Source organism: Myotis myotis, unplaced genomic scaffold (assembly GCF_014108235.1).
Source record: "Myotis myotis isolate mMyoMyo1 unplaced genomic scaffold, mMyoMyo1.p scaffold_m19_p_8, whole genome shotgun sequence".
Classification (NCBI taxonomy): Eukaryota; Metazoa; Chordata; class Mammalia; order Chiroptera; family Vespertilionidae; genus Myotis; species Myotis myotis.
Genome location: NW_023416390.1, coordinates 46,853,743 through 46,908,611, shown reverse-complemented (window position 1 = coordinate 46,908,611; position 54,869 = coordinate 46,853,743). Strand labels below are relative to the sequence as shown.

Here is a 54,869-nt window from a genome sequence, read left to right as displayed (position 1 = left end):
CATTGGTCAGTTATGAAAAGTTTATAGTGAGTCACAAGTAGTTGGGATGTTTTAGGATTAAATTACATAGAATAGGAAATAGCACACATTACAAAAGAGTATGGAAATTACGTTTTTGTGAAACTTTTGGTCTGAGTATGTGTGTGTGTCCTAGATCTTGATGTGAAATGTAGTTCTTCCTGGGGATTGCAATTTAATGTGAGTGTGTGTGTGTGTGTGTGTGTGTGTGTGTGATACATATACATACACACATACATTATATGATATATCTGAAAGTGTGGAGAATAGACGTAGAGTACAGAACACCACTTGTACATAGTCCTTCTAACAGTTCAAAGTTGTAGCCTAGAAAGAGTTGCAGAGAGATGCAATGGAATGGGGGAGTTATTTTAGAGGTAGAAGGAACTGAAAGGAATTGGTGATGAATTACTTGTAGGGGAGCGGTAGAGGTCAAGGATGTCTCCCACTTGGATAACTATGTATATGGTGGTGCTATCCCCTAAAAAAAAAAAAAGAAAACAAAGATTTGCTGGAGATGTTGGCAGTTAACTTACAGAAGCTGAGCATGGTAAATATAATAGTTTGCTATCACAGTTGTAACAAGTTACAACAAACTTAGTGGCTTAAAACAACACAAATTTATTATCTTACAGTTCTGGGGGTTGGAAATTAAATGGGCCTCACTCGGCCAAAATCAAAGTGTCAGCAAGGCCGCATCCTTTCTGGAGGCTCTAGGAGACGCTCGGTTGCCTTGCCTTTTCCAGCTTCGAGAGCCTGCTTATATTTCTTGGCTCATGGCCCCATTCCTCCGTCTTCAAAACCAGCAATGTCTGACTGGGACATTCTCAGACTGCAATCTCTCTAGTTTTCTCTCCTCTATCTTGTGGTTTTTGTTAAGTAGAACCCTGGGGTGTTGAGCCAGGGTTCAGCAAAGATCCCAAGGGAAAGTGAAATAGGAAAGTTTATTACTCACAGGTCCTAGAGGCGGTACACCTTACGACTGGGGAGATCAAGTTGCAGGCAGTGAGTGAGGAGCAGGACCTGGGGTACATGTCTTTATTAGGATCTACAAGAGGAATGCTTTTGGGGTTCCCAGACTAAAGCCAGATTGGTCAATTCAAACCAAAAGGATCCAAGTTTTGTTAAGCTCCATTAGGATATTATTCAAAGGGGTGCACAAAGGAAATAGTTGGGAAGCAGGAGAGACTGTTTATCACCAGGTGCATTGGAAAGTCATATGCACGTGTGGTTACTTGTGGTTCTCTTATCTAATGCTTGGGCTGCTACGTAGGCCAGGCACTTGACAGAGAAGCTAGTCAGTTCAAGGCCCCTGTAGGCTGCTCAGCCACACAAAATGGAAGCAGAGGCAGCAATATTATGGAACAGTTTAGCTGTATTCTCAACACTCTGACTCTCTCTTCTATTTTAAAAGAAACTTGTAGTTACTTTGGGCCCATCTGGATAATCTAGGACAGTGATGGCGAACCTTTTGAGCTCGGCGTGTCAGCATTTTGAAAAACCCTAACTTAACTCTGGTGCTATGTCACATATATAAATTTTTTTATATTTGCAACCATAGTAAAACAAAGACTTATATTTTTGATATTTATTTTATATATTTAAATGCCATTTAACAAAGAAAAATCAACCAAAAAACTGAGTTCGCGTGTCACCTCTGATATGCGTGTCATAGGTTCGCCATCACTGGTCTAGGATAATCTTCCCTATCTTAAAGTCCTCAGATTAACAACCCTTTTCCATTGATTTTTAGAGAGAGTGGAAGGGAGAAGGGAAGGAGGGTGGGAGTGAGAGAAAGAGAGAGAGAGAGAGAGATTGATGCAAGAGAGACACATAGATTAGTTGCCTCCCACACGTTGTTAAGGTTATTAGTTACATTACAAGTACAATGATGAACATTGTGACTCTCCATTATATTGCACAGCCTGACTTCATCCATATGGGTTTCTTTAAATAGTGCAAAATACTTTATACAGGAATGTGTTCAGAAGGGTCTTTGCAACCAAAATAAGGAAAAGAAATATCTTACAGATGACCATGAACATATATTAAATGCACAGGGGAGGGGAAATTAAAAAAAAAAAGTAACCTGAATAAAAAAATCTGTAACCTGAATTGCCCTTTGCCATTTAACCTAACATGTTTATGAGATCTGGGGTTTAGAACATAGACAGCTTTTGGTGGGTGGGGGGCATTATTCTGCCTACCACAGAAAGTATTAGGTGATAGTCTTTTGGAATTCATGCTGTGGAGCTTAGAAGAGATACTTTGGCTATAGATACACTCCTTAACTAGGAGTCATTAGTTTAGACTTAATTAGGTAACACATAACCGAGATATCTCTTTGATGAGAGATAGTAATTAAAGATAAGGCAGGATGATAATTATATGAATTGATAGGCTATTATGTGTTAGGCATTGTACTAAGCATTCCATATCTTAATGTTTTATTCATAACACTGGTGTGGGATAGACATTATTATCTCCATTTACATAAGAAGAAACTGAGGCCTAAAGAGACAGAGTAACTTCCTAAAGATCATATGTCTGGGAATTGGCAGATTCAAGTCTACATCGTGTGTGTGTGTGTGTGTGTGTGTGTGTGTGTGTCTTTATAACTTCGACAATCAGTGGTCAGTTCTCATCCACATTGACTGGCTGTAGATTTTTTAAAGTGGTGACAAGTACATAGGTAACCAATATAGAGCTTGTTTGGTGAATCTTCATTTTCATTGTTTTCTGGATAGGATGTTACCCATATAATTTTAATAGTTGGTTAACTGTCATGAGTTTCTTTTGCCCTCTTTAAATACTGTAGCTTACTTCTTCTTTTGTATGAATTAAGGCTTTTGGTATTTCATGCCCTCAAGTCCCTAAAGTATATCTTCATCTCTAATAAAATTATTATTATTTTTGTTGTTAATCCTCACCTGAGAATGTTTTTTCCATTGATTTTTAGAGAGAGTGGAAGGGAGAAGGGAAGGAGGGTGGGAGTGAGAGAGAGAGAGAGAGGGAGAGAGAGAGAGAGAGAGAGAGAGAGAGAGAGAGAGATATGCAAGAGAGACACATAGATTAGTTGCCTCCCACACATGCCCCAACTGGGGCTGGGGATTGAACCTGCAGCCCAGATACATGTCCTTGACCCAGGGATCGAACCCACAGCCCTTCAGTGCACAAGCTGACACTTCACACCACTGAGCACACCAGCTAGGGCTCTAATAAAATTATTCTAAATGTCTTTCCATAAAAAGCTTTATTTGAAAATGATCATTGTGTAATGATGATAAATTCCAGTTCCCTGGACAGTGTGTTAGGAAGAAAATCTTTTCACCGTCATACCAAGTACCAGATTCAATTTCTTCCTGTTGGTATCAGAACTCAACCAAAGGTGAGGCAGAATACTTAAATCAGCAGACAACATCTTCAGGCTAACGCTACCTTCTCTTCGCTTGCAACCCACCAATGAAAGAAAATAAGAGGGAAAGTATTAAAAATCATATGTACTAAATGGAATTAAAAGAATACTTTAAGAAACTTGTCTCAAACTAAAACTTGTTAAAGTGAGATCTTTTACAACCTGTTAAAGCAATGGTTTGAATACTCACGTCACTGGCTACTCCCTTTTAGGTTAATTGAGTTCTCCTAGGTGGCTCCGACTTTTGAGGACTTCCCTTCTCTACATGTTCTTCTCAACTTATCTGAATCCAGATATAAAAAACTGATGTAAAATGACTTCTCCCACTCATTCTGCAGTTGCTAGTGCTTCCAGAAGGCCAGTTGAAGAGGTGAGGAGGACATTGTCTATTCAGCTGCACAAAATTAGTCAGCTAAATATGCACTGGGTGGTTATAGTGTTCCAGGAGCCATCCTATGCTGGGAATACACTGGTCTAAAAAAAATCCCTGCCCTCATGGAGTTTACATTTTAGTGGGAAGAGAGAAGCAATAAATAAGTAAAATATACAATATGTCAATGGCACAAGAAAAAAAAAAACAGGGAAGAGATAGAAAGTACTGTGGAAGAGGGAGAATTGCAATTTTAAACAGAAGGATAAAGCAAGGTCTCACTGAGAAAATAAAATTTGAACATTTGAGTGAAGACCAGAATAAGGAGAAACAAGTCCTTTGTATACTTCGGGGAAGAGCTTTGTTCCCAAGCAGAGGAACAGTGAATGCCAAGTGCCTGCAGTGGGAGCATGCGTCAAGTGTTCAAGAGACAGCCAGTATCACTGGGGCAGAATGAGGACTTCATTACAAAACTGGCTCCCTTTCACCTCTTCTCAGGTGAGTGTGAATATCCTATCAGAAAGTTTTCTCCTTGGAATCAAAACTTCTCTGTGGGTTAAAAAACCCTCTAACTCACTAGAGAAGAGGGTCTCAAGTTCATGTCAGGGGATGATCAAGCTCTGCTGAAGCAAATGGGCAACAAAATAAAACACTTGTTAGGCTTAGCTTATGCAGCCATGGAGAAATTTAAATGGGTCAAAATCATTGTTGAACTGAGGAGGACAAATAGGAGCAAGAATTAACATTTATTGAACACCATAATCCAGGCACAGTGGTACTTGCTGAGTTTTATGGGCATCAAATAAAATAGCCCACAAAGCTGATATTAGCCCCCATTTTACAGATGAGAACATTTAAAGCAGTAAGTAATAGCTGATAAGTAGAATCAAGATTTGAAGTTGGCTGGCTGACTTTAAAGATTTTGCTTTTCTTCCTGTAATAAGGAGGAATAGAGGTCCTTAAAAGCAGTCCTTAGCATTCACAGCATAAGAAGATTCCCCAGTGAGAAGAATCACAAAATACTGTTACTAAATTATTTCAGATAAATGAAGCCTTGTCTGGTCTCATCTAATACTCTATCCCTCCCATTATGGGAGTTCAAAGAGAGTGAATGATCTTCCAAGGTCAAATGGTTTTGTAGCCAAGTTGGGAGGCCTCACCGAGCATTGTGTGGGGCACTGGGACTGAAGAGTTTTTAGCCCCCTCCCACTAATTGTGTGGTCTGAGAAGTCCTGAAGGCTCTCTGGACTTCAGTTTCCTCATCAGCAAAATAGAAGTGATAGCTAAATGAGGATTCATACAATAAACACCACATAATTTTCATAATTTGAAATGAGAGAAATAGAGAAAGGTCTCTCACACACTACCACCATTAGTCCAGGACTGGGCCCACAGTAAGCAATCCTGGGCAGCCTGCCTTTCTCTGGGTCCCACCTTGGTTTTCCTTGGTTACCTTGGTGTATCTGACAACTACTACCACAAAAATGATGCATAACACATCACTCCCAAACTTATGTTTGCAGTTCAGCTCCATTCTAGTGGCAAAGCAAATCAGATGGCCAAGCTTCACATTGAGGAGTGAGGGCGGGGGTGGGGTTGGGAATATAAAGTCCTGATCTAGGAAAGAGGGGAAAAAAGTAATAACCAGTTCAAGTCTCTCCATGCTCTGATGCTTGTCTATGGCCTGTCCCTGGCTATGAAGTTGAGAAAATGTGCTCAGCCCCAGTGAGAAGATATTTAGGGACTGCTTGAGATTTCAGGTTGTGCAGATCTAAAGGATCCTGATTCACCCAAAAGGAAAGAAAATAGGACCTCAGCCTTGGAACTGAGTAGGAATGAAAGAGCTCCAGATGACTGACTGCCCTGGAAACCCATGGTGGGGATTTCAGATGATGCAGGTGAGGACCTTGGGTATGATAAAATTCCAGTGACACTGGCAGGGAGGGAGGAGATGGCATGTGCCAGGGGGGTAGGGGTGGCCGGGGAGAGGTCAATGGGGAAAAAAGGAGACATATGTACTACTACTTGTAATACTTTAATAATAAAATTTTAAAAAAAATTCCAGTGAGGTTAAATGTAAGTTCTTACATGAAGGGGAATGAACTAGAGCAGCAAAGATGAAGAACCCCTCCCTTTAAGGTCCCATTTTCTCCCCTGAGTAACTGGCCAGAATGAGGACAACCCTATCTGAAATGGAAATTTGTTATCAGATTCTCCAAAACTAAATCAGAACCTCCCAGAACTTTCACAACGTTCCATATATCTAAGTCTGAAACAAGGGCTAAATACCTGTTATTTTAAATAGCTCAAGAGTTTTTATATGGAAAGAAATTGATAAAATATTATTATACCTCGTATCCCACTTCATACTATTTCACTGGAAGCATCTCGTGGGGAATCATCTCTCTTGCATCCCACTCTTTGGGGAAGAACTGAATTTGCCTTAGTTTTTGTTGAACAAAGAATTGAAAAGATAGATACATCCTAAAAGCTCTCTGTAGGAATTGCAATCCAGATCTGTTATTCCCTTAGTCTCCAATTTTGCAGTGAAACACGGTGCCAAATGTCAAAAGTTTCCCTCCTTAAGCCTATATTTGAGGAGCAGCTCTGTGGGAAATAGATACTCTGCATCCCCTTCTCTTTCACCAAAAGGACAGAGACTTAGGATGTTTCAGGCCACTTCCGGCAGCATCTCTCAGCATTTAAAATAAACAAACCGCCCTGCTTTGTGAAATATGGTAGGGGATGAGTGTGAACTGGAAAGGGCCAGCAGTTTTCCTTGAACTGCCCCCTAGTGGGGCCTGTTGTGTCTTCTCAGAAATTGTAATCTATCGCCACCTGGTGGTCCCTTTGTCTTTATGTTTGGAATAACAAGATTTATACAAGATTTGCCCTAATACAAATCACTCTGACCTCCTTGGTTAATTTCTTTAACATTAGAATATTTTCATCTTCTGGATATCAAGGGGGAAGGGACCGTTTGACTGTTATCTGAGCAATTCAGCTCTCTAGGAGAAAAGTTGTAATTCCCGGAGTCCTTTCCAGCCATCCAGCTGGAATTCTGCCTCCCTCACAACCCTTTTAACCCTTCCCTTTCTCTGAGGAATGAGTGTAGTGTGGCTCTTTGGGATAGGAGTGGCGATTTAGCTATGGTCTCCAAAGTTCAGAATGATTTGGGAAATTATCTTTAAAGTACACAAGTACATTGAAGACCTCAGCTCCGACCTAGGAAAAGCAGAGTGTCAACGCTTCCCACAGCCCTGGTCTCAGGAGGGAACCCTTTGAAGCGTGAATACTGCTCTCTCTCTCTCTCTCTCTCTCTCTCTCTCTCTCTCTCCCTCCCCCCCCCCCCGTGTGTGTGTGTGTGTGTGTGTGTGTGTGTGTGTGTGTGTGTGTCATAAATTAGATACTTAAAATAGATCTTTAAAGAGCCCACTGAAATGAACCAACACCGTGGCTCTAAATTACCTTTCCTGGAGGCTAAAAATACTAAATACGTCAAAAAACAAAAAACAACAAAACAACACATACCAAGATTGACGTTTCTTGTTTACTCACCTTGACGTGGACATAGCTTACGCATAAAAATCTCCCCCGCAGCCCGTGTGGGCGCCCCTTCTCCGTCTTACTCTCTTCCCACCCACTCCTTTTTTCCTTTGCTGAAAGGCTCGGCTCCAAATTCGGTTGGAATATCTTTAAACCTCCCGGGGAAAGGGCATTGTGGGCGGATGGTCCTGCTCCCAAGTTAAGCCCACGGTGACCTAAGGGAAGGTTATGCTCGCGGACAGGATCGCGTAGCCGGGGCTGCACACCCCGAGAGAGCCCGGAGGGATCGCACTCGCCCACTCCTCCTGCCTCTGGGCGTCGCGTTCCCATTTCTTCAAAGCTCTAAGCCTTAGATCAAATGAATGGAAACGAAACAGCTGGGCGGATGCCACTCCCTTCTGGGCTACCCCGCCCCTCCGGTTCGAGTCCCTTGAGTGGATATCATTTTTCCACCCCCATTGTCCAAAGCATCTCCCCTCGGTAGTAATAAAAGACAAAAAAAAAGGAGTGAAAAACACAAAAATATAGATTCCCAAGAGCCAAAAGACGGCCACAACCACCCTCTGTACGATTTCTTATGGAGAGGGGAGGAGGGGGCGAAAAACACCACCACCATCACCTCGGCCGACTAGGAAAAACGTCAGTTACTGCCCGAAGGGAGGCGGGCGGGGCGAGCCGGGCGGGTGGGCCAAGCGCTGGAGACTGAAGAGGCGGGAGGTGCCGCACGGTGGGCGCTGTCCTTGGTGCTGAAAGGGCTGGGCCCTGCCTCTGAACTCGACGTGCTAGGGCTGTGGGGTTCCAGACCTTGAGTTCCTTGTCAGCTCCGCGGAGCCCAAGATTCTGGGTTGGGATGAAAGATAATTGGAAAATAAATCCAAGTTCCCAAGTTTGTTACTCTCCCCGCCTAACTGGAATGTCAACTCCTTGAGAGCAGGGGTAACAGAAGTTGCTGGGACAGTGTGAGCTCCCTGAGAACAGCGTCTGGCACATAGTAAGGGATAAATACTCGTTCAGTTTCTAATACTTACACATTTTTAGATTAAGGACGCGCCCTTATCGCTCCCCTCTATAAAGGAGAAAGGGGGGACTGTCCTCACACCTGGACCGACTCAGCTTTAATTCGTGATGCCTGCTCTTGTACATTTCTTTTTCAACGAGATCATTTTCTTGGCCAAAGCGTTAGGCGTGAGTGGTTTGGACACCGGGGTCAGAAGAGGAGTGGTTGGGCATTTCTCAGTCTGATGCCACAGGTGAAGGTAAACGAATCTTCCTTTAGGAGAATCTCGGGAAATGGGAGAAGGTTGAGGAGACAGAGGGCGAGCGGGCATCTTCCCACGACTGCTGCCCCCAGGGGCGCTGGGATTTGTGGTCTCTTCCCTCCTGTCTCCTGGCCCCGCGTGCGTCGTGCATAATAGCACCGCACCCGGCTCCATGATTGGAACAACCATCTCAGAAAGGCTCGAGCAGGGGACATGGGTGGAATTCCCAGCCTCACCGAGAGTAAACTGCGCATTTCAAGCGTGACGGAGGAGCTGCGCGGTGTGTGGTTCCCAGGAACGTTTCCTGCGCGGAGTGGGCACGCCCACCCTTCCCAGCCCCCAGCCCTGCCCTGGAGCTGCGGTTTCCCCAGGCCCGCCGTTCGGGATGCGTTTGTGCCTTTAAAAGTGCCCAAGCTTTTATTGTGAGGTCGAGAGAGGGCAACAGTGTTTTCTTTAGTATCAAGGGCAACGGGGTTATTTTAAACCTCACAGCGAGATCTTTCTTACTAATCGGACTATATTTTCTCAGAGCGAGTCTTCCATCTCCCTTATGGAATTTACAGTGATTTGTAAGATTTTTCTGCATTTCCACTGTGTCGTGGTGAAAAGTGATAAGCCATTAAGAGAGGAGGGGCAGCCTGGGGGGGGGGGGTGACCAGCAAGGCCGCAGCGGTGTCCATGAATAACCTTTCTCTGCTGCACAGCAACAGGAAAAAAATTACTGTGAAAACGAGTAAAGGTTACCCGGTGTCATCTTGACACACACAAAGATAACTCTGTTTTGCCCTAAATAAAAGAAGCTGAAGTCGAGGAAAGAGGAGAGCATTATTTAGCGACGAGGTAGCTGAGGGAGGGCTCGAAGGCACAGGAGAGCACAGCCAGCCCCTCCAGGTGTGGGCTCTGGCGCATCCGGAAAGACCCGGCTAACACCGAGCCTTTCGGTTTCTGGGCGCCTGGCGCCCTCTGGTGGAAATATTTCCGTGAACGCCTTTTTGTGGTAAGGGGCTTGCTGCACCGGGCAATTCATTAAATATGCTTAAATATTGCAAAAGGAGGACCTAAAAAGCAAGGGCTTTTACTTACTCACACACACACACACACACACACACACACACACACACACACACACACACCATAACCACTCTGTGCTCGGTTCCCCGCGTGAGTGGCGCTTCTACATATTATTAACCTTCAGATGTGATCAATCAAAATTACTTCTTTCCCCATCACCAAGAGGAGCAAAGCCAGTGAGAAACACAATAAAGAAATGAAGTCACTATAGTCAGGCTTCTAAACTACTAAAATCAAGTAGGTTGAGGCATGAGGAAACCATGCTATTCCTATTTCAATTAACCTGGGAATTTCAACTTTTTAACCACCCTGTCATCTAGAGGATTACCATCTCGGACCAATCCAAAGAGTTAGAATGTAGGACTGAATTTTCTTAAGAATCTGTACTATATGAGCCCTCAGCCTACCTTTCTTCTTGGGAACACTCTGGGTATTGCCTACTCGTGTTTCTGGTTTGCACACACTAAGACCCTTGAACAAATCTTTATCACTTATTTCTAGCCAAAGCCTTTACATTAGGTGGGAGCCCCAGGTTGGTGGGAAACGGGACCCTTTCTCTGCCGTGGCACTGGGTAGCTGTGCTCAACTGAGATACTCTGGGGAGACCTTGAGCTGGATAAGAAAACAAACGAAAAGGAGATGGAGATTCCTTCAAGCGTCTGAGTGTTTCCCCCATCTCCGCCTCCTTTGCTTTTACAACAATGCTGGCTGAGTAGAGGGCCAGCGAGGACACTGGTAGGTCTGGGGAAAAGAAATTGAGGCAAAGCCGCTGCTCTGGTCTTCTCAAACATATGGGGGTGGGGGCAGGAAAGGGAGGAAGAAGTGCCCAGCCAAGCAGAATTCTTCACAGGAATTATCTTTTCCCTCGTCTCACCCGACACTATTTAAAAAAAAAAAAAAAAAAAAAAAAAAGAGCGTGTTGAGTACATACTGGATTACTCATAGGGTCATTTTTTTTTTCCGGGCGCAAAACCGTGATCTGGGTTTATAATCGCCGTGTAAAGCTCCAGAGGCGGTCACGCACCTGCAGAGGAGCCCCGCCGCTCTGCCGACGAGCTGCCCCCGCGAGCAGCGGCCGCGTGATTCCCCCGCCTCGCGGGTCCCGCCTCCCTACTCCGCCCCCGCCTCCCCCAAGCCTCGCCGCCGCCTCTCCCCGTCGCTCTCTTCTCCTCCGGGCGCTAGTGTGCGGGACGGTGCTCGTGGGAGCGAGGCGGCAGCTGGACGTGACGCGGGGCCGATTAAGCCTGTGGCGGAGCCAGCCGAGCCGAGCGGATCGCGCGGCGCCGCGCGGAGGAGCAGCGGAAGCGCTCGGCTTGCTGTCGCCGAGCCAAGGTGGGTAAGCGCGCGGCCGCCGGACTTCCCAGTGCCCAGCCTAGGCTCCCGCGGTCTCTCGGTCAATACCGGACGCCCGCCATCTACCGCCCAGCCCTGCCTCCCCGCCGGTGCGCCGCAGAGACCCCCGCCCTCGCCCTCAGCCTGTCCCCACCGGCAAGATCCACGCCCCGGGATGCACCGAGGCTGAGGCTCGCGCAGACGTGGATGGCGAGTGCTTTCCGCCGGCGCGTCCCGGCTGCGAGTGCCCGTCTCACCTGAGGGCTCGGGGGCAGCCGCCGCCGAAGGCGCGACTCGAAGCGATAACCTGTTACTCCTCCAGGAGCCGCGGTCTACCCTCTGCCTGCGTTTTCGTGCGCGTGCGAGCGCGGAGCTGGGGGTGAGGTCCTAGGGAGGCTGAGAAGGCAGTGGCGGTGGGCTTTACTCCGCGCGCTCTGAGACCGGCCCAGATTCGCCCCCCCTCTCTCTGTCCCCGAGTCTTCGGGCGCCATCGCGCCAGCGCGGAGCAAGGGTGCCGCGTCTCAATCCCTGCCCGCCGCCTCCCGCGCGCTGGGCGCAAATTCGTTTCCCGAGTGACGTTCCCCTTTATGGCCTCCCTCACCCTTTCTGTGCGGCGAGGGATCCGGGGACCTCAGAGGGCTGGGTAGAGGGGAAACATAGAATCCTGGAACGAGCCTCATCCGAGGCTTCGAGATGGCTCACAGCGGGGTGGGACCAGAGGGAGACCAGCGAGGTTGCGACCCGCTGCTCTCTGGCGGTTTGGAGTGCAGGGTGACTGGAGTGCTTCCCCGGGGAAGCACCCAAAGGTCCGGACCCTTTTGTCCTCACCTGGTCTCACCGAAGGCATCGGTTTCCCAGAGCAGCTCGCCTCCTTCTTTCCAGGGAATTAGCCAGACACAACAACGGGAATCAGACATTGAACCAGACGTGCCCGCGCCGTGCGCCGCTCCCCCCACCCTCCTCTCCCGCCCTCCGGCAGACGAGAACCCAATGGGGCTTGTCGCGGCTGGGCTGGGAAATCGCGCCCCGAGCCTGCCTTGCCCTCTAGCCCAGCCCCCGCACCCTGCGTCCTGCGCTGGCCTTGGGCTCCTCTGGTCTCAGCTCTGCGCTCCAGGTCGCCCCGCTGCTTCTCCAGACTGGAGAGCCGCCCGGGGCTACGTGGCCGACCCCGGAGTCTCGGAGTTCCCGCGCATGTTCCCCCTCGCCCCCTGCGCACCCGGACCCAGCCGACTAGCAGCCCTTTCCCCCCCCCCCCCCGCTCCTCTCCCCCCAGCCGGGACTTCAGGGAGAGCGTCCGCGCCCCCCAGTCGCTCAGCCGCCTCCCGCGCGCCGGACCCCGCCAGCCTTCCCCGCGCAGCTATCGCTTCTCTTTACAGCCTATTCCTGCGCCTGACGGGCCGAGGACCCGGGCAGCAGAGGCCCCGGCACGACCGAGGCGATGGCGTCTTCGACCCCTTCTTCATCGGCTACCTCCTCGAACGCTGGAGCGGACCCCAATACTGCCAACCTTCGTCCCACAAGTAGGTCCTGCCCCGGGTTCCTAGGAAATCACTGCAGGGAAGATGAGTGCTGGGACGTGGGGAGGCTCTGCTGGCGGAAAGGAAGGGGCAGAGCAAGGAAAGAGTCTGGAAAGAAATGGGGCCCGATCCGCTCCCGGCCGGCCAGAGGTCACCAACTGACTGGGCTGCTAGGCGATTTGGAGGCGCTGGAGAAGGGGGACCACGCCGTGTCCGAGTCGCAGCGATGGTTGAAGGCTAGGGCTTTGCTGCGAGAGAGGGGCGGGTGGCGAGAGCGTTGTTTTTGTTGTGTTGTGTGTGGTTTCTTGGCTTGGTGGGACGTCGGGGGTCAGGGTAGGGGGCGGTGTGAGGAGTCGAGAGTCTCAGCTGGAATAGAGTTTTCTGGCTCCGGTTTTCGTTAAGCCGAGATCTGACCCCTCCTCCCTTCCCCGCGCGCTGTGCTCCAAGTCTACAATCAGCGGAAACGTCGACGTTAATTGCAGCTTTTAGAAAACTCGGGGTCCCTAATTGCTCCAAATTGCCTCTAGCTATTGACAAGTGAGGGAGAAGTCAAAGGCAAGAAAGGTGCATAAAATGGTTTGGGGTTGAGCCTGAACATTTTAGACAATTCATTACATCTCAGAGAGGAGAAAGAAAAAAGAAAAAGGAGCGGGCAGCATCCTGAATGGCGAGAGCTGTCGAACCAGAAGGCCAGAAGGTTTGCCAGGGCGCGGGGAGAGAGCACCGCTCTTTTTTCTCCCGGGCAGGAGACCTGTCTGCAATTGCGTGTCCTGAAGAGAGAGGAAGAAAGGTCCCCCAGTTCAAGGGCAGAGGGGGGGTAAGGGGGAGGGGGAGGTTTATGCTTCCCCACTCCTAGTTCAGTTCTTCAATCCATTCCAGAATGCCTTTAATTCAGACTGATATCCCACTTTTCTGTAGAGGCACGGGGATGAGAGAATTGTTTTTCTTTTTCCAATTTGGATTGAAATGTGTCATCCCCAAATCCATCAGCTCCAGATAGTAACAGCCCCAAATTTTCTATAAAAGAGAGCCTGAGGGGTGGCAGGGTCCTTGAGAGGGCCTATCGCTGCGCTTTTACGACACTTTCTATACGCGTAAGGAAACGTGGATGGTTTCCACCAACGAAGATGGGGGATGTTATGGGGTAAAGCCCCCTCTCCATCCCTAGTGTTGCCACTGGCTCCCGCGCTGGAAGCCTTGTCGTAAGTCCTTAGGCTGCGTTCTAGTTCCCATTGCGGCTCCCCCCCCCCCCCCCCCCCCCCCCCCCGCTCCTCAGGCGAACTACAATTACCTACACAACAAAGAGGGGCTCGGGAGGGCCGCCAGCCCTGGCGGCACGTGAGTCTGGCACTGGCGGCGGAGCTGGCCAGAGCAGGCCGCGAGGAAAGCGAGGCCAGGAGCCTTTGTCTGGCCTGGATGGATTTCTTTCCCAGTCCTCTCCACATTTCCTGCTCCCGCCCCTCCTCTGCTGAGGGCCCTTGTGTTCTTCCACCTTTGAGTACTGCGCCCCCACCTCCAATGAGCTCCTACTTCCCTTCCCGGCTGCAGCCAGCCGTGGAGTGGCATGTGCCCAGCCCCGGGTCCGAACCCCAGTAGAAGCTCTGATCTGAGTTCGCACATTGCCTGGCGCGACTGTAATCCGCCGAGTAGAGGGGAAATAGTAGAAGATTCCGCCGGGGAAGTGCATGCACCTGTCGGGAGAACACCGTCGCGGGCCCCCAACAGCCAGCTGTGGCGGGAGCATCCCAGGCTGCACGCTGGGCTCTCTACACTCTCAACCTCCGCTGCAGACACGTCCTCAGCCGCCCAGCTGGCTCGCTGCTCGGCCCCTGAGAGGTAGCCTTGCTGAATCTGCACCCCAGGACTTGCCTCTGCTCCAGCCACCCCTCCTCCGTTGCTTTCCACCACTTGCTGCATCCAAGAGGCTCTCTCATTTCCTCTACCTCCCTTTCCTTTCCTTTTACTGTTATTCCCAACTCTGAAAGACAGGGGGATAGGCCTGAACTCCAGCGCCCCAGCTGCCTGACCCTGGCAAACGCTTAGCCTCTCTGAGCCTCGGTGCTTTTATCTGTAAAATGGTCTTAGATGAACACTTCTCTTGTCTCACAGGGCGGCTATGAAAATTAGCTGCGGTGGGGTTTACAGTGAAAGCACTTTATGGGCTTTTTACCTGCCAGGTATTAGTAGGGTTTGACTTGGGCACCGAGGTCATGTCTGCTGCAGGAACTCCGTCTGTGCCATGCTGCCTCACTGACCTGGGGCTGTTTCCTCTCCTCGCTGGAGCTGCGCTGGGCCTTGGCTCCATGCATTTCACTGTCCTGGTCGCAGTCTACCCTCGCTGGCGGCTGCAGGCACCGGCCAGAGCGGGGTGGGGTGGGAGTGGTGGGAGGAGTCTTGCTTTGAAGGATCCGAAGGGAATGCAAGGGGGCTTCGTAGGCACCCGGGGGCTGCTGGCTGCAAGTTGAAACCCGAGGGCAGGATCGGCCCTGAGGAGCCTGATCATACGGCACCTCGTGGGTCCGCCAATATGACCGGAGAACAGGTCCCTTCGCTATCTCCAGACCCCAGATGTCGAGGGAAGGGTTAATGGGGGGCGGGTTGGGAAGGGGGGTCGGGGATGAGGACCGGATGCGCACTATTGTCTTCCCGACTCCCCAGTCAGACAGAAGAGCAGTCAAGCGAGTCCGATCATCTAGTCAAATACTATTTTTCACCCAATTAATTCCTGAACTCTTCCGCGACCCCATTTCATGCCAGTTTATTTTAAGCTGCCACTCGCCTGGAGACCCGCCAAGAAATTATGAGATGTGATGGTCCCAGATGCCTCCGTGTTCCCTTTGCGGGCGGCTGTGCTCGCCTTTCGAGTCTTTAGGGAGGAGATCGAGAGCCGGGGCCAGGTGGTGGGCACCGGGCAATGCGCGCTGCGGGGCTGGCCCTGTGCTCCTGGGATCCTCTGCCACCCGCGTCCGCGGCTCCCCGCGAGGGTCGCTCGGAGGCCTGCGGGGCGCTGGGGCGCGGCCTCTTGGAGACCCCGTTCTGTACCTGGACGTGGGAGCAGGACGCGAGTGTGCCCGTCCGCCCACCGACCTGGCTCCGTGGTCCTTTCAGGAGAGAGCTTTGAACCAGGAGCTGTGGCCAAGCCCTGCGCCTCCTTCCCCAGAAAAACCTCTGCTCTCGACCCGTCCTCCCGTGGTCCAAGCCTCACTGATCGCCCCTCTCTTGCTTTCTAGCGTATGACACCTGGTGTGGCGTGGCCCATGGATGCACCAAAAAACTGGGGCTCAAGATTTGCGGTGAGTGAAGAGGGCCCCCGGGGCCGGGCCAGGCGGCGCTGCGGGCGGCTTCGCGGGTTTAGGAGCGGGATGCACTGGCCAGGGGCTCCCGGCTGTGGGGTCCGGTGCTTACAGCCCGGAGGCGGCGCAGGGACGCGGCTCTAGGGACTCTCCTCTGCCTGCCCCTGGCCTGGCCTGGAGGGACCTTTCGGGCGCCTGTGACCGCGGGCCACCCGCCGCGCGTCTAGGTGCCAGCGCGTGAGCACAGCGCCCCCGCGCGGCGGCCCGGCGCCCAGGCCGCTCCGGCCCTCGCGCTCCGCCCGCGCGTCTGGAAGGTCGTGCAGAAAGGTGAACCCCCGAGCGTCACCCGAGATCTGGCCCAAGGCGGCGGCACACACCTCCCCTTCCCCTCTTTCCATCGTGCATGGAAAGCGGCCTCTCCGGGTGGAGATTTTCGCCCCGAGATGCCATAACGTCCAGATTTCGTTCTCTGGGGCCTCGGAGGGCAAGAGAAAGGATTGCCTGCAGCCCCCGGTGGCCTGCCTGGGCGCGGGGGCGGACGGCGCAGACCCGAGGGTTTGCCCTTGAAGTGGAGGAGGGACGGGAAAGGGAGCGGGCGAGGGCGGGGGGCCTCAGGAGGGAAAGGGGGGGTCGGGTGCAGTTTGCCAGAGAGAAAGGGAAATAGATCTGGGAACTGGAAAGGAGAAAGAACAGCTCTCTGGAGACGTGAAGGTCTGAAATGAAAACGCCCAAGGGATGTCATTTTTTTTAAAAGGAAAAAAAAGGAGATTGTTCGAAGGGACACAGCCGAGTGGCTCCGGCTGAACAATGAGGATTTGCTTTCCTGGCTACAATTCACCGTCTAAATCGTTAGCCTTATCGGGCCAGAAAATACGGGCTTCCCCGGGCAGGGGGCGGAGCGGCGCGGGAGATGGATGAGGGGCTTATTAAGGACCCATCCATCAGCTGCTGCTCGCGGAGATAGCGCGGGCCCCGCCGGCACGCCCGCCGGGGGGCGAGCGGCTGCTCGCGGGGCCGGGTCCCCCAAGCTTCGCTGCGCCCCGGCCCCGGGGGGCGACAGCGGGTTGTTTAAAGCAGCTTCTGGGAACCACGCTCCCTCCCCCGCGGCGCCCGCCCTGCGTTGCTGGGGCTCTGCCCTCTGGATCCCGGGAGCACCTCTGACGGTGAGGAAGGGTTGCTCCACCCCAGACCTAGCCTTGTTCCAGGGGAAGCCCAGCCCCAGGGTTTGGCCCTCTCCCCGGCACGTTAGGCCGGCGGGGCGAGGCGGGGGGCCGGTCCCGGCGCGCAGCTGGCAGCAGCGGAGCTTTGTTCTATAAATAGCCCTCCCCTCCCCCAGCCGCCATTCGCGGCCTAATGGCCCGTTCCGCGCCGGGTCCCCTCGGCGAGGCGCTGGGCTCCGGCAGCCGTCATTGTCCGCAGCCGGGCAAGCAGAACTGAGGGCCGCTGTCCCCGCGGTCCTGGGCCGGCTGGTGGGCAGCCTCATCCGCCCCGTCCCCGCCTCCTGGCCTCGCCCCGGTCCGTGGGCCCTTCGAGTCTGCAGGAAAAAGTCTAAACGGCCCTTTGGGTAAAGGAGCTTCTCTGGGTCCAGGAATAGGGGCCCCCGAGTTTGCATCAACTTCGCCTGAGGGAGAGCCCTTGGGCATTGGGGGGCCACCATCCTTAGAGAGCTCTTCTCTGTTTCTACCCCCCCCCCCCCAACAGTAATCTCAGGAAAGCTGAAACCCATCGGAGGCGGACAGGGCTGGGAGTCGTTAAGGGGAAATTGCCTTCTGCTAAAAGACATGCTCTTGGCCCAACCGGTTGGGAGGCTTCACGTGAGGTTTGATTCTGAAAGGAAAGAAAAAGCCAGGAGGATTTATTTTCCATACTTTGGGCCAACTCTGGCTTTCCGTTTTCATCTAGTGGAGGCATAGTGCAGTCTTTAGTTTTGACCTGAATCCACAGCCCCTTCCCCTCCCCCGACATAGACACCTCCACTCCCTTCATTCCAGATTTTCTGTGGCCTGAAGGTTGCCCTCTTAACCTGTCACCATTTGGGGTTGGTTTGATCTTTCACCTTAAAATAGCAGAGGGACTAATGGTCCTCCTCCCACCTCCTAATTCATTGCCCTGCTCCCCCCCCCCCCAACTTCTTCAGTGCCTTGCCAAGTTTCCACCCCACCCATTCTCCTACCCCCTTCCCTGGAACCCCCAGGAATGAGGCTGCAAGGAAGACCTGTGTCTCACCAGAGGTACCCTTAGCTCTGGAGGCAGAATCCTCTAGGGAAGAAATCCAATTCTTGTCAAGAGGTTGAGATTGGGGCAGGCATGGTGGCATGACCAAAAGAGGAGATGCAGCGAGCCCCGAAGTTCTGACTCTGGGCTCTGCTGAACCGGTGTCTTTGTACCTCCATCACTATTCTTTGCAGAGGTCCCAGACGGGCTGCCAGTTACAGCCCCTGTGCCCTTATTTAGCCTATGCAGTGTGTGTGTCTCTGTGTGTGTATGTTTGATTTTGTGTTAATTGACAACTTTCAAACAGAGAGAGACTCCAAATACATTTTTGGCTTCCCGTGAAATAAAATAAAAGGTGTGAGTGGGGGGAGATCTGGCAGGGCACTTTTAGCCCATAGAAACCAGAACAGTCCCTTCCTCTAGTTAAATGCAATTCCATGCGACAGCTGGGGAGGAGAACAGGGCTGTTGGGCTTCAGGCCCAGTGCCCAGCGTGGCCGTGTGCTTTTATGCCCTGTGCTACTCGCAGCCCCCCTTGGGAACAACTGGCTGGTGTCAGGTACCCCCTAGTTCCCACACGTCCCCACTCACTGGGGCACCTAGACCTTTGAGTTTGGTGTCAGCATGTGGAACCATCAGCAGGATCTCCCCAGAGCCCAGAGGTGGAGTTGTGATAGGCTCACCCCGTGTCCTCAGCTTGAAGCTAGCCAGAGTGCTACAACCTGACCAAAGCCACCTACAGCTTTGTCTTTCACTCTGATTTGCCTCTTTGCCTCTTAAGAATGTTGAGCTGGGTTACTTTACACTAGATCCTCACTGCCAGGGTGTAGAGCAAGAGGGAATACAGTCTGCATCCGTGTCCGGGACTCCTTGCTACGCAGGGAAGTTGTCAACACACTGACCTCAATGTGACCCACCACCTGGTCATCCTTGCAGAAGCTCACCGCTCCTTCCAGAGCCTCTCAGAGCCCAGCGAGGCTCCCAGTATTTTAGAAAACAAATACCTTCCAGGAAATTGTTATTATAATAACAATATACAGTAAGTGTTTCTATTATCAGATTAATGGTTTTTGCCACAAATTATAATGCAGTGTAAGTGTGCTAGTCATAAGACCACTTACAGGACTTATAGAAAATATGGATTCCTAGTGCACTCCAGGGAGGGTGGTCCAGGACTGGGATGCAGGTTTGAAGGTGTGTCACAGTTGTCACCTCTCAACCCCATCAGGACACCTCTGAGATTTAGAGATAACATTCAAAGCCCAAGTGGAGGTCCTAGGTCCTGCAGCTGCCCAGAGTACGGAGACTGAAGGCTTCTGCCAGGAGTGGGTCAGAGCCAACCAGAGGTTAAGGACCTAAGAGTAGGGTTTCAGCGGGCAGGACCGCACCTCCATTCTGCCACAGGGCAAATTTGGTCTTTTCAGCCTGGCAAATTCCACAGCTCCCTGTTCTGGGAGCAGGGCAGCAGTCTCTGAATTCAGGAGTCAGGCCACCTTGCATCTCTCTGGCAAGTGAGTGATGGCTCCTGGTTTTGGACTTTGGGAATTTGGAGGAGGAATTCAGAACTTAGGAGAAGAGGTGAGGGAAAGGATAAGACCCCCACCTTTAAATCCAAGTGTAGAGCTCTGTTATACAGTACAGTGATTTTCAACCTTTGTCATTGCATGGCACACGTAAACTAATTACTAAAATTCTGTGGCACACCAGAAAATACATTTTTTTTCTGATCTGCAAAAAAAAAAAAAAAAATAGGTATAATTCTGATTCATTCACACTGGACGGCTATTGTTGTGTTGTCTGTTGTCATTTTTTAATTTGACAATCTAAGGAAAAATAGGTCAGTGCCCCTGACTAAATCGCCAGGTATGGCATGTTTTGAAGATTCTTGTGGCACATCGGTTGAAAGTCACTGCAGTGGTGTGTTTCTCCTCTTCTGGTGTCCTTTCGGGCTTTAGCGGTAAGTTTACAAGATGCTGGGAACAATGAAGGGCCTGGTGCCTCTGCCTTCCTGTTCTTCCCTCCAAAAATAGACCCTACTCCTGTGTGTGGGAGGACTCTAATCACCCAGCCTTCCCCCTGCATCCCTCCTTCCCCCACCCAGCACCGCTGAAGCGCAGTCCTGGGGAAGTAAAGCGGAATTCCTCAGATTAACTTGCCTCTTCTTGAACCTCCTGGGACTTTGCTCCAAGCCTCCCTTGTGATGTAAGCGACTCCCCAAGGATCTTGGTATCTACAAAGACAGCTTTGGGGTCACCAAGAAGCTTAGAACTCCCTTCTTCTTTTCAGTATGGTGCATTTCAGACGAAGGACTAAGCCTGAGGCTAAATTGGAGGAGATGCTGAGGGGAGGTGGGGGCCTGCAGGGCCCCGAGCCCAGAGGGGATGTGTGGAGAGTCTCCAGTCCTTTTGGCTCAGCCTGCTTCTCTGGGAGAGATCCATTCCCTCGGAGGGGCAGAGGTGAGGCGCTTTGAATCCCACCCTGGGCTCAGAGTCTATCTCCGTGGAGTTCTTGGATGCCTTTCTAGCTTTATTACAACCTTGGTTACCATCTGCCAAACTGTAAGCTCCTGGAGGGTAGGGGGTCTGTCTCATTTATCTTCAGAACAATTACACTTACATTCAACCTGTGAGCTGTACTTGGTGGCTGAGGAAAGCATCTTCCCTAATCCCCACTGCTGGTCCTCACCCCCTCCCTCGGCTGCACAGCCCGTAGGCCCTGGGCTGGCAGTATCCTCTCCAACCACGTCCTTCTCTTAAAACCCCATCCTGGGGCTGGTTACTGGAGTGGAAGCTGTCCAATGGACTTAATTCCGAGTTCGCTGTCTCGTTCGGAGATGAGAATGGGCTTTGCTCACTGTTTTTCTCTCTTGCATGACTGGGTCTGTCCCACTGATGACACTTGGCACTGCCCCTTCCCCGCCTGAAGGCAGGCAGTGCCAGAGCCCTTCTGTAGAAAACGCAGACAGCTTCTCTGGAGAAGTGAGAACCCTGCCTGCACAGTCAGCCTGGCTCAGCAGCTGACCCTCTGAGGCTGGAATTCAGTGCACCATCTCTGACCCAGCTTCTTGCGCTGCAGGCTTCTTGCAAAGGACCAACAGCCTGGAGGAGAAGAGCCGGCTGGTGAGCGCCTTCAAGGACAGGCAGGCCTCCAAGAACCTGATTTCCTGCGAGAACAGCGACAGGGATGGCCACTTCAGGCGCACGGAGACTGATTTCTCCAACCTGTTTGCTCGAGGTAGTCCCTCCCCACCCATCCCTTACCCCCATTTCCCCAGAGCTATCCAGTAGGTTCTATTGCATTTCTTGACTTTTTCCTAAAATGTTACTTCTTTTACCAAAAATGTCATTACTTTTTCAACATTTGAATCCCTTTCCTTAGTGCCAGTCTTTATTGCTTTGGGAGCTGGATGAGGATAGTCAATAAAACAGTCCACTCTAACACTTCCAAGGATTAATATGGATTCCTAGAATATAGGAATATAGGTAATTCCCTTAATAGCATTTATCCTCCAAGGTTGGCAACAACAGTAAGAACCAAATCACCCTGTGGGAAGCCGTGTGTCTGGACCTCATGCCAAAGTGCTGTCCCAAAACTCATTTTCCTTTCAGTATTTACTGTTGTCCCCCACATCACTGGTGCTTTCCCAGTCTGTCTCTCCCAAACAGCTCCAAGGTAAATCCACCACCACCCTGTCCATTAACTCCCCACAAGCAGGAGTGACCAGAATAGCAAACGAGACTTTATTAAACCTCAGGGATAATCCAGGGAATAGATGCAGAGCATCACACCTCTCACCTTCCTGAGTTCCATCTTCTAGTTCTAGTTTTCTGTCTAAGGACATCACAAAGGACCACACTCTTCAAGGGAGACCTCAGCCTTTACCCACAGAGGCCTGACCCTCTGCCATCAACAGATCAAGCACATCATGACACTAAATCAAAAGCCCAATGTCTGAATCAGATGTATAGGGACACGCATGGTACCAGGGGGGCAAGACAGAAGCCCCCTCCATCGCAAACCTGACAGATGTCCGTTCAGCCTGCAAATGGCAGGCTGCTCACAGCTTCTCAAAGCTCTCCATTTCACTTATGAGCAGCCTAACTATCAGAAAGTCTGTGGACCCCCAGAAAGTGTGTGCAGAACTTCTGTGTATATGCTTATGTGCGATTTTCTGGGAAGATGGTACATCAGATCGTCAATGTGTATATGGGTGCATATCCTGGAATGAAATTAGGCCTATAAGAGCTATCATGGCTGGTGCTAGGAATTTCTGGGCCTGGAAAAGGCAGATATGAGTCAAGTGATAACCACTCATTGGCTTTCCCCTCCCCTTCCCAGATCTTCTTCCAGCTAAGAACGGGGAGGAGCAAACTGTGCAATTCCTACTGGAGGTGGTGGACATACTCCTCAACTATGTCCGCAAGACGTTTGATCGCTCCACCAAGGTGCTGGACTTCCATCACCCACACCAGCTGCTGGAAGGCATGGAGGGCTTCAACTTGGAGCTCTCTGACCAACCTGAGTCCCTGGAGCAGATTCTGGTTGACTGCAGAGACACCCTGAAGTACGGGGTCCGCACAGGTAAGGGTGAGAGCCAGGTGAACATGCAGCAGCAAGCTTGCCCTACACCACACCCTCTCCAGTTGTGAGGATGTCAAACTCATGTGGAAGGAGAACACAAACCTAGTGAGGGAAGGCAAAGCGCTCAGTGGCCACACAGCTACCTCAGGCAGTGGCAGTTAATGGAAGGCCCCAACCCTGGCAAAGGCCCATCATCATTTGTTGTTGTGAGAGTAGATTTAAAAGAGATACAGTACACGGTACTCTGTCAGCTTCAGTATAAAGTTTTCATTCTTGGTTTTAAGCTATTCACAACCTAAAGAGAGCAGAAGGACCCATTTTCATGGCCATTTCATTCTGATAAATCCTGCTCTTGCCTGTCCCTGAAATTGGGGAGAATTGGGCCCATTTCTCTTCCTTTTTATATTAATTTCCTAAGGCTGCCATAACAATTTACCACAAACTGGGTGAATAAAACAGTAGAAACTTATTCTCTGTCAGTTCTGGAGGCCAGAAGTTTGAAATCAAGGTGTCTGCAGGGCCATGCTCTCTCTGAAGAATCTTGAGAAGGATCCATTCTTGCCTCTTCCAGCTTCTGGTGGTTGTGGGTATTCCTTGACATATAGATGCATCACTCCAGTCTTTGCCTTCACTTTCACCTTCACATGGCATTCTCCCTGTGTATGTGTCAAAATTTCTTCTTATAAGGACACCAATCTTTGGTCTAGGGCCCACCGCAATCCATTATGACTTCATCTTAACTTGATTACATTTGCAAAGAACCTATTTCCAAATAGTCACTCACCAGGAGTTAACACTTGAACATATCTTTTTAAGGCACACAATTTAACCCACAACTCCTTCTATTGGCTAGACCAAAAAGTCTCACACACGTACACACACACACACACACACACACACACACACACACTTCAGATTCTCTTCCTACCTCTGGAGTTTAAAACTTCGATTTTTTTTAAGAGTTTCTAGAGATTTCTTTATTTAACCATCACCTGGATATTTTTCCATTGATTCTTAGAGTGGAAGCAAGCGGGAGAGACAGAGAGAGAGAAACATCGATATAAGAGAGACACATCAATTGGTTGCCTCCCACATGAGCCTGCACCAAGATACATGCCCTTGACCGGAATTGAACCTGAGACCCTTCAATCCACAGGCCAATGCTCTATCCGCTGAGCCAAACCGGCTAGGGCTACCTCTGGAGTTTAGACACCCTAAATCGCCAGCTCCCATCTCAACAGGAAGCTCTGGAGGATCCCCTCTTGCCTCCTTTTCACATTACACAAACCCTCTCTAATCAGCAATCCTGGCCAAAGTGGTTACTTTTCAGTTGCCTCAAGTTCAAGGACTTTTTGGATTTCTGCCTGTCTACGTCGAAGCCTGAGAGTTAAGCAGTGATTTCTTCTCTCTACTATCTTTCCCCACTGCAGCCTGGCCCTCCTGAGCTCTGGGGCAGATAGATCTACAAGTATTGGCAATTCATGGTATAGTTGCCAACTGAGACCACAACTGGTAGCCTCTTGTTTTTTTCTTCTTTTTCTCTCCCTCTCTGTCATGATCCCTCTTACTCTTCCTAGCCGTTTGAAAGTATGACTGGGAAGGTTGGTGGAGGTAGAGCTGAGTAAGGCTATTAGATGTCAAAAACAAAGTGTTAAAATGAAATAATGAGGCTGGCCAAAGAAGCATTTTTAAATAAAGAATCCCAAACAGCTTTTGAGGTCTGCCAACACCACTGGAATAAGTGTAACTTCCTTGAATAACTGAGGGTGGACACGACTCAATTATATTACAGTCTGTGTTTCATTTTTAAAGAAAAGCACACTCATCAACTTAGTTACATTTCACCTTGGTATCTAATGGCTAACCCATTTCTGATGGAAATTAAGTAGGGTTATTTGGCTAGATTAAAGGAGTCAGAATTCTCTCTCTGTGTATATTTTAGCTTGACTTGCTTTGAACCAACATTTTTTATTTTGTCAGCTCACTCTAAATACACTTTCTCAGAGAGATGAGACCACATACTTTTATCAGTAAAGCCCAAATAGTGTAGTCCCTTAAAGAAAAATACATGGATATGTCATAATGGCAACCCCTATTGATGATAAAGCTGAAGCATCATAGACTCCTTTTTAAAATTTTATTTTTCAATTATAGCTTATATTTAATATTATTTTGAATTAATTTAAGTATAGCATAATGGCTAGACCAGTGGTCGGCAAACTGCGGCTCGCGAGCCACATGCGGCTCTTTGACCCCTTGAGTGTGGCTCTTTCTAAGCCTGAGGAGTACCCTAATTAAGTTAATAACAATGTACCTACCTATATAGCTTAAGTTTAAAAAATTTGGCTCTCAAAAGAAATTTCAATCGTCGTACTGTTGATATTTGGCTCTGTTGACTAGTGAGTTTGCCGACCACTGGGCTAGACAATTATATACTTTACACCAAGCATGTCAAACTCAAAGGCTAACATGGGCCAAATAAATGAGGCATGCAGCCTGCAAGCCATGAGTTTGACATGCTTGCTTCACATAGTAGTACCCCTTATTTTTCCAGTACCCACCTGGCACTGTACATAGTTATTACAATGTTATTGACTATATTCCCTATGCTGTACTTTATATGCCCGTGACTATTCTGTAATTACCAATATGTACTTCTCAATCCCCCCCACCTTTTTCACACAGTCCTCCCCCCATACCCTCTGGCAATCATCAGTCCATTCTCTGTATCTATAAGTCTGTTTTTATTGTGTTTGTTCATTTACTTTGTTCTTTAGATTTCACATAGAAGTGAAATCATGGTATTTGTCTTTCTCTGTCTCACTTATTTCACTTAGCATAATATCCTCTAGGTCCATCCATGCTGTAGCAAATGGTAAGATTTCATTGTTTTTTTTATGGCTGAGTAATATTCCATTATATATATATACGTTCCACACTCCTTTATCCACTTGTCTATTGACGGGCATTTGGGTTGCTTTCATGTCTTGGCTATTGTAAATAATGCTGCAATGAACATAGGGGTGCATATAGTTTTTAGAATTAGTGTTTTAAGTTTCTTTGGATATATATCCAGAAGTGGAATCACTGGGTCATAGAACAGTTCTATTTTTAATTTTTTAAGGACCCCCCTATTGTTTTCCACAATGGCTGCATCAGTCTGAATTCCCACCAGCAGTGCACGAAGGCTCCCTTTTCTTTACATCCTCACCAACACTTGTTGTTTGTGGATTTATTGATGATAGCCATTCTGACAGGTGTGACATGATATCTCATTGTTGTTTTAATTTGCATTTCTCTGCTGATAAGTGATGTTGAGCATCTTTTCATATGTCTATTGGCCATCTACATATCCTCTTGGAGAAGTATCTATTCAGGTCCTCTGCCCACTGTTCAATTGAAATGTTTGGGGGGTTTTTTGGTGTTGAGTTGTATGAGTTCTGTATAAATTGAGGATATTAACCCCTTATTGAATGTATCTTCTACCATTTAGTAGGTTGTCTTTTAATTTTGTTGATGGTTTTCCTTTGCTGTGCAAAAACTTTTTAGTTTGATGTAGTCCCATTTGTTTCTTTTTCTTTTGTTTCCCTTGCCCAAGGAGATATGGCAGAAAAAATACTGCTAAGAGAAATGTCAGAGATTTTTCTGCCTATATTTCCTTCTAGAAGATTTATGGTTTCAAGTCTTATATTTAAGTCTTTAATCCATTTGAAGTTTATCCTTGTATATGATATAAGAAGGTGGCCGAGTTCCTTTTTTTGCATGTATCAGCCCAGTTTTCCCAACACCATATATTGAATAGGCTGTCTTTACCCCATTGTATGTTCTTGCCTCCTTTGTCAGATATTATTGGACCGTATAGATGTGGGTTTATTTCTGGGCTCTGAAGCATGGACTCTTATTAGTTCAGTGTATGAATTCACTTAGATATTCACCCTGTAGCCAATCATCCCTGTTCTTCAGAGCAGCTTCTGGGAACAGGTATTTGCATCTGTAGAGCTTACTATCTTCCAGGCAGTGTGAAGCCTTCTGCTGAATCTCAGGGTATTGACCCTGGCAAAGTGTACTGTGGCTGCCATGTGAAAACAGCTTCGGGATGCTGGTCTCTAACACAGAGGTAGATATCAAAGCAACAGGGCAAACCCCACAGGTAGCGACACACAGTAGAAGATGTTTTATTCTTTTAAAAAGGATATTAATGCTCAGCCAAAATAATGAATTAGGGTTTGGGTTTATTTTAATTTACTTTTAGAGGGAGAGGAAAGGAGAGAGAGAAACATCAATGTGAGAGCAAAACATGGATCGGCTGCCTCCCGCACGTCCCTCACCAGGAATCGAACCGGCAGCCCTTCAGGGCAAGGAATGCTCAACCAACTGAGCTACGTCGGTCGGGGCATGAATTGGGTTTTAATAGTGAAAGCATGCTGATCTGGGTACGCTCTGTGAAGGGTGATGATGGCATTTGGAGATTTCTCTACAAATTAACAAAAGATTTCTGAAAAAAGGACCAGTATACGTAGATTGTCCATGAGACAGATACTAATCAGCCCTCAGTCACAGTAAATATGTAGAATTCCTTAATTTTTCTTTTTAACTTTTTATTATGGAAAATTTTAAACTTATACAAAAGTAGAGTAGTATAATGAGCCTGTATACCCAATACCCAGCTTCAACCATTATTAGCTGCTGCCAATTTTGTTAACCTGTCCCTCCGCCCATGGTCTCCTCTTCTATATTATATGAAAGCACATCCCTGGCATAATATTATTTTATCCATAACCTAGGGGCCCAGTGCATGAATTCATGCACCTTGAACTGTGGGCCACAAGGCTGCAGTGGGCACAGGGGCGGTCTCAGCCCATCCTCCGCACCCCCGCCCAGCCCCTCCCACTGCGGCCCCCAATCCCCTGTCTGCCAGCAGCTCCGCTCCCACTGCCACCACTCCTACCCGCTGACAGCGCCAGCCCCGCCTTCACCCGCTGCTGCCCCAATTGCCCCTCAGGAGCAGGGGGAGGTGGAAAAGCCCTTGGGTGATTGAGGCTGGCAGCCGCTGCTCGCACCCACTGACGACGCCAAGTGATCAGAACCGGCGCCAGGCGCCGGCAGTGGGTGCGAGCGGAGCCATCGCCAGCAACGGGTGTGAGAGGTGGCTGCCGGCCCCAATCGTCCCGCAGGAGCAGGAGGAGGTGGAGAAGCCCTGAGGGGCAATCTGGGCTGCAGCTGCTTCTCACACCTGCTGACAGTGCCGAGTGATCAGGGCTGATGCCGGGCACCAGCAGAGGTGTGAGCGGGGCCGGCGCCAGCAGCAGGTGCGAGCGCCTGGCAGGAATGGAGCACGCGGGAGCAAAGAATTTTCAGGAACCACCAGAGGCTTGCCCTGATGACAGCGACCAGTGCCCCGCCTTGGTCTGGCACCCCCACTCACCTGCTCCACCATCCTGCTGCGCCCAATGCCCACCATGTTCCGCGCTCTGCCACCTGCTGCTGACGCCTGCCATAGCCCGCGCACGCCCCCTGGTGGTCAGTGCACATCATAGCGACCAGTTGTTCGGTTGTTCCACCGCCGTTCAGTCTATTTGCATATTAGGGTTTTATAATAGAGATATTTTTCACCATCAAGGGCTCTTTAAACAAAAATAATCACATATCATTATTATATCCAAAACCCCACAGCATTTATAGTTCCTTAATATCAAATATTCAGTCAGTGTTCAAATTTTCAATGTCTCATGAAAGTCAGAAATGTTTTGTTTTGTTATATTTCATTTGAGTCAGAACCCAAATAAGTGCCTCAGATTGCAATTGATTGATATGTCTCATAATCAAAGTAGATTTTCCCTTCCAGCTCTCTTTTTTCATTCTTGAAGCTTATTTGTTCAAAAATAAAACTTGAACTTAAGGAAATTACTTTTTTCTCCCACTCTCTGACTCCAGGCCATGTGTAACGCATCCCATATTTGTCATCTGTTATTTTCATTGACTGTAGAGAGTTGAAATTGAAATTTAAACTGGGTCATTTTGTTATTTGATTTAAATTCTCATGTAAGGTTTTGGGGGCATAAGGCTGTAGCCATAAGGGAAAACTAAGGTTTTACTTACTTTTGTGTCCTTTATATTTTAATGGGAATGAGATGCTGTTTCACTTTTATTTGAGGTCATTTCTGTCATTCATCTTTGACCATCTTTTGTCTCTGCCAGGCCGTGAGGTTTTGAGACATTGTCAAATAGTGTGATTGAATTTCTTTATGATTCAGTCCTATTTAAAATGAAAGTTTAAATGAAAGGTTGTTAAAAGTTTTCAAATGGGTATCACATGTGTTTTTATTTATTTATTTGTTTGTTTGTTTTTAATACTCACCCAAGGATGTTTTTCATTAATGAGAAAGAGAGAGATGGGGTGGGAGAGAGACAGAAAGAAACATTGATGTGAGAGAGTGACATCTATCTATTGCTCCCACCGCCCGTCTGCCTTTACTGGGTATGGAACCCACAACCTGGGTATGTGCCCTTACTGAGAATCAAACCTGAGACCCTTCTGTGCACTGGAGGACTCTCTAACCAACTGCACCACACTGGCCAGGGCTATCACATGTAATTTTAAATGAATTTCAACAAAATTATGTTGCAGGAGATCTCATAGATTCTGTTGATACTGAGCAAAGCAGAGTGAAATGGGCTAGTTTGAACTATTTAGGGTAGTCTACACGAGTGTCTAGAATCTGGCCCCATACTTACTCTACGCTTAATGTTTATGCTTCTTTTATTTTTTCTAAAGATCAGTATTATTTTCTGAGTAATGTTGAGATGCAGGGATTGGACTATTCTGATAAGAATTAATAGCCGAATGTTCATGTTAACCAATGTCACCCCGATACATTTAATAAATATATGTTAAATAAAAGAAGTAATAGTCCAGATGTTCTGAAAGAACATGTGAGAAAGAACAGACATTCTCAGAGAGGGGGCTTAGGGGAGGAACCGCCAAACTCTAGCTTTCTGACAGTTACTTCAGAGGCAAAAGCAATTTCCACTGGAAACACAGCAGTCAGCATATCTTTCTCACACCAGTTCCCTGTCACATACCTCTAGATAATCTATCGCGCCGACTCCTTTGGGACAGCCAAGCCTAGCCTGCTGATGTGGGGTTGAGTTTTTGCGTGAATGCCAAGTTGCCCAAAACTTGGCAGCAATCCTGAAATTGCTGAGAACAAAGCCTGTGAAAGCCTACTCTGGGTTGCAAAGGACTTTAATGTTTAATAATAATAATAACAATTATTTTACCAACAACTCAATGAGTGAAGGAGGCTGTGTCCACCCCTGTTTCACATGGGAGATGCCAGGTCATCTCAGCAGTAAATTTAGTTTAACATCCACGTGACTATATACAGGCAAACACCCCAATGCTTGATGCCATGTTTGACCGACACAGAGACCCAGAGAGTGCTGGCATGCCCTCGGCATCAGCATCATAGCTGGCACCTGCCTGGGTGCCACAGAGCCACAGACACTCTCTGAGGCCTGCAGCCTCTCCTCCATTAGTAAACCTTGATTTGGGGATTAAATCCTTGAGATGTTAAATTGAAATTTGGGCCCTGGCCAGTGTTGTTCAGTGGTTAGTGTGTTGGCCCGTGCACCAAAGGGTCGTGGGTTTGATTCCTGGTAAAGGGCACGTACCTGGGTTGCAGGTTCCATCCCAGCGCAGTCGGTGTGTGTTCGGCAGGCAACCAATCAACGTGTCTCTCTCACATCGATGTTTCTCTCTCTCTGCCTTCCTCCTTTCCTCCTATCCTCCCACCTTCCCTCCCTTCCCCCCACCTTCCACTCTCTCTAAAAATCAATGGAAAAAATATCCTTGTGTGAGGATTAACAAAACAAAAAAAAATTTAAAGGTTGAAACATTTATGAGAAAAATCAGGACCACTATATCCTAATTTGTAATTTAAAAAATAAATACAAGCCCTAGCTGGTTTGGCTCAGTGCATAGAGCATCGGCCTGCAGACTGAAAGGTCCTGGGTTCGATTCCGGTCAAGGACACATGCACAGGTTGCGGGCTCTGTCCCCAGTGTGGAACATGCAGGAGGCAGCCAATCAATGATTCTCTCTCATCATTGATGGTTCTCTCTCTCTCTCCCTCTCCCTCCCTCTCTGAAATCAATAAAGAATATATTTTAAAAAATAAATACAGTAAGAATTTCATCTGGAAATTAAGATATTGGAAAAGATTATTAGTTTCATGACATTGGATTTTTTAAAATTTAAAAGCATTATGCTTTAGAAACATATAAATTTGGGGGACTCATTCATGGTAAAAGTGGGTATAGGGTGAGTCAACCTGATCTTCCTTCTCCGTACCCTTGGGCAGCCCTATTAGACCATTGGGATGGAGGCCCCATCTGTGAGGCCTGGGAGAGCAGGCTTTTGCTTTGAAGGTAGCTTGAAAAATCTGGCTTTGCTTTGATGCTTGCCTGTTGCTTTCCTCTCTAGGTCATCCTCGATTTTTCAATCAGCTCTCCACTGGACTGGATATCATTGGATTAGCTGGTGAATGGCTGACATCAACTGCCAATACCAACATGTAAGTCCTTATTATTTTCATATAAACAACCATGATGTATGATTATGGCTTCTTACTTTAAAATTTCAATTCCAATGACTCTGTAATAATCTATTACAGTTACCCTTGTCATCTTTTATCTTTAAATAATTAAGGTTTATCATCTTATAAATCTAGTAGGTTTATACTGATTTAATAGTGGATAAAAGATGAAGTATTTTTTAATTGAATGATGCAATTTAATAAAAGCATAGTTATAAGAAAGAATAACTCTAGCTTTCAAAATTTACTGCGAATTTCATGTTAAAAAACTCCATATATCTTAATGATGTATCTAAAGAGGTCATGTTGTAGAGTATGATCTTGGTCCATTTTCCCATCCAAGCATATTGGTCCTTCTATTTCAGTTGTATTTCCTTTATTGTTAAAGCTGTCATAAATTCACAAACTAATTTGATCAACCTATTGTTAACTAAAAATTCCAAAACAAAATTCAGTTGGTAGTGATACATTCCTTTCAAAATCATTGTTTGTTTCTGAATTTGCTTTTTCCCCATACTTGTTGGAGTAGGTGAACCCTTTGTTTGTTTCTAAGTCCTTGTAAATTTATATGAAACTGACTCTAAGGTCCTGGGTTGGGGGGAGGGTGCATGTGCTTCCTGGGTCGACTTCTTGTAATCACCTCACAGTTTCCCCTACATACACATTACCTTGTCAGAGACAAGGACCGGTGGTCAGTTGATGTAGTGTCAGCATAGCCTCCTGAGTACTGTCTTTCCTCTCAACACTATGATTATGCTTTACCACCATCTATGCACCCAGACAGTGGCACCACATTCTGTTAAAGTATCCAGGAGAAATAATGTAACAAATTTTTTACAATAATTTTAAAATAACTACATAAGAATTACATGGGTTTTAGTAACTATGGAACTATTTAGAAAATAATCCTCCACTTTTTAAGTTCATGGTAAAGTAGATTTGAAAAATAAATTTAGGTAAAAGGGTGGTATTATTTAAAATGAGAAATTCCGCCGAAACCGGTTTGGCTCAGTGGATAGAGCGTCGGCTTGTGGACTGAAGGGTCCCAGGTTCGATTCCGGTCAAGGGCATGTACCTGGGTTGCGGGCACATCCCCAGTAGGAGGTGTGCAGGAGGCAGCTGATCGATGTCTCTCTCATCGATGTTTCTAGCTCTCTATCTCTCTCCCTTCCTCTCTGTGAAAAATCAATAAAATATATTTAAAAAATAAATAAATAAATAAATAAATAAAATGAGAAATTCCATCAGACATCAAGATGGAATATAAGTTGTTAAAGTCCAAGGTACTCTATTTTTCTCACAGCCATGAAACCTGAACGGGCACTTTAAAATTACTTACTGAGTCGTGTGTGTTCCAAAGCGGTTTAATGCTGTGACTCAAAAATATGTAACCCCATTCAGAAAAGTTTCTATTAATTAAAGATTCTTTCTTCGCTGGCTAATTTAAAACAACAGTGACAAATTTTTGAAAGCAAATGTGACAGGTGAAGCCTTTTATGCTAAAAGGCTTAAAAGATTAAATTGATTAAAATCGAAAATGGTTTTTACGCTCCCTGCTCGCAAGTCATGGTTAACTTCACGGAGTGTCCATGTTGAATCGCTGGAGCTGCAAAGGGCAGAGAGGCATTCGGGTCAAAGAAACCATTGCTGGTATCTTGCCTTTTTACTGTATTATGATTTGTGAGGTAAAAATGTATCAGCAAGCACAGACATCGTGATATACTCCTAACTTGAAAAGATACTATCGCTTAATTGGAGCATTTCACACTAATGAACAATTTTAATTAGAAAGTATAGCTTCAAAAAAACTTCGGTGTGGCTCAGTGATTTTGCATCAACCTATGAACCAGAAGGTCACAGTTCGATTCTGGTCAGGGCACATTGCTGGATTGCTGCCTCGATCCCCAGAGTGGGGCGTGCAGGAGGCAGCCGATCAATGATTCTCTCTCATCATTGATGTTTCTATCTCTCCCTCTCCCTTCTTCTCTGAAATCAATAAAAATATATATATATATTTTAAAAAACTTAACTTTTTGGAAAATAGAGTAAGAGCTACATATCTAGTAAGGCCTAAGTACCCTTATTAATATAGGCCCTGTATTCACCCAGCATCTTTAAGTGTATATTCTGTAGGCCTCTCAGCTGCAATTTCCTGATATATATAGCCCAATCTCAAGGTAAATAAAAGGAACTCACCCCTTTGAGCCATTTATGACCAGATAGTCTCCTGAAAGGCTGTTCTTCAACCAGAGAGTTCTCACAAACTCTCCTTGTTTGTATGGCTTCATAAAAATCAAAGCCCCTTATTCTTCCCTTACCGCAGCGCAGCCATGAAACACTAAAATATGTCCCAGCCATCTGAGGTCAAGGCCAGTCCAACGACATGGCACATAGTAATTGCAGCCGTACTGAACAAAGGATATTTATAAAATATGATCCGATTCCAACAGATCGATAGAGAAGGTTATTTAAAAGAGTGAAATAGCTTCTGTCAGTGGGAGACAAGGCATTGTCTGAAGAAGGCATAACTATTATCTAGAAATTATTCTAAGCCAGTTCCCCTGGAAGATCATGAACTGTAGCAGCGCTGTCGGGAGCTTATGCAGAAATGTGCTCCCTGTGACAGTTTCTCCTCTAACTGAGAACAGTGTCCAAACCAGCCTGAGAAAAAAGAGCAAAAGACTCTTTGGCAGAGTAGGAATTAGTGATATACTCATTTTTTTTTACCGTGCTATCATTAAGTGTGGGTAGCACTGGTAATAGGAAATAGTAACTGTATTCCTCAGCATAGTCTTTTTAAAAGAAATGTCCAGTATCCAAATGCAAGTGACAAAGTGTGAGGTATCAGGCTGCTGGAATAAAAAGCACATTTATGTGCATGCATTTATACTTGCCTGTGCATATATCTTGGAGTTGTATTCTTCCAAGCAAGGACCCAGTGAAGATCCAAAGAAAACTTCACAAATGTACACATACAACTCTCTCCTTCCAAAACAGGGTCACCAACCACAACAGTGCAGGTCGACTTGTGCCCAAGTGTAAACAGCAGCCTGCCCACAAGTAACTGAGCACCATACATAATCTTTATGGGGAGACCTATACCAGCCCTTTGTTCTGAGGTTAGGGTTTCAGCGATCTAGTGCTTTGTTTTCATAGAAATTACGCAGGAGGAATTTTCTAGGGGAGTTATCAGTCATTTAACACTGGGCAGAGTGTGAGAGCCTGCAGGAGGCCATTCTCGTTTGTCATACAAAAGCAGATGTGATACAAAGGACTGGGGAGTCTGACTCTGAAACTAACTGTGAGAGCTTAAAGCAAATCACTGAATTTCTCTGAACCTCATTTTCTTCTTCGGGAAAGTGGGGAGTAATAATACCCATCCTAGAGGGTGGTTCTGAAGACTGAAAATGGCACCAGATTCAGTGCCCAGTGTATCCAAGGTGCAGGGCACAGGCACACACTGAGGAAAGGAAGTCCACTCTGCAGGTGCTGTTGTCATTCAAGACCCTCCCCTCAGCCTTTTTGCTCTTTTGTTTGTCTCTCATCCTGTCTGGACACCGGAGGGCTCACTAAGCTCCTCCCAGATGTGTTCGCTTTGAAGGTGAAGATAGGCCGCCTGCCACAGCTGTAAGGAGGGGAGATCTAAGAGGAGTGCCAAGATGGTCAACGTAGAGAGTTATTTCTTTCTCTCACTAAAGAAGTTTCCAATTTGGCAGTCACCAGGGATCCGGATTCCTTGTGCCTTTTCAGCCCTATCATAGCACGTGGCTCATGTCCTCAGAGTCAGTCACACGATGGCGCAGGCTGGCTGCTGGAGCTCTAGTATTGCATCCCTGCTTCAGACCTCAGGGAGGATGGAGGGAGAGGGAGAGGAGGAGGAAGGGTCAAAGGGGAACACACTCTTTCCTTCCAAGGAACTTCAGAAGTGCCGCACATTTCCCACAGCTTCTCTGTAGCCAGAACTTAGCCCCATAGCCACCCTAGGGAGGCTAGGAAGTGTAGTCTCTGATCTGGGTGAATTGCCATCCCAAGTGAAATGGAATGAAGCAAGAGAAGATTGATACTGGTTAGCAACCAGCAGATTCTGCCACAGAGAAATGTAGCTTCTTAAGCAATTTGCCTAGGTTCTGAGTGAATCCCTGTGGAAAGGTGAGCTGAGCCACACAAAAAGGGCTGACTCACTACTCTACTCAGAATGTAGAAAAGCCTAGAAGTCTCCTTCAGTGTCACCCATGACTGTTCTACATCCTTACTTCCAATCTCATGTTCCTATGCTTCAACTCAGAGCTTTTTGCAGGTTTAGTTTCTTGTTCTCTGATTCTGAAATATGATCTTGTACTCTAACTGTAGCATCTAACCAGCTTCTTCTGAACCCGTATTTGACCTCTGATCTCTCGACTTTCTCTTCTTCCGTCTGTCATTTAGGGAAGGGCTACCTAACCCGGAGTCCAGGTTGCAAGAGGGGTGTCTCCTACAATTGTATATCAAATGATGTGTGTCCTCATTTTCTTTCTGGGAAGAGGGGCTATGGCTTCCCGAGGAGTCCTAAAGGAGTCTATAGCCCCAATTAAGTTAAGAATCACTGCTGAAGGGTGAACTTCAAGGCCTTCTATAAGGTTTTGGGTGCAGGCAGACAACCAGTTGTAAAGATGGCCCAGTGGGAAGGCAGGGTCACAGAAATGTCAGAAACTGGGAGCACCATGTCAGCCCATTTGACAGGCCTGGCTGAGGATCAACAGTCGTGAGCCAACCTATCTACTAGTACTTCTAAGAGAGGACATCAGGACTAATAATCAAGATAAGCATAATAGTAGCTATGAAATAACTGGTCCTTAAGACCCAGGCAGGAACTGTCAAACAGGATGCATCTAAGGCCAAGAACCTATGCTGGATTCATCCTCGTAAGCTTCTTCCTCAAGGTTGGGAGTGGTGTCTTATAACACATTTGTCTCCTCAGTACGGAAGCTGCTACCTGGCAGAGAATAGTCATTCAGTAAGCATTTCTTGAACAGAACCGAAGGAAAGGTTTATGAATTGAGAACCTGGCACAAAGAAGGAACCTGAAAAGGATAAGATCAGATAGTCTCATGATCAAACTCTCTAGATTCTTTTTCTTCTAGTCCTGAGAGTAGTGGTCTTGTTCCTTCCTGGTCCTTGAGTAGGAAGACGAATTCTAAGACTAAACCGGGGGCCTAAATTGATACAAATCATCAAGTGGACAAAACCCTGGCCTTCAGCTCCATCCCTTCTCCCTTCCCCATGTGGTTCCCGCCTGACCATCTAACACTGACTTGATTCCAACGCAGCTTCCATCCAGTCCTCGGTAAGGCTCTGATACTATTGTATATGATTCCATGTTCCTTGCCTGTTGTGACATTCCAGCACACACAATGCCACCAGTACCTATTCACCATGCAAACATGTTTGCCATGCCAACATTTCCAAAAGCCAGGGGCACTATTAGCACATTTGTTCAAGAATGGTGAGCACATCATGAGTTTGACTCTTGGTACACTCAGCAGCACAGGCTAAACCAGGAATCCTTCTCTTCTTCTTCCTTTATCAGGCCATCAGACATGAGGGAGTGTTGGTTGCTACGGTGATGGGGCTCAGAGAGAACCAAAGCATGATTGTGAACTCCAGAGGTGATGGTAACGGAACACATGATTTCCAAGGGTCTTCCTCCTAAATTTCAAGTTGCTACTAAGGAAAATAGACATATTCTTTTTATTTTGGAAACAAAATTCTTCTACCAACAGATATAGCCTGGGATCCTCCAGGATCTTTTTGTTCTCTTTTACAGCTATGTGATTAATTTGATGGCTTTTTTTTCTCCATGATTAAAACTTAGTAGCTTCACCTGTGTCTTATATGCAACCATTGTTATCTCATCCTTGCAAATAGCTTTTCTAAATCATGAAGCCAGTAAGAATTTTCATTAGTTCTCAGCATTGACATTCAGCTCAAACACCCTACCCAATGATTAAGTCTCGCCATATCGCTCAGCGAAGTCAATCTAGGCATCTCTCTTCAGTGAGCATGGTCACAGACTCCAATGCTTGAGAGGGTCAAGCAAAAGGAAGAAAGACAGAGAGCCTCAGAGCCAATAAATGTCTTTTTGTTTTCTGGCTCAGTTTTCTGTGGATGCACCTTCTTTGATGTCTCCTAAGGCCTACACTTGGCACCACGATCTTGTTTCAATGACTTGTCTGCCAGACCGTGTCCTGTTTTGAATTGCTTTGAGAAGAGCATGGCCTGCTGCTTTTAAATCAGTTTGTCAGAAGACAAAGCTAACCTACCAGGATATCTAATGCCCATAGTTAGCTGTTTATGCCAATTGACCATCTTCTTGTTATTTATAATTGGTAATTAGAAAATCATCGCTTATAATTATTCTTGACCGATATCAATTTCAGAGAACTATGGAAATATAGCTGTCCTTGGGGATTCTCAGTAGAAAAACCATGTAGGTAATTAAATTGAGATCTTTAAAACCTGGGTCAATATTTCCAATTATCTTCACAGTTAGCTTCCAGATGTTTACATTGTTTTTTAAAAGATAGAGTTTGGCTCTGGGTTTTATAGATTCTACAAGTATGAAATTGGCAGTCAAGATGTGTGTTTTTTTAATGCTGCAAACCAATTTTATATGAATGTTAGGATACATTTTTTTCAATTAATATTTGCATCATGCTACAATCTCAGAGGAGAAAGGGACCCAGAAAAGTAACTTTCTTTCATTCTTTTTCTCTGGGTGAACCACACTAAAGACATTCCATTTAGAAAAGAATATATTTTGTTGGTGAAAAATCATAGGGCAGGCACTTCACCTCTTTTGGTAACACAGACTGGTTTCTGACATTTTATGACTGGTGACCTAATACATTTCCAGGAAATGAATTGTTTTAGTGGTTTTGAACCTCTTTTTTTTCTTCTTAGATCCCAAGTACAAATATTAAAACAGTCATCTGTGTTCTTCAAATAAGTGGTTGACTTCTTTATTTTCATTCATTTTTTACCACCGTTCCAGGTTTACTTATGAAATTGCTCCAGTGTTTGTCCTCATGGAGCAAATAACACTTAAGAAGATGAGAGAGATAGTTGGATGGTCAAATAAAGACGGTGATGGGATATTTTCTCCTGGTAAGTTTCTGTTCTGTTTCCCTGACTCTCCTACAGGTTTGTAATATGGATCCTTAGGACCCTTTTGAGAATAGTAACCCACAGAGTGAGTTCATGGAAGAATAATGAATTTTAAAGATATTTTTTTTTGGATACTCTGCCTTCCTATCTTTGTCAGGGTGAAGGCTAGCAACAATGCTACCTTCTGTGTGTACTAACCAACAAAGGCAGTGTCTAAACCTATCCAAAGTGAGAAAGGCTGTGTCTAAATTATGCTAAATAATTCCAGTTTGTCAACAATGGTTTGATTTAAGCTGAGGATAAGTGAATCAAGGTTGTCAACTGACTAATCAGTTTCAGCCAAAATAGTTTATCTACTTTGATCTCTAGTTCAAAGGATACAATAAAAATTTTAAAAACAAGGACAGGAAGGAAGGTAGGAAGGAGTGTGGGACGGTGTCAGAGACAGTGTGATTGTATTCAAATGGAAAAGAAATAAGAATTACACTTGTCCAGGCAATTCAAGCAAACCACCAATTTGCCTGTGTAATTGTCAGGTAATTGATGCCAAAGCAATTCGTTTGTGTTGGCCAGATGTACCTAGCTACCTGACTTCTCCTTGTGTCTTTATTTAAGTAAACACAAGTTTGGTTTTATTTTCATCAACTTAGAACTCTCCCAAATGACTCAGTTGGGCTATTCTTGGAAGAGTATCCAGGCAATGTCACCGTTTCCTTCAGTAGGCTCCATAATTCTCTCTTTCTCTGTCTTTCTGACTCAGAGAACAAATTAATCTTCATTCAGTAAATAGATTGAGCAGAGAGCGGAAGCAGGAAAGTTGTAACTCGCCTCTCTCTTTACAGCCACGGCCACCTCTTATATGTCTGTCTAGGCTTCAGGTGGGGCAGGCACTGGAGTACGTGATGCACCTCCAACCAAATTGCCTAGATGGCTTTGGTAAGGAGTGTGACTACTATATTCTCTGGGAAAAGGGTCCAGAGGGAAGCCCTGGCATTAAGGAAGCCATCAAATCCTATCAGAATATTGTCCTTCCCCCTTTCTGACCTCCCTTGTCTCTTGAGACACCGATTTAGCCTTTGCTGTTAGAAACAATAACGAAGGAGTTGCAACACCACCCAATGTGTCTGCTTGCCGATAGGGGGAGCCATATCCAACATGTACAGCATCATGGCAGCGCGCTACAAGTACTTCCCCGAAGTTAAGACAAAGGGCATGGCGGCCGTGCCCAACCTGGTCCTCTTCACCTCAGAACATGTGAGTCAGGTGCTCTTGCTCGTGGATTGTGGTGTTTTCCATGGGACTGTCGAACATCTAACCTCGAGCCTCCGTTTGTTGCAGAGTCACTACTCCATAAAAAAGGCTGGGGCTGCGCTTGGCTTTGGAACCGACAATGTGATTTTGATAAAGTGCAATGAAAGGTAGGCAGGGGAGAGTGACTATTAGGTTCTTGATGTATGAAATGTGTTCATCTGTTAAATTTGTTTTATTGTGCTTAAGGACTGACTCAGTACAGTGTGCCAAGCTGCTAATGGTCTGTTGAAAATATCCGATTAAATTACTTTTTGCTGCGGCTGAAGTTTTTTTCATGTGCAGTCTCATTGATTTTTCATTTTCATTTCTCTCCTTTTATAACAATTACAGGGGGAAGATAATTCCTGCTGATTTAGAGGCAAAAATTCTTGAAGCCAAGCAAAAGGTATATACTCTAGGGTACATCTAAACTCTGGTGAATACAAATTTTTAAAAATACCTTCTCTCTGCTGTAGACAGTAAAAATCTTTGATAGTATAAGATATTATTTTATTGTGTTTCTAAAATTCTATTCTTATTTATATATTTATTTATTTCCAACTTGTGCGATGATTTGGCTTTAACACTGTGTCTATACCATATCGGTTTTTTGGAAAAATGAAAATTTCAGACATTAAACCTCTTGTCCTATCTTAATTGTGCCAGATGATTAGTTTTATGTACTTCAATAAATCTACTACCCAAGCACCACAAAGATACAGCCTATTGTGGGTTTCACTTACTTCTTAGGTACAATCTCATTTTAACAAGTATCATTTTAGCTTAGGATTTTGTTTAACAAAGTACTTCCATGCTCTGCCAGGTGGACCATGATACTTGGTGAATTGGCCTCAGTCAAGTCTATTAAACAAACAAAAAAAAATCTCATAGAACAGATGTATCCACAAGGCAGTGTCAGATAGCTGTCAAACCATTTGCCAACTCATTGTTTTGGTTACATTCTTGTGCCTCCTTCTCTAACTGTAGTTGTTTGCTGGGGTTTCAGTAGGGAATGGATGGAAATGTCACTAGGACTGAGCAAGGAGTAGAGGTGGAGCTGAGCTTCAATAACACGTAGGACTCACAGATTTCCCCCAGTCTCTCTGACGCAACTTCCTTGTTTATTTCTTGTTCACATCAACACATTTTACCACGTCCACTATTAGTGAAACAGTGTATAGACTGGCTTTAAATAACCAAGCAATGCTTCAGTGTTATTATTACATCAGTAAACTTAGAATAACACAGCTTCTAAACTGTACAGTGTCCAGATGCTATTCAGAACTACCTGCCTAACATTTTAACTTGTTATTTCTCTTCCCTGCTTTATTGTTCACCATAGACCAGTGGATCTCAACCTTCTAGCCCTTTAAATACAGTTCCTCATGTTGTGACCCAACCATAAAATTATTTTCGTTGCTACTTCATAACTGTAATGTTGCTACTGTTATGAATCGTAATATAAATATCTGATATGCAGGATGGTCTTAGGCGACCCCTGTGAAAGGGTCATTCGACCGCCAAAGGGGTCGCGACCCACAGGTTGAGAACCGCTGCCATAGACCTTGTCAATATCAGACTGTGTATTTTGCTTATTTGATTTTGTTTGCTGTCACTGTCCACTAGAACGTAACCTCCACGGGGACAAAAATCTTCATCTCTTTTGCTCACTGCTGTGTTCCCTGCGTCTACAGCAGGGCTTGGCACAAAAACGTCGCTCAAACACTATTTGTTGAATAAATGAATGAATAAGTAAATGTACTAACGAAGAACGGCCAGATAGAGTGTCTGATACCACAGCTGATCTGTGAATAAATGCTACTGCAATGCATCTACCTCCTGTGGAAAGGAGAGAGGTTAAAGAGACTAATCAGCCTGTCTCGCTTGCCTTACAGGGACATGTCCCTCTTTATGTCAATGCGACTGCTGGCACGACTGTTTATGGGGCCTTTGATCCGATACAGGAGATTGCAGATATATGTGAGAAGTATAACCTTTGGCTGCATGTCGATGTAAGTGCTGTGACGCACAGTGTGGCCCAGCCCATGGGGGGGCGCGGTTCTGCTTCGTGATTTGCCCCAAGCTTCTCCCACTGCCCAGCTGGCTCTCTCCACCACATTAGTTCCCTCCCCTCTGGCTCCGAGCTGGCGTTCACCACTGGGCACACCGCAGGCCTGTGCATCCTCTGGGATTCACCCACCCCCCAGTCGCTATCTCCTGGGATTCATTTTAGAATATGCTCTCTATCACCTTCCCAGGTAGCTTTTGTCTGCACACATAGCTGCAGAGTCGGGAAATAGAACTGATTTCAGAGGGAAAAAACATAAGGTACAATGAAGAAAGTGGCCATGAATCTGGACGCTCGGCTAGCTGCCTTCAGTCAGAGCCATCTATGACACGCTTTTATTTTAAAAAAAAAAGCATATTGCATATCTGGTGCCTGTAGGAAAAAACAAGACAGTGTATGGAAGGTGTTATCAGCTAAGAGATGTAGTCCCAAATCAAATTTTCCCAGGAACACAAAAGGTACATTTTTCACATGCCTGACTTGGAGTGTATTTTTTTCTTTTTTCCTCGCTCCATTCTCTTATGGATATAACTTCTCACAACTGGACAGTTGGATAATCTGCGTTACTATTGAACAAATGACTGACAAAGGCTGTGTCCCAAGCTATTCAGTAAACTTACGCACCAGGGTACCCACAAAATGTCTTGAAGTTGCAGGAGCTGTGGTGGGACGTCCCAGCCTGGCAGGGCTGCTGCTTTCTGAGTTTGCAGAAGCCCTTAGACTCCTACCAGGGGCAGAATCTGATGGCAGGTGCCCATCTGTGTCCCTCCCAGAGCCACCCTGGGGCTCACTGAGTGTCTCTGCCCTCCCGGCGTGCTCTAGGCCTTTGGATCTTGGCACCACAGGCTCAGACCAGATTTACCTGTGTCCCTCAGAGCTACTCCGACTTTAAGCTGGAGGAACTTTTGAAGACCTGACAAATGATGAATTACAACTGCCACTGGTTGAACAATCGGTGTGGGTTCCTTTTGTCAGAGAAGCTTATGTTTTTCACCATTTACTTTCTCATGTTTTAGTAGAGGTGTGGAGTGACTGGTTTGGATTCTTAAATGTCACGGCTCCCCCTGCCTCTCCTTTCTCTGTCCTCACAGGCTGCCTGGGGCGGTGGGCTGCTCATGTCCAGGAAGCACCGTCATAAACTCAGTGGCATAGAAAGGTAAGGGCCAGAGTTTGGGCGTCCTCCCATTCGGGCCAGCAGACATGCTGTGCCGCTGAGTCTGCTCATGTCCCCAACATCTTATTTCAATCTGACTGAGCTCAGTTTTGCTCAGTAGAGATTTATTGAGCAATTATGGTATGCCAGGCACTGGGAGATCAGCTGTGATTGATTTCTCAGTTAAATGAGTCCTCACCTCAATGAGTTTATAATTTAGAGAGAGAGAGACAAGTAAACAAATAGTTACAACCCAATGTGATAAGCACAACAATGAATGTGATTGCTAGGTGCTCAGGTAGAAGAGACGAGGAACCAAGCAGTGGGGAGATTTGAAGGCGAAATGAGAATTTACAAGGGTACATTTCACTTTTCTTTCTCATTGAGCTTACTGCTGCAAGAAGGGTAGGACACTTGGCTCATCCAACGTATTTATTTTCTCGTTCACCATTCAAGTTTGGCGAGTGTGCTCAGCTGAATATGATTTTGACCTGATTCCAATGTATTGATCCCAGTTGATCCCATTGATTCAGCAAATACTTACTGAGCACTTATCATGAGCCAGGAAGACCTGGATGTGAATATCTGGTTGCCTGCCTCTAGTCTAACCATGCATGGCACTTTCCTAAAAAATGTGTATCTGCTACATGTAGGAAAACACGGCAACATATGGAAGGTGTTATCAGCTGAGAGATTTACCCTCCCGAAGCTTACGTTCCAGTGGACTGGATGTTTATAAACAAAGAGATACTTCATCTATCTCAGAGGGAAAAAATAAAGCAGTTAAATAACAGGGAGGGACAAGGCATGCTGTTTGAGGCAATGTAGTCAGAGGCCTTTCTGAGGAGGTGACATTTCAGACAAAGGGAGACAGGAAGCAAGGATACGGAGAAGAAAGGTGAGAAGGGCAGGTGCAAAGGCCCTGAGCAGGAATGTTCTTGGCAAGTTGGAGGACCATCAAAGAGGCCAGTGAGGTTGGAGCAAAGTGCCAGGTGAGAGCAGACAAGGCTAGCGCGTGGACTGGGAGCGGCACCAGGGAGAGCGCACCTGTGGCTTCTCTCACCGAGGTTCTGTGACCTGTGCTGTGCCTCTTTCCCTCTGGTCCAGTTTTGAAAAGCCAGTGTCAAAGTGACCGGGACGGACTCTTTGCAGCATAGTCCTTGACTCTGTAACTTGGAGGACAGTATATTAAATATAGAAGAACCGGTCCAACTGTACTTTAGGTTTATCTGGCGATTTTTATTTTCCATCCTTGAGCGTAGGAACATTTTTCACTAGCCTTTTTCTTACCTAACATTTTAGAGCATGTATGTCTTCTGAAGGAAATTGAATCCATATCATGTCTTATTAGTTTCCATTTGTAGCAGCAAAGAGTCATGTACTTCAGACCTTTAGGACACTCAAAAAACCACTTAATTTAAGGCATGTTATGAGGTCTAAATATAATTTTGAATGGCTCAGAGATGAGAGCTATGAGAAAATTGATTAAATATGGCTTGACTCACTGATGCATTTTAATGAGATAAGCACTCAGTCAACTTTCCTTAGAACTTCTCATGTGTCTCTTTCTCAAAGGTTTTCTTTCTTACCCACTTAGAACAACAGGACCTCGGGCCTTTCTCTCTTATCTTTGAAACACAGCGCACACCCTATCGTCACACAATGTAGACCCTTTTCCCTCTAAAGGACCTAGGCAAGATGGAGAGGTTAAAAATTCACAGCAAGCGTTAGCTCTAGGGAAGCGGTTCTCAACCTGTGGGTCGCGACCCCTTCGGGGGTCGAACCACCCTTTCGCAGGGGTCGCCTAAGACCATCGGAAAACACATATATAATTACACATTGTTTTTGTGATTAATCACTATGCTTTAATTATGTTCAATTTGTAACAATGAAATTGGGGGTCACCACAACATGAGGAACTGTATTAAAAGGACACAGCATTAGGAAGGTTGAGAACCACTGCTCTAGGGAGAGAGTCAGTGTATTTTGGAGCCAATTGCTCTGTTTGGGGAGAACATCCTTAACATATGAAAGCGCAGAGCCCAGATGTGGGCCAGGCCATTGGGAAGGAGTCTGTAAACCACCGAAGCGAGTTACAAGTTGTAGTCATCATACAGTCTACTTAGTCCTTTCTGTAATGTCCTAGCTAGCGTGCTGCTCACTAACAGAGTGATGCGGTTGCTAGGAGACCGTGCTTGTTAAGCTGTCATTGCAGCCTAAACTGGCAATGTCATGTTCATTTAGCATTTGAACAAAGCTGCTACATAGTCAAAGTCTAGGGCTGCCTAATTGATCCTTGCTTTTAAGTGTCACTCCACTCACTACCTCATAAGTAGGTAGATCAGCATGGCCAGCCCATTTTATCCACTAAGCCAAACCAGCTAGGGCCTGGCCAGCCCATTTTATAAATAAGAACTGAAGGCTGAAGCAGCCAGAGCCTGTGGCTGAGAGGGAGGCAGGCTGCAGAAGGGTTAGGAACACTGGCTGTGCAATTAGACTCCCTGGACTTGAATCTTGGCTCCAACACTTCCTAGCTCTGTCTTTTGGGTGATGTATTTAACCTATTTGTGCCTTAGTCTCTCCATCTAAAATAGACAGTAGTTCCTGTATCATAGGGTTGTTATGAGAATTAAGTATTCCAGGCACAGTTATTAGCAGTATGCATTTATTAACTCATTTCCTCCTTCAATTCTGTTCCACCCACACCCCCCCCCCCATTTTACAGATGAGGAAACTGAGGCACAGAGGAGTTATGTAACTTGCCCAAACTAGCAAATATCAGAGCCAGGATTCAGATTCAGACAGTTTGGCTCCAAAGTCCGGAGTTTCGAACCATAACACCACACTGGCATAACGCCTGCAAAACTCCCACGGTAATAGGACACGCAGCAAGTTCTTCACGAACATTAGCCGTGATGAATAGGAGTTGTTTAGAAGAGGGAATCTGCCCCGTAGTACCCTGAGACTGCCTGCAAAACAGTTGTTTACCACCAGGCGTCGAAAACGTGGGCTGCCTAGGGTGGTGTTTTCCTTAAGAGGACAGTCTCTTGCTGATGCCTGCGCCTTCTCAGAGTGTCACATGCTTCTCGCAGGGCCAGCTCAGTGACCTGGAACCCTCACAAGATGATGGGCGTGCTGCTGCAGTGCTCCGCCATCCTCGTCAAGGAGAAGGTCTGTACTCCCTCCAGAGATGAGCTGGTGGCCTGCATACCCTTTATTAAAGTTTAGAAGGCACAAGGCATGGGGTCTTGATACAGTACTCGGTGACAAGCTCACACGATGACTGCCCCGTGAGGACCGCCATTGCTGTTCTTCCCTGCCTTTATCTGTTAGTCTTCAGCTAATCTCGTGCCTCCTCTAGGCTCCTGCCTTCCGCTGTCCTTCCTTGTTCAGGGCTCAGCGCCCTGTCAGTCAGGAACTCTAAGGGCATTATGTCATTTCACATTCCTTCATGTTTATACAAACAAAGTGAGCGCAATTGGAACCTGAGTGAGGGCAACAAAGTGGTCACTGGAACATTCTTGAAATTCTTAGCTTGAATTTGTGGCCTCAGGAGCTGAGATACAGATGGCCTTTACGTATTTACAAATGTCAACTCAGAGTAACGAGGACTGTTGACCAAAAGCTTCTGTAAATGAGTTAGTAGAGGACTCCCTCCCAGAAGCATCTGATAACAGCACCCTGCCCTTGAAGGGAAACTTTTGCACACTGAGGCAACCCAAAGAACCTGTCCCCAACCTGTAGGAGCCGGAACCTGCATGCGCGCTTTACTCCACCCCTCAGAGGGCCTCTGACTGCATGGCACATCCTGGAAAAGATCAAAGGACTTTCTAGGGGATGCTTTTGGGGAGGAACGTTCTTCCCAACATGAGACTGTCCCACCCACTGCAGGAAGTTTCTATCCCCTGCCCACTGAATGCCGTAGCACTTCCCAGACTGAAACAACCCAAAACACCCACACATATTTCCAAATGTCCCTAAGAGGGACAGTGGGGTCCTTGGGTTCGCATCTGAGACAAAAGATTATTTTCTAATGAGAGTGACAGAGGGAAAGGGGTGAAGGTTTTCCCGAGAGTGGTTTTAGAGAAGGACGAGAGAACAAGTGCAAGAGCTCATAAGACATCAGGAAGGATCCCTGTGACCCCTAGTCCAGCCAGCCCTCCTTCAAAGCCACCACATCTCTGACCTGTGGATACAGATTCATGCCTGTCTTGAATTGCATGATAGGGGATACTCCAAGGATGCAACCAGATGTGTGCAGGCTACCTCTTCCAGCCAGACAAGCAATATGATGTCTCCTATGACACTGGGGACAAGGCAATTCAGTGTGGCCGTCACGTGGACATTTTCAAGTTCTGGCTGATGTGGAAAGCAAAGGTAAGAAAAAGGGAATTCAGGAAATAGAGCAGAAATGTAATTTGCACAGGCTGGCAAAAGAGAGGCAAAGTTGTATCACAGATAACTCACTATGTGTTCAATCAATATCTAGATAATGGAGTTAACTGTATTTTCTTTGCGAATGAAGTCACTTTCTTTCTCATGTCAAATTCTCCCTTCCTCCATTCAATCTCTTCAGTTTGAATTAGCATGAAGTTTTTTTTTATAAGTTTCTCTTATAACAACTAAAAATGATGCTAAGATAAAGACTTCGACAGCAATCCTTAGGGATGCTGAAGTTATTTAGTGTAGATATAGAAAGAGATAAAGATAAAATTACTGCATTGATGTGAACAGAACCCTGGATGCCTTTATAAGGCCTCCAATCATGGAATATATTCAATGAACATATCAAAACAAATGAACAAAACAGAACAATTTTGGTTTTTTTATTATTGATTTTCACAGAGGAAGAGAGATAGAAACATCAATGATTAGAGAGAATCATTGATTAGCTGCCTCCTGCACACCCCCCACTGGGGATTGAGCCCGAAACCTGGATATGTGCCTTTGACCAGAATCGAACCTGGGACCCTTCAGTCCATAGGCCAACACTCTTATCCACTGAGTCAAACCAGCTAGGGCAAAGCAAAACAGTTTTAAGATCTGTTTAAATATGGCTTTCTCATTATTTGTACTCGATACACTATTCTGGAAAATACATACTTATTCCAAGAAATCCTACTGCTAGACTGAATGCAGGATCTGCACTCATCAGCCGTTCAGGTTACATTTCTGTGTCTATATATATATATATATATATATATATATATATTTAACAAAAGCAAACTACTGGAATTTCCCCCAAAATATGGGTGAGGGGGAGGATTACTGTTTAACTATTTGTTTCAAAAGTGCTTTTATGCAATCAAGTAAAGGCAGTTTTTATTTTACAGCTGTATACTGTTATCTATAATTTTTTTAATATATTTTATTGATTTTTTACAGAGAGGAAGGGAGAGGGATAGAGAGTTAGAAACATCGATGAGAGAGAAACATCGATCAGCTGCCTCCTGCACACCCTCCACTGGGGATGTGCCCACAACCAAGGTACATGCCCTTGACCGGAATCCAACCTGGGACCCTTCAGTCCGCAGGCTGACGTTCTATCCACCGAGCCAAACCGGTCAGGGCTGTATCTATAATTTTTATTTACCTACTGTAAATTAACTTTACTAACTTCCATGATTTAAGATTGGGTCTACCTAATACCAAAACAAGGCTTTCCAGTGAAATATCTAGTCACGTATTTCCTCTGTAGGAAGAATTTGACAAGATTCTTAGTTTTTCCCCCTGATGTAGCCATTGTGTCTTAATATATAAGTAGTCTGAATTTTATGTCTACCACAAAGAAATTGTAGGTATTTTAAACATACAAATAGCCATAAGCAACAAGAGGAAGAGCCCTGTCATTTAGAAATATAATAGCCACACTGTCTCAGTAATTTGCCTATTTGTTTTACCTGAAAATAACCCCTGAGCCGTCTGCTGGAAGTCTGGCTCCTTGTGAATCGGTTGCTGAGGGGCCCCAGGTGCAGGCTTGCTTCCCAAGTGGAAAGTGGCCTGGCCAGGGTGTACGCCTAGCGGTGACTGCTGCTTTGCCAGTGTTGGACCTCGCCCAGGCCCATTAGCAATCCACAAGCCCGCCTGTGCATCTGCTCTTGTTAACACTGACCCGCTCAACAGCCTCCACACTGCTGTTATTCATCAGCCGGGCTGGCTTTTGAAACTCATGCTCAACCAGTTCGTCAATAGTTGGAGCTATTGCAATCTCAGGGCATGTACTGAGACCAGTGGCTTCCCCATCTGCCTGCCTGCCTGTCAGCACAAAGGATGACTCTGTGCTGTGGAAGGTAGCCTGCCTGGGAGCGTGGGGACATGTTTGACCAGGACTCACTGCTGGAGAGGGTGGGTCTAAAGCAATGCTTCTCAAACTGTGGTGAAGAGCCAGTTACAATAGAGATGAATTGCTAGGAAAAAAACACGAAATGAAAAACATCCAAGGTATAAACACCAATTTTTAAAATTAGATTCAGTAGACATTAAAGTTATTCTGTCACATTGCTATAAAAGTTTCTTATTGCAAAATCTCAGTTTCTGTACTCATTTTATCATGGGCTGGTTACAGTTTATAAACTGAGTAGCAGTATCATAAAGCAAACCAGAAAATAGGTCCAGGCTGTGAATAACTAGCAGGAGCTAAGAGCCCGGTAGAGAGTTACTGCCCAGAGACTAGAGAGCCTTCGAAAGAGAGCAGGCACGCTTCGCTGAGCTGCGAAGAGGCTGTGCACAGTCAGATGCTGCTTCCTGTCCATCTCCGAGGATAGTCTCATGTCCATTTCCAGTAGACAAGGACAGCATGGCCTTCTCAAATGCCCATCACCAGTGGAAAAAGAACCTCTCACCAATAAACTCGATTTTTCTTTCTTTAAAACAGGGAACAGTGGGATTTGAAAATCAGATCAACAAATGCTTGGAACTCGCTGAATACCTCTATGCCAAAATTAAAAACAGAGAAGAATTTGAGATGGTTTTCAATGGTGAGGTAAGTTGTCATCATGGACTAGATATATAGCATTTTCAGAAAATCTGTCGAGGGAAGCTCCTAAAACCATATTTTCTAACATTGTTAAAAGCTGTTTCAGAATTTTCATTCTCATGCACTATTCATTTAATTCTCTCTGTGTCCATGAACTTTTCTTCCAGTAGCATTGGGATGACTTTTCCCCTTCACCTCTTTGCAGACAAGAGGTCTTTCCTTGGCAGGTCTGAACCCTTTATCATAAACTAATGTTTCATTGCACGGATTCATGTACATTGAAAGGAAATTAATGAGAAGAAATTTTTTTAAATATGTTTTATTGATTTTTTACAGAGAGGAAGGAAGAGGGATAGAGAGTTAGAAACATCAATGAGAGAGAAACATCAACCAGCTGCCTCCTGCACACCTCCTACTGGGGATGTGCCTGCAACCAAGGTAAATGCCCTTGACCGGAATTGAACCTGGGACCTTTCAGTCCACAGGCCGATGCTCTATCCACTGAGCCAAACCGGTTAGGGCTAGAAGAAATATTTTAATATCACTATTTGCCCTCTCTCTATAATAGAAGTATCAACCAAATTCACGATCAACCGTGACAGATTGAAACACACGCGTGCAATTGGCGCCAGTGAGAGCTTTATATGTATCACGCATGCGCGAGTCAGCTTAGCCTTTTATATATATATAGATTCTTTCTCAGTTCCAAGAAGCTTATAGGATGGGTATATGCTTGATTCCCAAGACAGGTTCTAAAGTGAAGTTCTACTTTACATAGATTCATTATGAGGAGAGCAAGGTACAATCGTGTCTGCCCTGAGTTCATCTCTACATGGTACATAATGAAGTACTGAGTGCCCGCTGTGTGGAAGTTTGGCTCCTCGTGAATTGGATGCCCCATGCCAGGAGCTGAGTTCTATAGCAGTGACCAAAAAATATACTGTCGCTGCCCTAACGGAGCTGGCAATTGGCTAAAGAATGTTTCTATCGCTGAATAGGAGCCAGTGTTAAATAAAAGAAAATCCACTCATAACCCAATATAAAATAACACCACCTACATCCAGCTTAGCCAATTTATTAGGCAGTCTAGACTAGTAGGAGCACACCAGAGAATCACCAACTGAGGAAGAAAGAGGCCTGTCAGCATCGGGGAGGGGATCTGAGCAGTTCAGATCAACAATACAGTGCTCATGCCCTTCACCCATGGGACCTCACTCTGATCATTTACACTATTTTAAATATTCTGTTAGCAGCTTTAAGACAAATGCAATGTCTCAAGCCAGTCAGAAGCAGGCACAATGACGGGAAACAGCAACAAGGAAGGAAACTGAAAAACTGTAGCAAGAATATGGAAGAACTGAAAAGCACAGGAGTCTTTAAGGGAGGGACACTAAAGAGTTCTAGGCATCACAGTTAGCCCTGTCTTACAGGTTAGAACCAGTATTAATGTTCTTTATGATAACCCTGAGTCATCAAGAAAAGATTCAAGCCCTAACCGGTTTGGCTCAGTGGATAGAGCATCAGCCTGCGGACTGAAAGATTCCAGGTTCAATTCTGGTCAAGGGCATGTACCTTGGTTTCGGGCACATCCCAATAGGGGATGTGCAGGAGGCAGCTGATCGATGTTTCTCTCTCATCGACGTTTCTAACTTTCCCTCTCCCTTTCTCTCTGTAAAAATTCAATAAAATATATTTTTAAAAAAGAAAAGATTTAATATCAGTATAGTAAGCTCAAAAAAACATTCACTTATCAATAAAATAAATAGTGTTTCGAGCATCTTCGAGATATGAGGCACTACAAAATGGCAAATGGATTGTACCCTTTCTTAAAACTACCCAAATATAATTATTTTTTAACATTTCACTGTTTTTTCTTGCTTTGTTTTTTTGGTGGGTTTTTCTGGTTGGGGAGAATTCCACCAAAGGTCCATAGGGGTTTGGCAGAAGCCTTCTCTCAAGTTCTCACAATTTTCTCTTTTGTTTGTATGTTTGCTTGTTTGTGAAAATCTCTGCAGCCTGAGCACACAAATGTCTGTTTCTGGTTCATCCCACAAAGCCTCCGGAGCATGCCGGACAGCCCTGAGCGACGGGAAAGGCTCCACAAGGTATGGCTCTCTCCTTCGCCTCATCTCACCCTTGGCATTTCCCTGGTGGGTCAGAATAGCCTTACTCTAATGTGTCTTCTAATGGGGGAGAAATAACAGTTAAAGACTTGGGCTGGTGGGGAACCAGCCTGTTACATTCTACTTGGGCCTGGGTTGTCCCTTTGCTGTGGTTCAGATACAACAGAAATCTCCGTATTCCTGTCTGAATACCATTGAGAAGGGGCCAGGGGCCGTATGCAGGGCAATTGAATTCTATGTACATTCGTAGGAACTTCCATATTCAACTATGTCTGTTACAATATCTTCTGCTAAATTCAAGGCTACTCTAATGCTGATTCATTCTGATTGTTGATTCTTTATCTAGTTTGCATATGATTGATACTTGTTGGTATATTTCATTTATATACCAACCTTCCAGCCATTCAACAAATATTCATCTGTGCCAGTCTGTGTGTGCCAGGCAGGATCTTGGGTTCTGGATTATACAGAAGCCTTAATTTGTGTAGTTGCCCATAAGAGGGTTTGTTTGTTTGTTTTTGATTTTATTACCATTGCTCTCTGACTGACTTTCAAAATTTCTGAGAGAATGTATGACTGGGTAGACTCGAGTGGTCATTAGATCTTAGCCACTGAAGAAACTGAGATATAAAGTATTTCTTTGTCTTTATGTCAGTGTAAACACAAAGGGTGAAAAGCAAACTGCTCCTTTATTCCCAACCAAGAAACTGGTTGCACTGGTAAAAAGAGTGGTGTTAATATCAGCCTTGAGTTTCGTTTTGTTTCCATCACAAGGTGGCTCCCAAAATCAAAGCCCTGATGATGGAGTCTGGCACGACCATGGTTGGCTACCAGCCTCAGGGGGACAAGGCCAACTTCTTCCGGATGGTCATCTCGAACCCGGCCGCCACCCAGTCTGACATCGACTTCCTCATTGAGGAGATAGAAAGACTGGGCCAGGATCTGTAGCCACCCGTAGAACATCAGGCCACGGGGATTCCTGTTCCCCTCTGGCACGCTAGAGCCACCTCGGCAAGTTGCTAAAACAATAGGCCATTTCACTGAGGGAAAATATAATATCTTGAATACTGTTAAACCTTTACTTAAGCTTGTGATAGTTAGCAGGAAATAATGTTCTTTTTAAAAAGTTGCACATTAGGAACACAGTATATATGTACAGTTATATATACCTCTCTCTCTATAGATATGTATGTATGTATAGCGAGTGGATGTTAGTAATAGATCACAGCATGTTCCTACTCCAAGACGATTAACTTTACCCGACAGGCCAAACGTGCTGCAAACCAGCTCGCCCCACAACCCCAGGGAAGATGTTCCTTCAGATGGTGTGTTGTAGGGACCAAGGGAAATGCTGTTAGCAGGAGTTGACCTTGTTGTCATTGTTGTCCCCACCTAAAGTGATGACGGATGAGAAAGCACCGCTGGTGACAAGAGTCACCCCCTCCCCATTAGTATCTGGTTAAGGAAAAATAGTAGCAGAGTCATGGTTGCAGGTGTGCTGTTGCTGTATTTTTAGAAATTCGTTTGTGTAGACTGTGCATATCTCTGTTGTCTGACCTTGGGGCGGAGGAAAAACACATGTAATGATCTAAATGACTGTTTAATTGTAGGTATATGAGATATTTGCTTATTTATATTCAGAGATTTACCGTGTTAAAGAGGTGTCTTGTATTTTCTTCCCATTCGTAATGTATCTTATGTATATATAAATGCAGTAAGTTCTGAAAACTGTTCATGGTATTTTCGTGCATTTGTGAGCCAAAGAGAAAAGATTAAAATGAGTGAGACTTGTACTTATATAAGAGTGCCCTTAAATGATTTAAGCCTAAGTTTACTGTCCCTAAGAGAATTCTGATACTGTACATAGAGCCGTATATATGGAAATCCCATCACTTAAACAAGGTCTGCTCTTCTGTTACCCCCTCTGTCTGGCTGTATGTCAGTGTGCCCAATGCTTTTCTAGTAACTGTTGGATAATAACTAGATCTCCTGTAATTTTGTAGTCGTTTGTGACCAATCCCTGTGACTTGCTTAGCTCAAACCTAAGGCAACATTTCCGAAGACCTTCTGAAGATCTCAGCGAAATGGACCAGCCTCACCTCTGTTTCTGAGGAAAGGAAATTCACACTGTGCATTTTAGAGTATGCAAGAAGAATATAAACAAATAAAAATACTCTTCATGGAGAACTGAAACAAAATTTTCTTCCCGTTTGTTTTCATGTAGAAAGAGAGATTTCCAATTATAGTTATTTGGTCACCACGGCCCATTCACTGTCCACTAGCTGACTTTAGTTGGTACTCAGTACCCTTACTAAGCTGGGACTCAACCTACTGTCATAGGTTCCCGAGAGCTATTTCTATAAAATCATTATGATAGTAATTTTTTTTTTTAATTTTCAGTTTAAGCCTGGGGGGGGGGGGAGGGAGCCATCTCTTTCTCATTTTCCTATTTGCATCTTGGAGTTCCAATCATTCAGTCACTCAACAAATGTTTCCTCCTCTGTACTAGGCACTGTTCTTTTTCTCACTGTTCCTTCAGATCCCCTCTGTAGGCCAATTCTTTTCACACCCCTATTTGAATTCAGACCAATCTCATAGCTTTTCTGACTTCTCAGTCACAGGAACAGTCTCATTTTAACAACTAAATGTCCAGCTCAGTGTAGTAAGCAAATCTCCACATTCTTACACAGTATATAGTTTCTTCTCTCCCTTCATCTGGGTCTATTTCCGACTGCAATCCCAAGTAGCAGGGAGAGCAAGGCTGGTGGTGGGGTGAAGTCGGGTTCTTTTTTTCACTTTTCAGCTCATCACTACTTCCTAGCTACTGTATTTCCTTATCCAGGGCCCGGCCTAGCAGGGAAGGGGTTAAAGTAACAAAGACACAATTTTAGGTAGCTGTAAAAT

At 46.0% G+C, this 54,869-nt stretch overlaps 1 protein-coding gene across 1 annotated transcript; it reads left to right on the top strand.

Moving 5' to 3' along the window:
* Nucleotides 1-10,779: 10,779 nt before the first annotated feature.
* On the top strand, nt 10,780-54,175 carry GAD1 (glutamate decarboxylase 1). Its single transcript, XM_036320856.1, has 17 exons — nt 10,780-11,011; nt 12,388-12,531; nt 15,759-15,821; nt 21,110-21,268; nt 22,373-22,615; nt 31,101-31,191; nt 38,243-38,355; nt 39,494-39,609; nt 39,694-39,773; nt 39,997-40,051; nt 41,541-41,657; nt 42,805-42,869; nt 45,959-46,037; nt 47,094-47,243; nt 49,741-49,848; nt 51,858-51,947; nt 52,740-54,175. Exons 2-17 carry the CDS (start codon nt 12,450-12,452, stop codon nt 52,911-52,913), a joined length of 1,785 nt encoding a protein of 594 aa, XP_036176749.1. The 5' UTR covers nt 10,780-11,011; nt 12,388-12,449; the 3' UTR covers nt 52,914-54,175.
* The last annotated feature ends 694 nt before the right edge of the window (nt 54,176-54,869 follow it).

Coding starts and splice junctions, on each gene's coding strand:
- GAD1 (XM_036320856.1), top strand. CDS start 12,450: ATGGCGTCTTCGACCCCTTCTTCATCGGCTACCTCCTCGAACGCTGGA. Junction 39,610..39,693: donor TCCTCTTCACCTCAGAACAT/GTGAGTCAGGTG, acceptor CGTTTGTTGCAG/AGTCACTACTCCATAAAAAA. Junction 46,038..47,093: donor CCATCCTCGTCAAGGAGAAG/GTCTGTACTCCC, acceptor ATTGCATGATAG/GGGATACTCCAAGGATGCAA.